At 31.4% G+C, this 72089-nt stretch overlaps 3 protein-coding genes across 5 annotated transcripts; 1 reads left to right on the top strand and 2 right to left on the bottom strand.

Moving 5' to 3' along the window:
- Nucleotides 1–7753: 7753 nt before the first annotated feature.
- LOC100790194 (protein NSP-INTERACTING KINASE 2) lies at nt 7754–12852 on the top strand. 3 transcript variants are annotated; one of them, XM_041012409.1, is made up of 12 exons: nt 7754–8056; nt 8605–8742; nt 8844–8976; nt 9095–9166; nt 9253–9396; nt 9498–9569; nt 9670–9729; nt 9866–9957; nt 10258–10407; nt 10491–10832; nt 11265–11644; nt 12209–12852. In XM_041012409.1, the coding sequence occupies exons 2-12, from the start codon at nt 8643–8645 to the stop codon at nt 12527–12529; spliced, it is 1866 nt and encodes a 621-aa protein (XP_040868343.1). In that variant the 5' UTR covers nt 7754–8056; nt 8605–8642; the 3' UTR covers nt 12530–12852. The 3 variants fall into 3 exon arrangements, with proteins under 3 accessions (XP_040868343.1, XP_006574994.1, XP_014622329.1); XM_006574931.4 differs by having other exon boundaries at nt 7754–8436; XM_014766843.3 differs by lacking the exon at nt 7754–8056 and adding an exon at nt 8081–8426.
- A 7731-nt stretch (nt 12853–20583) lies between these two features.
- Nucleotides 20584–22702, bottom strand: LOC100781833 (F-box/FBD/LRR-repeat protein At1g13570). Its single transcript, XM_003518768.5, has 4 exons — nt 22313–22702; nt 21357–22182; nt 21085–21243; nt 20584–20923 (listed from the first exon to the last, which is right to left on the bottom strand). The coding sequence occupies exons 2-4, from the start codon at nt 22167–22169 to the stop codon at nt 20630–20632; spliced, it is 1266 nt and encodes a 421-aa protein (XP_003518816.1). The 5' UTR covers nt 22170–22182; nt 22313–22702; the 3' UTR covers nt 20584–20629.
- Nucleotides 22703–39972: 17270 nt separating this feature from the next.
- LOC100499724 (FTCD_N superfamily protein) lies at nt 39973–47115 on the bottom strand. The gene is made up of 3 exons (NM_001248203.2): nt 46929–47115; nt 40918–41329; nt 39973–40736 (listed from the first exon to the last, which is right to left on the bottom strand). Exons 1-3 carry the CDS (start codon nt 46941–46943, stop codon nt 40219–40221), a joined length of 945 nt encoding a protein of 314 aa, NP_001235132.2. The 5' UTR covers nt 46944–47115; the 3' UTR covers nt 39973–40218.
- Nucleotides 47116–72089: the final 24974 nt, after the last annotated feature.

Below are 72089 nucleotides of genomic sequence, written 5' to 3'. Positions count from 1 at the left end.
GACCAAAGTAAATTTAAACCTATATTTATATTTTATATATTAAGTCTATTATTATATTAGTGCATGTATTGGTGAGATGTAGGGGACAAATTATGTGTGGATAAGTTATATTTTATATCTTTTAAAAAATAAATTTAAAACTGAAAAGAATAATAAAAGAGAAATATATTTTATATAATGTATATAAGTTATTTAATGAATATTATATATATATATATATATATATATATATATATGTGCACACATAAGTAAAAAATAATATATATTGGATTTTATCTTTTTTATTAGATTCAACTTAGTCATTTTAATAATTTAAAATCAATGTTGTTAATAATTTTAACATAATGATGGTTGAAGATCACTTAAAAAAAAACAATATCTTGTGCTTATCCGAGAGGTTCTTTGGGCTCTCCCCTTCCTGACACTATCAAGTGCAGGTATCGAGTCTTCCCTGTATGTTGAATGCTTGGCCGCCATCATTGCTTTAGAAATTGTGGTGCAAAGGAGCTGGTCCAATATTTGACTGGGATGTGCATGACTCCAGCTCGGCATTCATGCCTGCGTAGGTGGTGGGAGAATTATATAAAATATAATTTTGGATTTTTCTCATGTCTATAGAGAAGGAAATTCTTGTGCAGACATTCTAGCCAATTATTGGTTTTCTTCTCAATCTGATTCTTTTTGCTGAGATGATGTTCCGAATTTGACAGGATCCATCTTCTGGTGACATAATTGCTCTTCCTTTACCTAGGTTTTCCTAATTCCATAAATGAATCTTAGTATAGTGCTCTTATTTTGTTTCTTGTTTTCTTTCCTTTTGTTAATCATGTTTGGTGTGTTTCTTGTCGGTATGTAAAGGGGTTTCAACCTAATTGGAATGTTTTTGCATTCTAGTAGTCTCGCAGTGATTTTATGAAAAAATTATTTTATGGCACAAATTTTACAAAATCCAATTTACTTTTATTTATGCTTTGATTTCACGTTTTCTTTAATTGATTAGCGAATTTAATATCTCATGTAAATAACAATATTTAAAAAATGTTTCATTCTGATCTAGAACAAGTTGGGTCAAATTTTCGTATTGGAGAAACCCGTTTTGCTCCCGTTTTATGCAAAACGGGTTTAACATGACCAGTCAATTATTTCAATTTAAGCATTCATTTGTTGATGTTTTGATTGGAATGCATTGATCCACAAAACTCCATAATCAATTTTAAGATATATGAATAGTAGAGAAATTGAATACGAATATTTGAAAATTCTTTTTCAAAGGAATTTTTTATTTTTATAATTTATAAATATTATTATAGTGGTTAAAAATTATCATTATTACAAGAAGGGTGTTCAGTTGTATTTTTAGAAAATTTTAGAGTCTTTTTCTGAACGAACAAAGTTATCATTTCAAGAAAAATTTTATAAGACAAATAACAAATTACCACAAAAACTTGTCCAAACGTTGGAAACATATTTGGAAAATTCAAAACAAAATAAAGTTTACTTTCAGTAAAAGAAAAACATAAGTTTACCCATTTTTTCACACTTATAACATCTCTCTCACGTGCCCAATATTTATTTTTTTAGAGGAAAAATCATTATTAATTGATAATTAGTAAATGATAATATTATTATATTTATGTTTTACAAAGCTAACTAAAAAAATTGAAAGATGAAAAATTAGTTAAAATTTGAAAATTATGTGAGCTAAAAATTGAAAGCTTTTAAGTCAACTTATTAAATAGATAATAAATAAATAAAATATAAAATAACTAAAAGTTAGAAGTTAGTATTTTTTTCTTCAAAGTAGTATTTTAAAAAACATTAGAAGTTATTAAAAAAATACTAGAAACTACTAAAAAAACTTGTTCAACAAACGTTAACAAACCTTTTCAGCTAATAAGAAAAAAGTTAAAAATTAATTAAAATGACTCGTTGAATATATTCAATATCTACAAAATAATTAAATTTATTTTTATTGTAATATATTATTGAAGATTATATTAAATCATCAAGATAATGTATTCATGTGACATTTGTAAAATTGTGCATTATTACTTTCTATAATAAAATCTTGTAAGAAATTAGAATAAAAATACTTAATTATGTGTTGTAGCAAACACAATTCATAAATTCAAGAAACTAATGGATGATGATCCTAAGAAGGATCAGGATAATGTCTAATATGATAATTGCCAAAAAAAAAAAGCCTAAGATGATAACTCTAACAACATTCACATATATTTGCGATGTGCCTTAGAATCAAATTAAAGTAGCCTAATTAACCCTAATGCAAGTCTTATCTTATTGGATTGTTGTTCACATTTAGTTTTTGATGATTTCTTTATGATTATTCAACTTATTATAATCTTTGATGATATTGGATCGGTCCAAGGAACTGTTTGAACGTCAAGTCGTATTAGTGTGGGGTCTGTAATGCACGTGCACCTAGGAGCCATGCCATACAATCAAGTGGTCACTGATCCTGTTTCAGATGGAAACACTGGGACCCGTTTCACCTATAAAGGAAAAGGTGTTTGAACTTTGAACACTAGCTAGTCACCCTCTTTTTTCACCAAAAAATGAAAAAGGAAACGTGGTGGAGAAAAAGAGAGGCTTCACTGCAGTACTGCATCAAATGTTATTATATTTTAGTAATCAATATTGAAAAAATTAAACGGATAACGATAATATTTATAACTTATAAATGTGGAATTCATTTCTTTAACAATTCTATAATTGTGTCAGTGTGGGTATGTTTTGTACCGATACTTGTAAACACAACATATTTATCAATTTTATTAACGATTAAAAATTTAAATAATCATTTTCTTATATTTTTTCATATACAAAATTCGTTTAATTTCACGGTAATTTTTTTTTTTATCAAAATTAGTTCTTTGCAATGTTTGCTTCCGCATGTAGGTTGAACGGATCCACGTCGATGAAGTAATTTAGGGTCTTTTTTGCATATTTGAGGTGTTAGACCAAGAGAGAGAATTTATGATTATTGTCGATAAAACTAATTAAAAGTAAAAAAAAGTTAACTTAAAATAAAAAATTTAGTTGATAGTTAAAGATATAGTTTTAAATACTAAATTGATGATTGATTCAGTCAAAATATTGTATTATTCGTGATGAATCACTAATTGAATGGTATAACTTAGTCTTTATTAAAGAATTAAAAGTTTCAAACCCTATCATATATATATATATATATATATATATATATATATATATATATATATAATGATAAAATAATAATATTATAAATAAAGGGTTTGCTAATTTATATCCACTCATTTCTTTAGAAAAAATAAGTTAACATATTACAATTGGTATATTTTAAAGAAATTTATAGTTATAATTTAATAACTCACTCCTTATAAAAATTATGTGGGTGTAAGTTAACAAATCCTTTACCTATTTGGTTAACATATATTCACTTACCTTTTAGAAGAAAAAAGTTAATAAGTTATGCTTAATGTATTTTAAGAAAATTTATAAATAAAATTTATTATGTTACTCCTTCTAAAAAATAAATGGGTGTAAGTTAACATATTCTTATAATATATATATATATATATATATATATATATATATATATATATATATATATATATATATATATATATATATATATATATCATAAAATTGTAACTTCTATATAATATGTTTGCACCTGACACAATATAAATCAATGTAGATTATTGGTAGGCAGCGAGCCTCTTGGCTAAAGAGTCTACTGTTTGGTCCCTTAGGTGGTGTTTTTAATTTTATGTATTCACATCTAATTTTGTATGTTGATAAGGGTAGAGAGTAGTTTTGAATTTACGTCAGTATGTGACATCGAAAATTAAATAGCATTGTAGTAGACAGCCTTAGACACTCTAAAAACATAATAATAAACTGAAGTGTTCGGTAAATTAGTGTTCAATACTTTAAAAAGTGTAAAATGATTCAAACATAAATGTAAAATAAGTCATGTTAAACAATTTTTTTTTAAACACACACTTTATTTTTAAGGAAAAATATTTTTTTAATCTTTATATTTTTATTTTTTTTAGTTCCTAAAGTTTTATATCGTCTAATTTAATTCCTATATTTTATTAAAAACATATTTTTAGTTCTTCGGCATATATTCTTCACAAATGACATTAATTTTAATTGTTAGAATTGACTGATTTTTTTTTAAAAAAATTAATTACAATGACATGGATTTTTTTTTAAAAAAATTATTATAATGTCTCTCCTAAATCCAAACGCATCGAACTGTGACTTCATTCCTATATTCGTTTCCACCATCATTCTTCAAGAGTTTGTGTTGCAATTCTATGAATTGCATGGTTTCTCATCAATATATGTATGTAGGAGTTGTGGTTTAAAATCCACATCATGTTCTTTGCAACTAGGACAAAAAGAATGTGCATTTAGGGAAAAGTTGTTGATGTTGAAAGCAAGAACCGACAATAATCCATTTCTCAAGAATTAACATCGTTTGTGAAGAATATGTGTGGAGGGACTAAAAACATATTTTTAATATAATACAAAGACTAAATTTAGACAATATGAACTTTCAGGAACTAAAAACAAGAAAAAACTAAAATATAAAAACTAAAATCATATTTATACTTGTTTTTACTCAAAAGTGATTTTAGTATAGATACAAATGTTTGGTTGTTGTTAGATAAAACTAAGTTTGCCTCTAGTCTAAATCTCTATTTGATTTGAAGTTATAAAAAATAGATTTTATGTTAAGTTGAAAACTTTCATTGAATTTTAGTTTACATGAGATTTACTTTCTAAATAACAATATCTAAATATAAGTTATTTCGGTAACAGTTTCATATCATTTAGGAGTTGAGATAATGAATCATTTATAAACATTATCTTTTCTCTACTCACCGAGGTGCCTTGATGATCATCAAGTTCCTAAGTGGATAATACTTTGAATATGAGAATCCTAAAAATGCCTACGAATTTGAGATCGAAACATAAGTCACTTTAGTCTAAGATCATTTTTAACTAAAATCCTTTTCATTCAAAGTCATTTTTACAAACACTTCTCTAAACACACATTAAAAAACAAAACAAAGAGTATTATGTTACTTTAACAAATTTATAACTTTTTTTATAAAGGGTTAAATATACTTTTGGTCCCTGATAAATACACATTTTTTGCGTTTGTTTCCTCATAAATTTTTCATTTGGATTGGGTCTCTAATATTTCAAAATTTTTATCTTAAGTCCCTGCTGTATGTGTCTTTTAACTGAAACACATAGGAGTGTGATGTATCGTGCCACATGTAAGTTTTGTTCTTGCTGTTTATACATGTTTGAATTTTTTAAAAAGAAAACGTCGTTGTTTTAATGTACTCTGAGGATTTCTTCTCTAAATTTTTTTCAGATTCACTCCATGGCCTCCCATCTCCAGCCAAGGACTTCTTCTCTAACAATGGTGACTCCGAGGACAACCACTTCATCTTCTCCCTGTCGATGCCCCCGCCGGGAGATACAACTTCTCCCTCGACATGGTTTCTTTTTCCAAATCTGACATGGTGGATTCGTCTTCTTCTTCTCTTTACACCAACTCTCCTTCCCCCATATTCTGTCCTCGTTGGTAACTCCTATTTTCACTCTCATTCATTGTTACGATTTTCAGCGGTAACCCTTCTTGTCGAAGCCACAAGGAAGGGACCTTGACCAGAAGATATGGTAAGTGTTCTGTAAGGCATGTACTTTTGACTTGCAACTTAGATGGTACAACAAGGTTATGGAGTGAAATTGATAATGGAAAGGTCAAGAGAGCTGGGAAGGACATCAATGATCAAAAGAACACAAATTGCTCTTTTTGTGTTGTCGTTGTTGTTGAGATTAATCAGTCCTTAAATGGAACTCTTAGTTCAGGTATATTTGTGAGATGGGGACAAAATTTGAGGAAATATTTAGATCTGGCAAAGATGCCAAACAAGTTTTTTCCAAAGAAGGATTTGAACCTGATGTTAGAAATTGTGATTGGCTTGTTGGGTTTGGTCCTGGAATGTTGCTTAGCTTTTGGGCCGTCCACTGTCTTGATGATGTTTTACCATTGAGAGTCCCCCGAGTTACATTATGGAAGAAATATGAACTCCAGAACCACGACGTAGCTTTTGGGAGGCCATGGAGTGGATTTGAAAAAAGTCCTTGGAGTACATTAAAACGATGCCGTTTTGCTTGTTTTTGTTTTAAAAAAATATATATTCCAACGTGTATAAAATAGTAAACACCAAATGTTACACTTGACACGACACATCAGACTCTTACGTATCCAATTAACACTCATGTAGGCAGTCAATGATTACGGACTAACGGCAGGACCTAAGGCAAAATATTTAAAATATTAGAGATCCAATCTTAAAGAAAATTTTATCAGGGACCAAACGTAAGAAACATGTATTTATTAGAGACCAAAAACATATTTAAGTCTTTTATAAAAACAATTTCGTATATCTTGTCTTCGTGAATTTATAAATTTTAGACAAAAGTTACAAAATAAATTAAAAGGTTTAGAATTTAGAATATATAAATGAAAATTATAAATTTAGTTAATTTGATAATTAAGAAGGAGAGTTTACATGTTGAAGGGAGAGGGGGGACAAAAGTCATGAGTTTAATTTTTCTCACTAACACTTTAATAAAAAATTAATAACTAAGACGGATAAAAAAAGATTTAAATATTTTTTTGGTTCTTCTAATTTAATATTTTTTCATTTTTGATATTGTATTTTTTTATTTTAATCTTTGTAAAACATTTTTGTTTTATTTTTTGTCATTAAAACACTTTAATTAGTAAAAAAAATATGTTTTAAACAGTGAAAAATATTATCTAAAGTGTTTTAAGATAACAAATAAAATAATTTGTAAAGAAAAATAAAACCTAAAATGCAGGGAAAAAAAATTTAAACTTAAGAAAATTATAAATTTAATAAAGTAATGTGATATTCTTATTTCTGCCAGGCCAGCCAATTACTAAGGTAAACCATTTACTTAAGGTACACCTTACAGCTGGACAAATGATTATACATGACTAGCTTTATTTTTTTCATAAAAATTGTATATACAAAAGTTAATTCTAGATGCGAGTTTCAGTTAAGCTTAAAAAACATTATAAATAGAACCACTTCAGATTAAATGGATCTATGTGCACACGGCTCTGACAGAAAACTTGCATTGTAGATTGCAACACTCCCATTTTTTATTAATATGATTTTGTGATTCTAATTTGATTATTTGAGGCTTGAAATACTGAGTAGGAAAACAAATTTTATATTAACTGGATGCCACAGTTCTTTAGCTTGGTGGGTTCTGCATGTCAGCTCTGATATGCAAACCAAAATTTGATGAAAAATTTAAAAACAAAAGTTCCTATTAAAACGGGAGTGAAATAGACATCACAAACCCCTTGTACTTCATGACACAGCGATGATGGTAAAAACTAAAAAAAGCCCTCACCTTGGCTTTGTTAGTTATGGGGGGCACTTTGGGAATTTCAAAGTGTGGGGAATAGATAACTCAGAATAGTGTGAGAACAGCTTTTGCTTTTAAAAGTAGGCTGCTTTTGGCTTGTTTATTAGAGGAACTGTCTGATGAATGTGATTATTTGGAGACAAAATGAGTGATTGAGAATCAATAAAGCATAGCCAACTAAGATTATTAACATGACCAAAGAAAAATGGAAATTTAAAACAGTGAGAGAAAATGGGAGACATAATTGACACAACAAAGATCTCTCACACAAGGAGCCATTGCATCACCAATCTCAACCTCAATCCCTTGGGATTCTAACTTTTTTTCTCATAATAATTGAATAAAACGAAAGAAAGTGGAGTTCGGTACTTAAAAGTTAATGAATGACATACCTCAGGGACAGGGAATGTTTTTGGATTCTTAATTTTTTCTTCTTCTTTCTACAGGACACTGAGAGAGGTTAACAAATCATAGCGATCCACTTTGTGTTATTTCTCTCTCTCATAGTTGATGGCAGCTAAACTCATTGCCCCTCTTAGTTAATTTTCTGATTAAGGTTCATTGATCCAAACTTTCACAATGCTTAACAGATAATACTTCACTTGCTCTTACTTTTTTTCTTTCTTTTATTATTATATTTGAAGGAATAGAATAAGTGAATAACACTACTGCTCTTTAGACCAATGCATGATTGATGGAATTTTCTTTTTCAATCATCTTTTGCATTTATCTAGAAAGAGGCTAATGGAGGGGTGCCTCATGGCTTTTTTTTATTTATTTATTATATATTCTTTGCCTTTGCTTTCTTTGTTGAACCATCAGCAGGCATGCTGGTTTTCTTTCAAGTCTTTTTTTTTACCATTGGCTCTGACTCAACAAGTCTGACACAAGGGTGGGAGTGAGTGCAATTTCTGGGTTCAAAGCAGGTGGGAAATGGTACTGTTCTTGGACTTGGTTGATGAGGTTCCTCTTTTGATGTAAAACATGACATGCAGTGTAACAAAAACAAACCAAGTTGGATTTGGTGGTGCTAGCTGAATCATTCAAAACCTGCTCCTTACTTGCCTCCTCTTAAAGATACAACTTGATTCACTTTTGTTGTAGGAATAAGTAATAAGTTTCTGGTGATCCTTCAAAACCCAATGGAGAGAAGTGGGGATGTGGCTCTCTTTTGTTTAGCTTTGTTCTTCTTGTGGACTTCAGTGGCTGCTTTGCTTTCTCCTAAAGGTGTCAACTATGAAGGTGATATGACTAGGAGCACTTCCCTTGTTTTCCTAGAGCACATAATAATTGTAAGGTCACTCATTCACTAGTCCTAATGAATATGCTTGTTTTACATGCAGTTCAAGCTCTTATGAGCATTAAGAACTCTCTGGTGGATCCTCATTCTGTCTTAAATAACTGGGATACTGATGCTGTGGATCCTTGCAACTGGGCCATGGTCACTTGCTCTTCTGATCATTTTGTGATTGCCCTGTAAGTCAAACTGGAACAAACCAAAAACCATAACAAGAAATATTCAATTTCACTGTTTTTCTTTTTCTTCTTCTTCTTAAGATTCCACTTCTTATTTCATCATTTTTCATCTTTTCAGTGGGATTCCAAGCCAAAGTATATCTGGCACTCTCTCACCAAGCATAGGAAACTTAACAAACCTCCAGACTGTGTGAGTAACAACATGCTATGTATGGTAAAAAGAAAGAATTGGAGGAAGTTTTGTTAAGAATATTATCTTACAAGGCATTTTTGCAGGCTTCTGCAGGATAATAATATAACAGGACCAATCCCTTTTGAGATTGGAAGGCTCCAAAAGCTTCAAACTCTCGATCTTTCTGACAATTTCTTCACTGGTCAACTTCCAGATACTCTTTCCTACATGAAGGGTCTCCACTATTTGTAAGTTCAAGAATGCTACACTTTATTTCATAGGCTTTATAGAAAAATCTGTGTTAATTCCCTATCAAGAATATGATGATAGGAATTTGAATTTCAATCAGGCGGCTAAACAATAACAGTCTCACTGGACCAATTCCTTCCTCTTTGGCTAACATGACTCAGCTTGCCTTTCTGTAAGTCTCTTCTAGCTTTTTATTATTAACTTATTATTTTTTCCTCCTTTGTTAATTTGATTTCTTATCAATAATTTGTCTTCTTCTGAATTTTGCTTAGGGATATCTCTTACAATAACTTGAGTGAACCTGTACCAAGAATAAATGCAAAAACATTCAAGTAAGGTGTTTGGTCTTAATTTTATTAGTTTTTCTCATTCAATATTTTCTATGTTTTCCTCAAGTGAGTTAAAAAACATACATATGCTGTTTACGTGTTATTAAGTAATTGTATGTTTTTCCTTCTCTTGAAACAGTATTATAGGCAATCCTCAGATATGTGCCACTGGAGTTGAGAAGAACTGCTTCAGAACAACTTCAATTCCTTCTGCTCCAAATAATTCTCAAGGTAATCATAGTGATTATATTTATATTTGTTTATGCTTTTCCTCCCTCATGATGTGGCATCTAAAGTTTTTCTTCTTATCTGTCATAAGTGGACTTAGTCTAAAACTCTATTCCAAAACTATTGTTTTGGGATGCAAAATCATTTCACAAACAAAGAACTGTTCATAACTATCAATTTCTAAGTTGTCTTAACATGTTTAAAATCATTGCTTCCATCATTCTCTTCCCCTGTATTTATTTTTTTCTTTTAGCTTGCAATTACCTTCATACCCTAACATAGTTTCCTGAAATGCTTTTCAAGATTCACAATCCACCAAAAGACCAAAGAGTCACAAATTTGCCTTGGCATTTGCTTCAAGCTTAAGCTGCATATGCTTACTAATTCTGGGACTTGGTTTCCTCATCTGGTGGAGACAAAGATATAACAAGCAAATATTCTTTGATGTTAATGGTTAGTGGATCATAAACATAGACCAACTTGGTAGGCATATCATGATTTATTCTTCTATTTTAACTCAGCTTTTTCTCTTTCAGAACAACACCGCGAAGAGGTTTGTCTTGGAAACCTCAAGAAGTTCCACTTCAGAGAACTTCAGCTTGCTACAAATAACTTCAGCAGCAAGAACTTGATTGGCAAAGGTGGTTTTGGAAATGTCTACAAAGGTTATGTCCAAGATGGTACAGTTATAGCAGTAAAAAGGCTTAAAGATGGTAATGCCATTGGAGGTGAGATCCAATTCCAGACTGAAGTTGAGATGATCAGCTTAGCCGTCCATCGGAATCTTCTTCGCCTGTATGGGTTCTGCATGACAGCTACAGAGAGGCTCTTGGTTTATCCCTACATGTCAAATGGCAGTGTTGCTTCCCGTCTAAAAGGTAATGGCTATTCTGTAGTTCCTATATGTGTAGAGTTTAACACACAATTTGGTTATTCAAAATGGTAATTGTGTGACTTTAATACTTTAAAGTGCATGTTTTGTACAAAATTGATCAGAAGTGTTTACTTGCTAACAAGTTAGTTGTGAACTTATAAACAATTTTATCTCTCAAAAGGCTAATTTATCTAAACAAAAACTTTCAGGGACCAAAATAACACAAACAGTCACTTTCTAGGACCAAATTGCAAGTTAGCTTGTATATGTATCCATCTTGGGTCTGCTGCCATACACATGAAACTTTTTATACACATCCCAGACTTGGATGCACTTCAATTTCCATAAAACCAAAGTAAAAGAAAATGTTTTGAGTTTCCAAATATAACCTTTGGTTTATGAAGTAGGAGTATTCATTTACCTTTTGATGATACAGCCAAGCCAGCTTTGGACTGGGCTACAAGGAAGAGAATAGCTTTAGGAGCTGGAAGAGGCTTGCTATATTTGCATGAACAGTGTGACCCAAAGATTATTCACAGGGATGTGAAGGCAGCAAATATCTTGCTTGATGATTATTGTGAGGCTGTGGTGGGAGATTTTGGGTTGGCAAAGCTGTTGGACCACAGGGATTCTCATGTGACAACAGCAGTGAGAGGCACTGTGGGGCACATAGCCCCTGAGTATCTCTCTACAGGCCAATCTTCTGAGAAAACAGATGTGTTTGGGTTTGGCATTCTTCTTCTTGAGCTTATATCAGGCCAAAGAGCACTTGAGTTTGGGAAAGCAGCAAACCAGAAAGGAGCCATGCTAGACTGGGTGAGCTACACAGAATTGGTTTCTTTATCATTTATTTATTTATTTATGGTTTGATGTGTTTGATAGTATTTGGAAATATGGTGAATTTTGGTTTTAGTTTAGACAAATTTCTTTTGTTGATTTTGGTCTTTTTAAATTTTAAATGTTTTTGAAAATAATCCTTACAACGATTTATTGATGACGCGACATGCATCTAGATATATAGTGAAACATGCCATCTTAGAGTGATAGCTGATAAGGCATGTCTAGATACATGTCATGTAATCACTAAGTTACGATACATCGTATACAAAAAATTATATTCCTAAGGATTGTAAGTAACCAAAATTTTTTTGAAGTAATAAAACCATAGTTTCTCATATTTACATGAATTAAAAGCATGTTTAAACCTTTATTTATCTAATTCAGTTGCTTGCTTAACTACTGAAACATTTCACAGATAAACTTGTCAAAGTTTTTTTTTTCTTAAAAAAAAGTCTTATTTCAGTAAATTTCACAGTCAAGCTTATGAATAATTTATCAGGTGATGTGTCCTAAATGTATTCACCATCACCATACTTGCAGGTGAAGAAAATCCATCAAGAGAAGAAAATTGACTTGTTGGTTGACAAGGACCTGAAAAACAACTATGATAGGATTGAGCTTGATGAAATAGTTCAAGTGGCTCTTTTATGTACTCAATACCTTCCAAGCCACAGACCAAAGATGTCTGAAGTGGTTAGAATGCTTGAAGGAGATGGTCTTGCAGAGAAATGGGAGGCCTCACAGAGTGCTGAATCCACAAGAAGTAGAGGCAATGAACTCTCATCTTCGGAGCGCTACTCCGATCTCACTGATGACTCTTCATTACTTGCCCAAGCAATGGAACTTTCTGGACCAAGATAATTCACAAAGTCACAGTGACATTAAAGTTGGTGAAGAGTGAAAGAAAGTGAAAGTTTCTTCAAATGCAAGTTCCTGAGTTGCAGAGAACTTGATGTAACATTAGTAGCATCTCAAAGAGTGATGCTAGTTTCTGACTGTACATAATCTGATTGGAGACATTGACGTATAGATTGAGTGTTATATGTTGTTCTTAATAGATGGAGGCGAAGATTTTTGTGGGAAATGTCCTTCTGGCTCCTTCAACATGTTTGAAGAATAACGTTCATATAAATAGGTTGTACTTAAACTGTCAATAATAGTATGTTGGGATTTGAGTGTTTTCACCTATGACTCATTGCTTAATTTGCTTCTGTTTTCGTGTTAGATTCTAACAGATTTTCGGTGCATGGTAAGGCATAGTGCCCATTGTGTAACATAAGCTAGAAAGAAGGTTTCAAATAGCAACAACACCAAGGTGTTATCTAGTTAGTTAACATCGTAAATTTTTTTATACTGACAATATATCAAAATTAAGCTCTTAGTGTGAACCAAAAAAATGGCCATAACATGAAAAACAATGATATTGTCTCTGAGATTGGGAGGCTCCAAAAGCTTCAAACTCTTGATCTTTCTGACAATTTCTCAATTGGACAACTTCCGTATTCCTTATCCCATATGAAGGGTCCCGATTTTAAGATGAAGAATCCTGTACATTGCTTTACAATATTTATAGAAAAATGTGTGCTAATCAGTTAGTTAGAAGAGAAAAATAAACATCTAGGCTATGTAAATTGTAAACTATTCCCCATCAAGAATATGATGATAGGAATTAGAATTTTAATAAGGAGGCTACACAATAAAAGTCTCTCTGGACCAATTGCTTTCTCTTTGTCTTTGTTAATTTTCTCTTTCAACATTTTCTTCTTTTTCTATTTGCCCTTCATGCAAGTAAAAAAATTTAAATTCTAATCGTGTTCAGATCTTGATAAAAAACTAAGTAAAAAAATTTATATTTCCTTCTCTTTGATCAGTATTAGGGGCAATCCACAGTTGTGCCACTGGCGTTGAGCCAGCCTACTTTAAAACAGCACTAATTTCTTCTGTCATGAATTGGAAACAAGTGAGTGTGATATGAGGTGGTAGAACTTGACATGGTTGAGTTAGAGGATGAATGGTGACTTATAAACTTGGGTTGACCAATATCTTGCATATCAGATTTACCTTGTATATGAATAACCAACCCCGCCCACATCCTATTACCCTCTTCTTTTTTATCTGTCATCATCCAGTTTAAGCCACTGATTCAACCAGATTACCTTGTGTATCAGTAACCAAAAAACAGCGACAGCCTAATAACCTTTTCTATTCTGTCTCTGTCAGCAAGCTTACTACACAGCCACATTGCCTTTCAAGATTACTTCTTCTTTCTATTTGTTTTTGCTTCCTAGATTTGATTATTCCCCCTTTTATACTTCCTCGTTGGAATATTTATCTTTACAACCCTTGTAAATAGTGTGCAGGATGCATTGTCGATCCACTAATATAAGGGAGCGAGAGGCTTACAACTTACCTCAATTATGCACTAGGATTTTTTCCTATATTTACTGTAAGTATTTTGGCATGCTGCACTAGTTCCATAAATATAAAAATCGTAATTGAATACTACAAGATTTGTGTCGAAGGTGTTAGAACAAAGCTTGAAGAGCATGAAGTTCCTAGTTTAGTTTTTGGTTTGATAATTTTACAATGACTAACATATTTGGATAGATGAAACATTTGTATTCATTGTTTTTAGTCTAGGCATGTGTGTGTTTAGTTTTTTGTTTATCTTTTACATGCTTAGTGTTTGATTAGTTGTGAAGTAGACCAATACTTCTTTGTCTCTAAGTTTCTTAAGAACTCACTTCTACTTGAAATTTGGCTAGCAACATCAAATTAATCAATTGTTTCATTTGGTAATTGATTGCCTAAGTCAGTTTCGGAAGAAGGAACGTTTTGCAGCTTAAAATAATCGATTACCCAACTCTAGGAAACAAAAGGAAGCTCTCTGATTGAATCTATAATCGATTGCCACACTTGATAGTCGATTATCCAGTCAGAACATATGGAATTGATATTCTCATACTGAAACAAATTAATTGATTATCCTTTTTGCTAATCGATTAACCAATTTTTGGAATTATAGAACAAAAGAGATTTTGAAAAATTAATTGATTACCTATTTTTATAATCGATTAGATCTATTTTAATTGTCAAAGTTTATAAACATCCTTATGTGTTTTCTTTTAACAGACTCTTGATTCATTTAGAATTTGTGAAAAATATTTCAAGAGAGTCTTAAAGAAGAAGTACGTCTAAAGATTGAAGTTGATAAAAAAAATCACTCATTTTACAATCATGTATTGATCAACTTGTGAAGAAATATTGAAGATCAAAGAATTACACATTTTTCAGGTGTATTCGATCCTTATCTTTTAATCTTTTTAGAGTGTTGCTCTTGGTTAGAGTTATCAGGGATGTTGAAGAATTGATAGGATTTCAATTTTGGATCTTTTCTTATAGTGTTAAGAGAAAGATTTGTTTCCTATTAGAGAATTATGAGTGTATAATATTTGTACTAGTGTTCTCTATATAGTGGATGTTCTAAGAGGACTTAGAACAAAGTGGATGTAAGTCCGTATTGAACTGAACTAATATAAACTTGTGTGTGATTCTCTTATTCTCTATAATTATGTGTTTTGTAATCATCTTAAGAGTGAAATTGATTTCAAAGGATCATCATAAAAGTTTCTATTTTCTAAAGATCTTTTGAGAAAACTTTGATTGATTTAAAATGTTGTTTTTAATTAGTGTCAAGAACGGTTTGGCAAATTTTTTGAAAGAATCTATTCAACCTCCCTTCTAGATTCTCAACCCGATCTAACATAGTATTGATTGATAGTATACTTTTCTTATGTGTCTTCTTCAACTCCTCCTTTTCACTCACTCTTTGGCAGAGTCTCCTTGTTGTTGAAATCGTACCTTGAGATGTTTTTAAAGTAGTTTTAGTTTGAATAAGTCAAATTTGTTATTTTTCTTTTATGGATAACATAGTTTCTGATTTAAGTCAATTTTTTTATTTTATTTTCTAGTTTTTTGTAGCATTTCTTGAAATCAAGGAGCATTATCTTTTTTTTCAGTAATCTCAATATATTTAAATGAGTTTCATTTAATAAAAATATGAGCTCCTCTAAAATACATTCTTACGTTGCATTTTCTACTACTTTCTTCTTTGACATTTTCTTTCTCCTAAAATAAGAACTAACATTTGGTATTAGAGTCCTTTTCTTATGGGACCTAAATAGTGGAGGGTGAATCAAGTTTCTCTCAAATCACTCTTCCAATCTTTGATGGTGAAGGTTATGATGACCTATGGGTGGTAAAAATGGAGTCTTATCTAGAAGAACTGAATTTATGAGAAGCTGTGGAAAAGGATTATATTGTTCATCTGCTGCTTGAAAATCCCATCATAGCTCAAATTAATTTCCTACGATGTTAAGTTAATTTTGTATGCATTCGGTAATTTTATGTGCTCGTGGTCTGCAAACAGATTTAAGTAAATAAAGATAGAAGGTGGACCTCAGCATAATATTATAAATAAGGAATGAGAGTCTCTCTTTTTAGTATCTTTTGTTATGTTGTTTATGTTTGTGAAAGGATTCTAATTTCTAAGCATGGAAAAGGCAGTGGGGGAGGCTTTTGGTGGCAAAGGTTATTGAGTTTTCTAGTCTTATCATGACCATGAACGACTAGTTCTCTCTAGTCTTTGATTGTGATGTAGTTGTACTCTGTATCTGATTATGATTTCAATGAAATTCCTCAATGTTATTCAATAGATTGAATTTCTTCTCTGCTTTTAACATATTTTAGAACTGATTATTCTAAATTTAGTTTATTGCTTGGCAACTATCAATTGCATGTAAACTAAATTTCAAAGCGTTAGAATTTCATACGAATTGTGTGATCATACCTTCTGTGTGAATTTTTAGTGGATTAGATTCTTTTAATTAAATTAGGAGAAACAACCAATTGTTAGTTGTGAATTTAAGAGGCACTCACAATTGAAATTGTTTGAGGATTTTTATTGGAATTGCACTTAGGAAAAACAGGTACATGTGAGTCACAATCCTTGGCTGTTCTACACTAAATTTTCCTGCTTTGACTCTTGCTTCGTAATAGAACAATTGATCACATCTATCCTTTAATTAATTTAAATCATAATTACTTTGTTTGAAAAATTAATTACTTGTGAACGCAGCTAGTCCTTTGGATTCGATATTTGGACTAAAGTCAACTGTTACTACCGCATAGGATATGCTTATTCTTGTGCGAGTACTATTTTATGCATCAAGTTTCTAATGCTGAATATTATTTTCATTTGAGTCTTTTATGTTTCTATCTTTATTTCAGTAAATTTTTCTTTTTCATGCATTTTTTATTTTTAATTTAAATGAATTGAGGACATTACATTGTATAAGTGTGAGGAGGGGTACACTATGCTTTTCCAACTTTGAGCTATTTTGATATGTGAACTTTTACATTATTTTGATTCATTGTAATGTTATTTATGAATTTCCTTGTGAAATTTTGTTTCGAGAAATCCCAACATAAAAAAGTGGATTTTCTTTAACTTGTAGCTTGGTAAAATGAGTTTTTCTCAATGGAGGAACTTTAGTATAACATATGTGCATTTTTTCTTTGAGCTTAACTAAAAATATGTGAGTTTTGGTCCAGTAATTCTTTTAATGTGTAGAAATTAATTAGTTCAATGACATTATTCTATTTTCTGTCCTAAAATGCATATCTTTGGATGATTTTTTATTTTTCTGAAATGTCAAGGCTTGTGTAAGCATTTTTCTGAAATCTACATCTTCCCCTAATTGCCCAATTTGAGCTTTATTAATATTCTTTTTCATCTTATTTTGTATTTTCTAGTATAAATTCTGTGTTGGTGACTTAAAGGACAAAGGAATGCATAGTGATGATACAAGTTATACAAATGAGAAAGGCAAATAATCCTAAACTTCTTCTCCATGAATAAACCTCAACTCTCTCTCTTCCTCTTTGTTTTCGTGCAACATATGGGTTCCACTGCTAGTTCTTTGTATTTCTTAAGTAGAGTAATCAAGTTTATAGAATGATGCATTCATACACAACCTATGATGAATTATCAAACTTGCAATTTTTATTTAAAATAGTAATATTTATTGAGGCATTTTTGTGGATGTAATTTAAAATACTTGTAATTATCAAACTTGTAATTTTTACATAAAAAAATGTTGAACCATGTAATTTTTTGTGTTATATTATTCTCTTTATGGCATATTTTTTGTATATTTTCATCTTCGATTCTTGTTGCATGCGGATTTTCCAAAGAGTGTCTATTGATTCACTAACTCTAAATCTCCGCACATCTATTGGATGCATAAATTACAAAAAATAAATCTTGGTTAAATTTACACAATATATACTTTTTGACACAGCCAAACTTATTCTGTACAGGCGTGCAAGGAAGAGATAGCCTTAAGAGCTGCAAGAGGCTTGCTATAATTGCATGATCCCTAAGATTATTTATAGGGGTGTGAAGGCTACAAATATGTTGATGATCATTGTGATCTGTGAGGCTGTGGTTGGTGATTTGGGGTTGGTAAAGTTGGATCCCAAGGCCTTGCATGTGACAACAGTATGCCAGTGGAGCCGGGAGGATTTTTTTTTTTTTTTTATGCACTTCCGATATTACCTTCGGAATGAAATGTAGGAAACAATTCTAGCTGCCATAAGACACCCAACTTTATCAAACTAAAAGTTTACGTAAATTTATAAACTAAAATAATAAATCATAAATTTCATAATACTTAAATAATCATATCTAATAATGCATCACTACTAAATAATAACTTGCAGATATTATAATAGTAATAGATAATTTCTATCATGGGTTTAATGTTATTAAAGAACAAATGTTTGATGTTATTAACGGTGAGAATTCTTTATTGGTAAACAATACGCCAAATGAAGGTATATTAAACATTAAACAGACATAAAACAACTTAAAATAACTTGTATTTTGGCTTAATTTTTTTAACTTACTGACTCGTTGACTCGGTGGTAAACTCGACTTTACTTAGAGTTTATAAAGTTTACCTAGAGTCTACTAAAAAGAACATTTACACATGAGTCAACTTATAGAGAGTAAGTGAACTCATAAACTCATAAGAATTAACGAGTTAATTCGAGAGCTTGATAATCACGAAAACACCATTGAGCATATAGCCCCAGGATGTTACTTAACAGGTGGCCAGTCCTATGAGAAAACACGTTTACGCTTGGAATCTTTCTACTTGAATTTATTCCTAGCCAAAAAGCTGTTGATTTTGGAAAAGAAGCAAACCATGGAGAGAATCCACACACTAGCATTGGTGAGCCAAACAGAATTGATTTATCATTTAATTATTTGCATATCGCTTTGCTTTAACAAACTGTATTCACTGAGTCTGGCTACAAATGCTGGTGAAAAAATCAAGAGAAGAAATTTGATTCGGTTAGTGGCAAGGACCTGAAAAACAATTGGTGACTAGGAACGTGTTGAGCTTGCTGAAATCTTTCAATTATCTATTTTATGTACTCAACACGTTCCTAGCCACAGACCCGAGATGTCAAAAGCAGTTGAAATGCTTGAAGGAAATGAGATTGCAGATAAAAGGGTAGCCTCAGGATTTATTTATTTATCATCAGTACCCTGAGAATTAAATCAATGAGTGGCAGAGGTAGAGAACTCTGGACTTCAGAGTGCTATTGCGATCTTATAGAAGTAATAGAACATCAATAGTACCCAACATAGAATTTTTTTGGTGAGAACAAAGATTGATTTACAAAAAGACACCGTATTATCAATAATTTTAACTAGCAACTGCACTTGTTATGCCAAAGGCAAGAGCAGATATAAACCAGAACCTCATGGCACACTGAAAATGCTGATATTGTGCCAGTATTACCATTATTATATTATGCTAAATGAAGTTCTAATGCATAAACCATTAAGTGGTACGATAGGCCGAATTGTTTTCAAGTGGAATATGCTCCTGGAAAAAAAAGTCACCAGGGCAAAATAACGGTAGCAATACTACTTCTCAAGCCATCAATTTAGAAAAGTTTCAATAACATTGACATGTTGAGACTCAATACTTAAAAATAGGAAGGCACAAAATCTCTCAATCTTGCTTATGCAACATAAAACCACGCCACATGCCTGACAAATGTTTATTAGATTGAAAACTCCCAAAAAGTCAATAATAATTTGCCCCATAATAGTTGTTGACTGTGATAATCCTGCAACTCAACATATTTCACAAGATTATAAAAGCATGGGCAACACCTATAATGAGAGTTAAATCAATTGTTGAATTTTAAAAGAAAACAAATTATTGAGATAGGAAACTAGTGTGAATGAGGAACTTAGGAGGTTACATTTAGGCTGAGGGGGATTAGAATTTTGACTAATGCTTATTGAACCACAGGCACAAAAAATAGTAGAATAGGAGTGGTGGCATGTATTTGTACTCTCAATCACACGCTCACAAGTCCACAACCACAACATGATATACAAGCCTCTGGTGGAAGAAAGTTTTACAGCAACTACTGCTTGCAAGTAGTTGAGTGGAAATGAGTTTGCTGTAAAATGTGCTATGATATAGTTAAGCATATCAAGTTCAGATGAGCAACTACCATAAGGGAAAACATCCTTGTCAACAGGGTTTAAGAAAAACTATAGTGGATGCAAATTTCAGCTAAGATTCCTAATAGTATCTGGCTATTGATTATCATTCATCAGTTCCCTGTTTCGACTTTCCAGACGCTAACTTGGGTTTTCTGACAGTAAAATGGACCCTAACTTATATGCCACACGTGTCTTGATTGCCTTCAACCTATCTATATAACATTCCAACTTTTGCTTGGGAATTTATAAGTTTTCTCATTGGTAATAATGATATTTGTATTCTAAATGAAAGTCATGCATCAACCAAGGAGAAATAGCATTGGAAATGGTATAAAATAATGCATTTTATAATACAGTCCACAATTTCACTCGTGGGTGAAAATAACTTCTGCTCTAGTAGAAGCTCTTCGACATTTCACCAATTCAATCAACATTTTCAAATTATTCTCCATATCAAATACACAAGGAATGATACTCAATGTCTCGAGAACAGGAGAACGGCCAAGCAAATATTTGATGAATTCTATCTCATGTGGCCAACCACCCATTTCTGACAACTTCACAGTTTTAAGCTTGTTAAGTGTAGAATCTGAAAGGCATTCTTTTTCCCAAAAATCCAAGTCTGGGGTATCTACAGCAACTGGTATGTTTGATGAACCCTGCCAAAATCAATTGCATGAAACATGCAGTAGTAAATCTTACATATATAATTAAAGGCCTGATTTGTAAAAATTAATAATTTTATAATAAAATTGTTTATTGTCCCTTCGCAAAAACTGAAAATCTCTACTCTTGCAATGAGTAAGGACTGGGGACTTACTGAAATTTGTAGTTCTTTTAGATTGGGAGAGCTAGTAATCAAGCGAAGGATGACAAGTATCTCCACCATATCCTCAAAATTTACTTGATATAATTCAATACTCTCCAAATTGTGGTACATCATTGGAGGATGCACCGAGTCAATACCTATGCTCAAATACTTCAAGAAAGTGCAGAAATGAATAAAATAAAGAAGTTGGCCATACATAATATCAAAGCAACCTTCCTTTGAGGATGAACTAACATATTAAACAGATGAGAACAAAATGTTACCTTTGTGAAGTAGATAAGTCCAACAAGCTTCTCAAGATTGGGCACACCACCAAGAAACTTGACAAAATTGCAATTTGAGCTTTGCTCAAAGTGCTCAGCAATGTCATCAGTCATATACATAGCAATGGATATTTCAACCAAAAGTGGGGTATCTTCAAGACATATATCCTTGAATTCACCTTCAAGATACAAGTACTTAAGATTCGGGGCACAGATAGTAAGAGCCAAATTATCAAAGTACGCCAGTGACAAACTCTCCAAGAGAGGGCATCTCGAAATAAGGCTCTCAACAGCATCTGGGGATATCAAAACTTGATGGAGGTTGAGGCTCCTCAATCCCGCAAACCCCTTAAAACTATGTGGCGGATCCAGCTCGCACCGCGATAGCTCCAACCGAGTCAACTTCCCACAATTGAAAAGGTTTGAAGGTATTCTAAAAAACTCCCCTTCTCCCAACTCCATAACCAACTCCTTGATATCGTTCCTCGAAAGGAAGAGAATCCACTGATCAATTTCAGGACAACTCTGCAGCTTCGAATTCGTGATTTGGAACTTATGAATTGGTCCTTGGTGAAGAAACAGCACCCTGGTGATGAACTTGACAACACTCTTCTCAACAGCCTCCCTATCATTACTAAAAGGCACACATTTGTCATCAAACACAAGTTGAGTAATTGAAGCCCATTTATACCTCCATTTACTTGACAAAATGCTAGTTCTCACAGCATCTCTAATTGGAAGCTGTACCAGAATGCTCTCTATAATGCTTTGAGGAAGATCACTTATCAAGTCAGGACCCATCACATCACCCATTCTTATGCTTCGCCTAATTCACAACAACAAGATAAGGAACCAAAACAGAAGAAAAAAAAAACTCAATTTGTACACAATTCTACACAAATCAAATAATCCATTAAATAAAAAGTAAAAAAGGTACAATCTTTTATATCACTAACCTGGTTTATAAATTGTTGGGCTGTGAAGAAATGTAGCAAAACCTAGGATCTGACAAAACAGAACACCCTTGAGGAATAAATTGTTTGCATTGAGAAATAACCCATTAAAAAGTACCAAGATAAAATGAACCCATTAATGAGATTGGAAGCGGATCTCGGATTCGAAGGGAAGCAGAAGAAAATTGGATTGAGTTGAGAAAGGGGCGTTGAAAGAGGAGGAGAATTGAAGGCACTTTAATGAAGCTTTTTAACAACAATAACAACAATTATCTCTCTCTCTTACTCTTTTTCTGTTCGGTGGGATCATTGGGATGGGAAGAAATAAATTGAGAGTGAAAAAAAGTTGCGTACACACAAACACTGCCACCGTAGAAGTGAATGCTGTAGTATGAGAAGCAAAGTTACCGTCGTGGTTTCTGTTATAGGACGGATTATGCGGCCCAACCTCTATAAGCGTGGCCTCTAACGGATCACCATAGTAGGCACTTGCTTTGTCCACTCCCTCTTTTTCCTAAGTACACCTTCCATTTTCTTTTTTAAACTCAAATGACTTAAATAACCTTCTTATTTCAAACCAACTTAATTTTCCCTCTTTTTCACTCCATTTGTTACTCCAATTCGATATCTCTCACCTCGGTCTTCCTTTCTTTCACACTTTCTTTGTTTTACTAATCTAATAACTTTATTTCAAATCGTTTTCCGATTACTACCTAAAAATTCATTTTGTCAAATAATTACCTGGAAAAATTTTCAATTTTATTTTACTAGCTAGTTGCCTTTAGTCATGACGTGACAGAAAAAGAGTCACGTCATCACGCATTTTCACTGACACGTCATTGCCACATCACTAAAGGGGATGACATGACAATGAGATGTCAATGACAAGACATGATGATGTGACATTTCATCTGCCACGTCATCATTTAACGGATGACGACTAACGACAGATAGTCAAATGAGACTGAAAAATTTGTCAGGTACTTGAGTGAAAAAAATGAACATTAGATAGTAATCTGAAAACTACCTATATTGTAGGTATAAAAAACTTAATTAAGCCAACTATTTTTATGATACATGTATCTCGATTAACTATTGAACAAAAATACAAAATTTAGAGTAAAAACCTTATTAAAATTAAATTAAATTAATTAAAATTTGAGTTTCAAAATCATAAATACATTAGCTAAATTGAAGTGTAAATTGTTTTATTAAATATATTCTATAAAATATAATTTTTTTTTTGTAAAAAATAAAATTGAAACTTTTTTATTGCTAGAAAGTAAAATAAAAAATTAAATAACCTTCAAATATTAAAATTAGTTAATGCCTCAGTTAAAATTAATTAAAAAAAAATAAAAATATAATGTGGATCAATTTAAATTAAATTCTACATTAATACTTACAGTGAAATCATACATACATACATACATACATATATATATATATATATTGAATGGTGTGATAGTTAATAAAAGTTGCATCGATATAATTTCAAAATAATTGAAAGTTTCTTACAATGATATTAATAACGTAAAGCTATGTTTCAGTTTTTGTTTGGGAAGCTAGTTACTCCTAAAAGTATATTTCGTACATGGAAATTTTGCCTAAAAATTTAGTTTTGCAGAACTAAGATTTCGGATACTTTTGCATACTTAAATTTAAATTAAACTTAAAAAAAACTTTAATACTAGGATGCACTAAATATATTTTAACCATTTCATCAATCCTATCATATATTACCATCAATGTATTGTTTTTGACATTATTTTTGTTTTTATTTATTTATTGATATATATATATACACACACTTTTTTTTTTGTTAACCTATGTATATCAACGTCACATTGTATTTCAATTTCATTCGTATAAACTATTTTTATGATACATGTATTCGGATTAACTATTGAACAGAAATACAAAATTTAGAGTAAAAACCTTATTAAAATTAAATTAAATTAATAAAAATTTGAGTTTAAAAATCACAAATACATTACCTAAATTGAAGTGTAGTTAAGTTTATTAAATATATTCTATAAAATTATTTTTTCATTTGTAAAAAATAAAATATAAACTTTTTTATTCTTCGAATCATAACTTACATTCACTTATGAAAAAATTACTTCATATTAAAGTCGTGTAACTAAGAGAACATGTTCACGTGTCAACAAATTATGATAGGATGAACCTTAAGAAGTCTGAGTAAATGATTTATGAATACTAGATGTTGACCCATGTAAATGACTTATAAATATTTTAACGTATGATAGGATAGAAGTCCAAGTAAATGAGAAGTCCAAGTAAATGACTTATAAATATTTTAGATATTATTCTTTTATTATGTTATTTAATTTTATTTTTTATTCCCTAAATACTAGATGTTGACACATGTAAGGTTGGCAAGCATTAGGTTTCCTGTTTAATTAACGTATGGTTTGCAATGTAGCGAGAATCATTGAATTATGTTTATTTTTTCTTTAGCTTTGTTAGTGGTAACAATAGGAGTAGAATAGCAAAGCTTCCTTGCCACGAAAACATGTTTATTGATCAAAATGGTTTTTTTTTTTGAATAATTTTTTTCTTCTAAATTTGGTTTTTTGAAATTTTTGTTTACATTGTAAATTTATATTTGTCAATTATTATTTAGATTGTTTCATAGTGTAATGCTGCTTTCTAATGTTAGTAAAATTTTATGATTTTTTTATTTATATGTTAAGTATTGATTTTATTTATAAAAAAATATATTAGTTATTACTAAGATTAGGTCAAATTAGATTGTTAAAAATAAGATTTAATTGCTAAAATTAAGATTAAATTGGTGAAACAATTAATTTTCAACATTGTTATATTATATTTGTTTAAATTTAAAAAAAAATCAAAACAAATATGTAAAAAATATTGAATTTGTTACTTATGAAAATTGAAATCATAATTAAAAATAATTTAAATTTGTTAGTTACAAAAATATTTGAACGGAAATTTTATATAATTAAAATTTGTCATAAAAATATTGAAACATAATTTTTGATTGTATAATAAATCTGTTAGTTATAAAAAATTATGAAACCAAAATTTAAAATTTAAAATATGATAAGATTATTAGTTTAAGATGATGATTGAAATTAAATTTAAATTGGTAGTTATTAAAAATATTGAAACCAAAATTTAAAATATGATAAGATTGTTAGTTTAAGATAATGATTGAAATCAAATTTAAAAATATATTAAATTTGGTAGTTATAAAAGCATATTGAAATCAAAACTGAAAATTTAAAATATGATAAGATTTTTAGTTTAAGATAATGATTCAAATCAAATTTAAAAATATATTAAATTTGATAGTTATAAAAAATATGAAAACCAAAATTTAAAATATGATAAGATTACTAGTTTAAGATACTGATTGAAATCAAATTTAAAAATATATTTAATTTGGTAGTTATAAAAAAAATATTAAAACCAAAATTTAAAATTTAAAATATGATAAGATTATTAGTTTAAGATAATGATTGACATCAAATTTAAAAATATATTAAATTTGATAGTTATAAAAAATATTGAAATCAAAATTTAAGATTTAAAATTTAATTATTAGTCACTGAATGGCCATGCAGATTTACAAATTAAAAAAAAAACATACAGATTGATGATCCATATGAGTCATAAAGATAAGCAATCTGTATGTTTTTAATTTTTTTTTACGTACTCTTCTTCTTCGCCGATAAATAATCACACAACTTTACCCTGTACTTTAACAACACATGTACATAACCGAAGATAAAAAATGCTTAAAAAAGGAGACTAACAGAAACTCATGAAAACAACTTACACTAAGGGTGAGAACCAACATTCTCAATATGATGGGCCAACATGTTTTTCCTTTTAGATACAACTTTTATCCATTAGCACTCATTTTCTTCAAAAAAAAAAAAAAATCTTTGAAAGCTTATTTCTTCTAAGGACCTTGAGGACAAGATCCAAGTAAACAGTAATAATATGATGGACTTAAGAGGCCCAAATAGGTGGACTTATGAACTAAATATCTTATATATTATTCTTTTATTATGTTATTTTATTTTATATTTCCTAAAATACTAGATGTTGACACATGTATGGTCATCACTCATTAGGTTTCATATTTGATGTATGGTTGTCATTCACTAAGTTTCATATTTAATGTATGATTTGCAATGTATTGAGAAACAATAAAAAATAAACAATGTTTATGTTTGTTAATGGAGACTTTGCAAGCACAAATTGTATCAAGTGCATCCTCATAGATAGTTAAAACTGTGATGTTCACTATTTGAAGCTGACTAAAGCAACATACATAACAACTAAACTCCTTAGGAATTATTTGTGGCCCTATATCCGTGTTGTAACTCTGTAAAAAGAAAAGAAAAGAGAAAAAAAAAATTAAATCAAAATATGAAATTACTAGATCGAGCAAACTGAGAAGCATAGGTCTTCTTGGTTACCTCTATATAAAGTTCCTCCAAGTTAGAAGAATTTTCAAGTAAAGAAATAATAAACAAAAGTACTTCTTTTTTGAAATTGACAGCACTCAATTTCAGATGCATTAAAGTGTCGGCTGACCTAAGCAGCACTTGCGGATTGATGGCAGATAAAATATATGCACACAAACAACACAACGGTGAGATATACACACATTTTTCTAATATAAGACAAGGCATCATATTAAGAATGTTGGTTCATGAACCAAAATGCAACTACTTTGTTTTTCTTTCAAACTAATAGTAGATGAATAGCAACTATAGAAAATCGAATAGGGCAATCAAGCTAGGTACGTAAAAGTGATGTGAGAAAAGGTCAATTCATGAGAAGAATTATAAAATGTTTTGTGCATGACATATAAAACATATCACACAAAGCATAACTTAGTAACTTAAATATTCGCTTATGGAAAAAATCACTTAATTTAGTGTTGTGTAACCAGAGAGAACATGCCAATATGTCAACAATTTACTATGTTGTTCAATAATTTTAGTTAAATTCTACCAGGCTGACATAAGAGCTGACAAATAAAATTTAATGAATAGACTCAGATATGCCATTGTTTTCTAATCTCAATGTAACCTCCTTTCAGATCTAGACTCTCAAATTTTGGCAGCTCTTTCATCATATCAGATACCCAGCCTCCCCCAATGGGATCCCCAACTTCATCAGCCCAGAGTGTGAGATCAATCAGATTTTGTGCTTGCTTCAAACAAATTGACTTGATAACCTATTCACTTTCCATGTGTAGGTATTTGAGAACAGTAGAAGAGACATTGACATGTTCAAAACCTGAGCAGTACTTAATGGTGAGCGCCTCAAGCAAGGAACAACCGGACGTAAGACTCTAGAGTGCACCCGACTCAAATGATGGCGAATAGCTGAAGAACAATCAGATTTCTAATGCCACAAAAATTAGGCATGGTTGACAGTACAGAATTCTGAAGGTGAAGATGAATCAATTCTTGAAAGGAGAATATATGAGGTGGTGTTCGATAGGGATTTGTTCGTGCTCGTGGGTACCCGAGCGTAACATGTTTAACCCCTTTCCTTGAGACATTCCATTTTGATTTGGTAGTATGAAAAGGGATGTCGAACATCTGTAATAATACTTGAAGTTTCAAGGTAATTATTATGATTCTTACACTTCTCCAAAAAATATTTTTGTAAACCTAAGTCCTGTGACACATATGCCTCAGCACACTGGTCTTAACTAGGTCGTGGATCGGCAAGCGCGGTAGGATGATATCAATCACATTACATGGTAAGTCACTGAGTCAATCAATATGTTTAATAGAACCAGCCTTGCATCGACTCATACGTAAACTAGAAATTCAAGCAAAGAGTAAATATAATGATTAACATTATAAAAGTACTTTGTTGCATCTGTATTCAACATGTTACACACCCAAATACCTGAAAGTGCATAGAAGTCATGTGTTGATACATTAATTCAATTTCACTTGTGTCTGTTTCGTAGAGTAGAGTGTAAAGAAAAAAAGAGAAAAGTGTAAAGAAATAAAAATTTTGAATTAAAATAAAGAGTAAAAATATGAGTCTCACAAAATTTTATTGTTCATTTCACTCTTTTTTACATCCTCTTTTACCTCTACTAAATGGACCATTAATGACAATCTTACATTCTAACTTTCAATTCTCAATAAACAGAGTCAACTTTCCTCCATCCCTTATTCTCTTCTTCCTTTCTATTTCTCCCTTACCAAAATAATGTTCCTAAAATATAAGAATGCCTACTATAAATTACTAACTTAGAAGAACATTTCTGTTTTTTTTTTAAAATTTTTTATAGGCAAACAATATTTATTAATATAATATGCACAAGATGTGCTATAACAGTAAATACTAAACAGATATCATAGACCAGCCCTACATATAATGATAATTCGATTTGAAAGGAAATTACTAAATTAGAAGAATAGAAGTAGCGAAGATGATAGTTGACAAAAATTACAGTGAGAAAAATGAAAGGAACTTCTGATTTGAAAGTTGAAAGGAGAAAATGTGGTGCAAAAGCAGAACGAACCTGTGCGATAACGTGCAGGAGAAAATGTGGTGCAAAAGGAGAAAATGTTGGAAGAATGCAAGATCAACGAGAGTGGGCCCGTATTACGGCCTTTTTTTTAGGGAAATAATATTACTTGTTATCTTTTAGTTTAATTGTGTAGTTATCCAAATTATTTTTAAAAGATTTAATTTCATCCTTATTTTTTTTAAAAAAAAATTAATTTGATTTTTAAACTTTTAAAAGATTTAACTTCATCCTTAAATTTTTAAAAATGAATCAATTTGTTCCTTAAATTATTTTAGATGAGGATCAAATTGATTTAGTTTTAAAAATTTGAAGAAAAAAATTAAATCTTTTAAAAATTTGAGGATTTAATTGATTTATTTTTAAGAAGTTGAGGATTAAATTGAATCTTATAAAAATTTGGAAATCAAATTAAATTATTTAAAATAATTTGGCTACCAAATTAATAATTAAGCCTATCTTTTACAATATTTTTTTTCTTATATTGGTCAAATTCAATATGCAAACTTTATTATTATAATTAATAATTAAGTAGTGTTATAATTAACTTATAAAAGGTATAAAAGACATATTATATAATTGAAGTAAATAAATATTAACTTTGAAAAATGAATTGTAATTTATAAAACATGGAATGTGAGTAAAAAAATTTGATGATCGTCTATTTTTCTAATTATAAATAGAGATTGTACACAAATTATTTGAATTTTATTTGTTGAAAATAAGCTTATTTGGTGGTCAAGAAAAGATATGAGAGTAAGATAAGAATATGATAGAATAAAAATAGGATAGGCGGGAAAAGGAGTTAGTGACTTTATTTTGGGTGACTTCCCTTCATTTTAGACCATTAAATTAATCTAAAGGTCCAGATTTTCTCACCTTATGTTATTTTTTATATTTAATTATTAATTATTAATTCAGTTTTATATTTTTTTATACTTTAAAATCATAAAAATACTATTAAACGTGTATAAATTAATCTACACGCCCCGTAATATTTTTTTATAGTTTTCAAATGTAAAAAAATAAAAAAAAATTAAATTAAAAATATCTTTTGAAACAAGTGAGAAAATCTAAATCATGGGATTAATCTTAAAGGTCTAAAATGATGGAAAATATCCAAACCCAGAGTCACTGAATCCATTTACGAATAAGCTGTAATCCTATCAAACTTGAAATTAATTTCAATGTATTCAAGATGCTTGCACTTCTCAAACAAGTTAGGCCTTGAAACAAAAACCCGGTATACCTCCATTTTCTTGATAGTTACATGTCTTAACTAGGTGTTCCTTGAGCTAGTCTTATGGGGTGCTATCAAATCAGTTACTTAATAAGTCACTTGTCTTTTGCCCAGAAAAAATAAATAAAAAATTAAACTTGATAAGTCATAAAGTAAAGAGAAAGTATTATGATTTGTTTTTCATAAGTCAAAGATTTAATTAAACATAAGTGAGTCAACGAGAAATGTTCAATTAGCATAACCTTCAAAGACAATATAGAGTGAATAAAACAATTGGAAAAGAAAGAGAAACACCCTCCCATGTGGCAGGTCCCAATACTGAAGCAAATAGAATACAAAAGATGTAACAAGTACTAAACAAATTGAAATTAATTGATCAGCAACTGGGTTTGTTAGCTACTATTGCATGAGAGCATAATGCTGCAGCCTCTTGTTACATTATGGCACTGATTCAAGCTTTGGATCCCACAATTGTTTTGACCCAAAAGTCTAAATGTGGCCCATGGTTTCAAGATGGCACCGAATCATGGTCTTGTTCCCATAGTTGTTATGAGGGATTTGTTGGGTAATCAACTATTCCACAAATAAAATTACTTATACTTATAAAGGATCATGAGAATATAACAAATATTATATCGTAGAAAAAATAATAATAAACATAAGAATTTAACATAATTCGACATCTCTTGTCTAGGTCCACAGAACCGTTTCAAAAAGTATTTTAGTATATATCACAAAAATGATTATAAGATTGTAACCCACTCCCAAATAGTGTATCATTCTACAAATCCGAGTACCCCACTCAATGGTTACAAGAAATGATAATACTTTCACACAAAGATATTTTTCTCTTAACAAAGTGATTTTGTTTCGCAATCTCTCTTCTCATACACTTTTTCTTAATGTGTTGTTTCTCTACTAATTCTCTTCCCAATTTATAGTGAAAATTATCACCAACTATAATAAATAAGTTCTCTTGAAAGTCGAAACAAAAATAATTTTCAATGCATCCATTCAACTAAGATTCATCTAGTAAAATATAATCTTTAATTTTGTATTTAAACTACATAAATCTTAATGATAAAAAAATTGAATTTTCAATATACATATAGTTTATCTTTTGACTTCAAACTGTAAAGCATATTACATGGTAAAACATCAAAACATGAAAAAAATAGAGAGCATACACAACAAATAGACTTTTTAATTTTCTGTACCTTGTTTCTAATTATCTCTTAAAAATGAAGTTTGTTTTTTGTCTTCTTGAAACCAGAGATGTCAGATCCTCGTCTTCATCATGGGCCTAACCATCCTGCCACCAACCCAAAACACCCTCATTTAGAGTCACCACCAAAAACAAAAACGTCATCGATGTCATTTATTGAAAACATTAACTCAGTTTGGAATCCTTCTTCACCGAGTCACTGAACTCAACGAGCTTCTCAACAGCTTCCGAGTTATCGCGAGTTGTGGACCTTATCGAGACGGTGATAACTCGAAAGCCAATCCAAATGCAGCCCTCGAATCCAAAGAACTTTCCTTTTAGGCTTTTAGCAAATAGCAAAAATCGAGCTTGTTCAATTTAGTTGTGGGAGTTCAGAACACACAACACATAGGTTTGAGTCACAATTGTGGAAATAAACCAAGTTTCTTTAAAGCAAAGCTAGGTTCATACTATGTTAACAAAATAAAAAGAAGTGATAATGAAAATTTGAAAGTTACATTAAAAGGTAAAACAAAAAGCTAAGTGTGATGGTTCATCGGTTCTACCTTAACATTTCAAGAGCCAAAATTGGGTGTTTGTATGCCTGAGGGTGTTCGTTTTTTTTTTCCCTAAGGAAAAGGGGCAAAAAGCCTGTAAACAACAACAACAAAAAAGAGAAAGTTAATATCGTGTGTGAATGTTGGTTGGGTTCAATCTTGAATCCCCTTCAGTGAAGGACGGTTACTTTTGGTGACTTTAGCATGAGTTGACATTTGTGCATGCTATTGGATTGATATTGTTATATACACAAAACCAGAACGAGAAATAAACTAGCTTCGAGGGCTAGGACCTCCAGAAGCAAAGATAGGAAAGGGAAATTGTATTATTCAGTCTGCCTTCTCCTTACATTCAAGTAGTCTATATATAAGAAATTAAGATAGAAAGCAGAATTTGGCACTAACGGCCATGCTAAGAGATGGCAGACACACTAACATACATACTAAGAAATGGAAGACAACCATATGCTAGCTTATCCAATCCTATCCTGCCACATCACCAATTCTTAACAGAATTAGTTTTACACAAAATCCTTAAGATACTCTGGTTTGATGATTCTGCGTGGTGGCCTTTGGGCAACATTTGTGCTTGTCTCCTCCGTGTTTGGTAATGTTTGCTGTGTTACCTCCTGTGCTTGCTGGTCTATAACATATATTCTTGCTTCGTTTACCTTTTTTATGTTAACAAAAATTGATTGTGGTTGTTTAAGAAGATTTTATTTGAGATTGCAACATGTATTTTTGAGAAGCTTACCATGTGAGAGAAAAATATTAGCACACAATCTTCCTCATGAGACACTAGCAAAGATTGCTCTCATAAATTAGCATGAGCAGTCCAAAGATGAAGTCAACTTGGACAAGAAGTTTGAACTGTAAAAATATACATATATTGATCTAAACATGCAAATAAATTTAAATAGCATATTTAGATCAAACAGCGGAAATTAAAAAGAATTACGAGTGTACCTCTAGCCATTGCAAATTGAACGGGAAGCGGTGCACACACGAACCTGAAAGACAATTTTGTTCTTCCAGACCCTTACTCACTCTGAATAGATGGTGTATTTTTCTGAATAGAGAAGTGGGTTTGGTGATACAAAACTGAGAGCACCCCATCTTATTTATAGAGTTTGTCCATCACAGAGCTCTCAACTTGTTATCAGAACGTGAGATATGAAGTTATCAGACGTGAGATAAGAAGTTATCAGTACGTGAGATAAATGATGGGTACGTGATTTGTTACTGAAGGTGGTTGCAAATATATTTGCAAAGATATGAGATGAATGTGGATGGAAAATGGACCAGATTCAAAATAACTAAATGTTCCAAAATAATAAAATAAAAAAGGAACGTGGGATGTGAATGCAACGTGGGATTCCAACATTCTCCCACTTGGTCCATTTAACTCAACATCAACCATAACAAGAAACATAATATATGAGTCATGGCGATAGGTCCTCTGATGATGAGTAGTATCTTCCATGTACCACAATATATCGAGTCTCTCAACACTAGCTCTCAACTTAATGAATAAACCATATGTTTATTCTATATCTAAACCGAATGATTTTTCTCGAAATAAATAAATATGTGCACAAAACGATATGAGAAAATATCTAACTGAATAAGAGTTTCATTGAAAATAACAAATGTATGTACAATGAAATTACATCATGGAACCAAGTCCCATTCGCACTACATGATCCTTAAAATTCTTTGGTGGCATGCCTTTAGTTAAAGGATCAGCAATCATTAACTCAGTGTTGACGTGTTCAATGACCACTTTCTTTTCTTTAACACGTTCTCTTATGGCTAAGTACTTGATGTCGATGTGCTTACTTCGACTTCCACTTTTGTTGTTTTTAGCCATAAACACTGCAGCAAAGTTGTCACAATACAACTTTAATGGCCTAGAAATAGAGTCCACAACTCTAAGGCCAGATATGAAACTCTTCAACCATACACCATGCGAGGTAGTCTCAAAACAAGAAACGAACTCAGCCTCCATAGTGGAAGTAGTAGTCAATGTTTGTTTGCCACTTCTCCAAGATACATCTCCACTGGCTAACATACAAATATAACCAGATGTTGATCTTCGTGAATCAACGCAACCAGCAAAGTCTGAGTCGGAGTAGCCAATCACTTCCAGACAATCAGTTTGTCTGTACATGAGCATGTAATCCTTTGTTCCTTGAAGATATCTCATCACTTTCTTTGCAGCTTTCCAGTGGTCAATACCTGGATTACTTTGATATCTTCCCAAAACTCCAACAGCGAATGCAATATTAGGTCTAGTGCAAACCTGAGCATACATAAGGCTTCCAACTACTGAAGCATATGGAATATTTTTCATGTGTTCCCGCTCAAAATCATTTTTGGGGCATTGACTCAAAGCAAGTTTGTCACCCTTCACAATGGGAGCTACACTTGGTGAACAATCTTTCATATTAAATCTCACTAAAACTTTGTTGATATAGGTTTCTTGAGACAAGCCTAAAATGCCTCGAGATCTTTCTCTATGGATCTTTATGCCTATGACATAAGATGCCTCTCCCATATCCTTCATATCAAAATTATTTGAGAGAAATTGTTTCACCTCATATAGCATATCCTTATCATTAGTCGCAAGCAGAATGTTATCTACGTATAATACAAGGAAACAAATCTTACTCCCACTGACCTTCTGGTATATATAGTGATCCATGACATTCTCTTCAAAGCTAAATCAAGAAATGACTTCATGAAATTTTAAATACCATTGGCGGGAGGCTTGTTTCAATCCATAGATGGACTTATTAAGCTAGCAGACTAAGTGCTCACCAACACTAGATAAGAATCCCTCAGGTTGTTTCATGTAAACCTCTTCTTCTAGATCACCATTCAGGAACGCCGTTTTCACATCCATTTGATGCAACTCAAGATCAAAATGAGCTACTAATGCCAAAATTACTCGAAGAGAGTCTTTCTTAGATACAGGGGAAAAGGTCTCTCTGTAATCGATTCCTTCTCTTTGAGTGAATCCTTTAGCAACAAGTCTTGCCTTATGTCTCTCAATGTTTCCTTCTGAGTCTTTCTTTGTTTTGAAGACCCATCTACATTCGATGGCTTTTACACCAATAGGCAACTCAACGAGATCCCAAACTTGGTTAGATGCCATAGAATCTATCTCATCCCTCATAGCATTATACCACAAATTTGATTCCTTAGAACTCATGGCTTGTGAAAACGTCTCAGGATCATTTTCGGCTCCAATGTTGTAGTCTGATTCTTGTAGGTACACTACATAATCACTAGGAATTGTTGTCTTTTTTACTCTAGTAGATCTTCTTAATGTTGTTTGGTCATCTTGCTGAGGAACTTGTTCAAATGGTTCTTCACCAGTTTGTTCAGTATCATCATGTTGTTCCTCACAAACAACTTGATCTACATGATCACTTTCAATAGCTTGTGGAACTTCAATCACTGGTTGTCTAACACCCATTTTAACTTGAGGGGTGGGAATGACTACCAACCTATTACTTGTCCCAGAAGGTTCAGCTTCATAGTGATCTCTTTCAAAAGAAATGTTCTGAAATTGATCACTCCCACTGATAAAGTCATTTTCAAGAAACTTTGCACTCCTTGATTCCACAATCCTAGTGTTGTGGGATGGACAATAGAACCTATACCCTTTAGACCTTTCAGCATATCCAATGAAATACCCAGTAATAGTCTTAGGGTCCAGTTTCTTCTCTTGTGGATTATAAATTCTTACTTCAGACGGGCATCTCCAAACGCGTGTATGTCGCAAACTTGGTTTCCAACCCTTGAATAACTCAAAAGGTGTCTTTGAGACAGCCTTGGTTGGAACTCGGTTTAATATATACGCAGCCGTCTTAAGAGCATCAATCCACAAAAATTGAGGAAGCTTTACATTACTCCTCATGCTTCTCACCATGTCTAATAAGGTTCGATTTCTTCGTTCTGCCACACCATTCTGATCCGGAGAACCAGGCATAGTGTATTGGGCAACAATCCCATGTTCTTGAAGAAATTTCGCAAATGAACTTGGTGCTTGTCCATCCTCTGTGTATCTACCATGGTACTCCCCACCTCTATCTGATCTCACGATCTTAATTTGTTTTCCACATTGTTTCTCAACTTCAGCCTTAAAAACTTTAAAGGCATCTAAAGCTTCATTCTTAGAATGAAGTAAGTAGCGATACATATATCGTGAATAATCATCTATAAAGGTTATGAAGTATTTCGGACTATTTGCATCCATGTCTGGACAACATATGTCTGTATGTATGATTTCTAATAAATTAGAACTCCTCTTTGCACCCTTTTTAGACTTGTTAGTTTGCTTACCCTTAATGCAATCTACACAAGTCTCAAAATCAGCGAAATCCAAAGTACTAAGTACTCCTTCATTTACTAATCGCTTGATTCTTTCAATAGAGATATGTCCTAATCTCCGGTGCCACAACATAGAGGATTCTTCATTCACAATACATCGTTTTAACCCAACAGAAACGTGCATAGAAGTAGCGTCATTTTGCAATTTAATCGAATAAAGACCATCAACCAATTGACCACAACCAATAATTTCAGATTTATTTAGTAAATTAAAACCAAAGTCTGTAAAATTAAAATAAAATCCCAAAGATGCAAGTTTAGAAATAGAAATTAAGTTTTTACAGAAACTAGGAACATAAAAAACTTTCTCCAAATGTAATTTAAAGCCACTGCTTAAAACTAAGACGCACGTTCCAATGGCCTCTACATGCGAGCTCATCCTACTCCCTGAGTAGATGCACTGCTCACTTCCCACTGGCTTCCTTAGGCTTTCCATACCCTGCAAGGTATTAGAAACATGGATTGTAGAACCAGAGTCAATCCACCATGTATTATGATTCACATTAATCATATTAGATTCATAACAAACGAAAGTCAATGATATACCTTTCTTCTCAAACCAACTTTTAAATTTGGGGCAGTTCTTCTTCATGTGTCCTTTCTTTTTACAGAAGAAACACTTTGACTCCTTTTTAATTGTTGGTTGAGTCGGAATCTTTCCTTTATTGGTGCCTACAGACTTCTTCCTATCCTTTCCAGAAGTAGAAGTAGTCAAATTTACCTTCTCACCCTCTTCCATTATCAATCTCTCCTCTTCTTGAATACACATGGTCATCAATTCATTAATAGACCATTTATCCTTATGTGTGTTGTAGGAGATTTTGAAGGGTGTATATTGTTGAGGTAGGGTGCACAAAATGAAATGTACCAGGAAGGACTCAGACATGGTAACTTCCAGGGTTTTCAACTGAGCCACTATGTCCCTTAAGCGCATGATATGTTCACGCACACCTCTCGTTCCAGTAAGTTTAATGGAAGAGAATTGCATAATGAGTGTGCTAGCAAGCGACTTCTCAGAGGTCGTAAACTGTTCATCAATGACTTTCAACAGATCTCTGACCTTATCATGCTGGTCAACTGAACCCCGGATACTAGCGGATATGTTGGTTTTTATGAACATAACGGAGAGACGATTAGATCTCTCCCACTTTTCATAAAGATCAACAACATCAGGTTCGCTAGTTTCAGTAATAGCCGGTGGCTCATCCTTCCTTATAGCATAGTCAATATCCATCCAGCCCAAATGAAGGAGAACTCTTTCCTTCCAAACCTTATAATTATCACCTTTCAAAATGGAAAAGTCACAAGAAATATTCATAGATTGTGAAACTGCAAACAAACACACATGCTCATTAAGAAAATTTGAGACTAAACAAATGTCATGTTTTGCCAATGCAAATCATGTCTCAATATATGAATCTAGTGACACAAAACTTGCCTGTGGGCTAAAGTCCTACTCAATTAGATTCATTAAGCAACTTTATGATAAAACTATTAAATCATGTTCTTTTCCTTAATTCCTGTGAGTAAATTAAGAAATATAATTTAATATTTTATCCTAATTAATCATACAAATATAACAAAATTCCTGTGGGTAGATTTCATCACATTACATATGATTAATCACAATTAATATTTCTAATGTGATTATAAATTTAGCATATAATTTTACTCAATTAAAGATGCTGTGGCTATTCTCTAATTTAATAAAATTATATTAATCACTTAACATTAAAAAATAATCCTTGCATAAACATACTTAATAATGCAAATGTGCTCAATATTGAATCATAAAAATTACATGTATACCAATAACATTGCACGTATATTCATTCAACATGTAATAAACTTTAAAGGATTAAATCCAATGCATACCAGTATTTAACATAATATTGCATGTTCAACATAACTTAAGAGACACACAATTTTAAACAGTTTGTGCATAAATGATTTATCCTTCAGAAGTTATAAATACACATGAACTGTAATTAATAAACAATTAAATTGCAATAGCTTAGCGGCAAAGAGAGTCCTTTCATGCTTGTAGGGTGAGGGTTCGAAACCAGCCCAAAACGTTTTCGCATTCCTTTTAATTAATTAAAAACGAAAACAAGGAAGAAAAAGCTTTTCGCGTTCCTTAAACAAAACCCGCAAGACTTCGTCTTCAACCTCCAGCGGAGTAAGGATGGAAAATTGACCAGATTCAAAATAACTAAATGTTAAAAGGAACGTGGGACGTGAATGCAACATGTATTTTTGAGAAGCTTACCATGTGAGAGAAAAATATTAGCACACAATCTTCCTCATGAGACACTAGCAAAGATTGCTCTCATAAATTAGCATGAGCAGTCCAAAGATGAAGTCAACTTGGACAAGAAGTTTGAACATGTCATGTTCCTCAAATTAGGAGTGTGTAGCGGGCGGGTAAATTGGAGAATAATCATTTTTGTCGTAAAATCTGTCACAAATTAACTTAAATTTGTATCCGTTACAAAATCATATTTTCATCACAGAAGTCGTCACTATTAGTGAGGGAATATAGGTTGTCACTAAATTTAATTTTTCTAGTAGTGTAACCACACCAAGCCACATAAAGGTGCAATTTGGTCTGGGAGAAGTACATCATTAATTGGGATGGTGACCTTAACACTACTATTAGAACAATTTTCACTAGAAAGGTATTTAACATGTCAACCAAACATTATGATCCCGACTGCAATTCTTACTCAAATTTTGGTTAAGAATTTAATTCTCTGTTTTTAACTGATGAGCATTCAGAATACGTACAAAACAAGATTTGAATTCATTATCAAAATCTAAAGACGACTGAATGTGACTATTATTAAGACACTGGAGGTACATTGGACTTTTAGATTTCTTCTCCATGATTTTAATGGATTGTGTTACTCTTTACTTCTTTCCATTATAATGTTAAGTTCAATTTAATGAACTGTTAATATACAAACTAAACAATTGATGGATTAATTACTGTATCACATGATTCAGGGAAGCTTTTTTTTCTTCATCTAACAAATATTTTACATTTCATGCACTATAGGTGTATGAATTAATTTCTTGGTTGATCTATTTTGTTGCTATAATGAGTGACTGGTGTGGCTATATTTAATCAAATTTAAATCAACCAAATAATTCCTGAAAATTGGCTAAGTTTATTGAGCTTTATCTTATGTGTACTTTCTAAAGCTATAAAAAAAATACCCACATGGCAAAACATATCACTTTTCCATTTTGTGCTGTGTTTAACCAAATTTGTTGTTTTCATTGACTGAATGTGACTTACTATATTATTATTAAGAAGTTTGGAGAAGTTGATGAAGATTTTATTTATATTATTCCAATAGATTGGGTACTGCAGTTGGATTTTTATTCCCCGTCAATTTTTGCTCTGCCTTTTACTCTAACAATTCTCAGGTTCCTTCATTTTTTTTTATTTAGTTTCTGGTCTTTATGGAAATTTAGTGAAAAAAATGGATAAAAAATAAATGTACGTGTATTCGGAATGATGTTGAAAAAAGACGCATGTATTGCTTGATTTCCACATCCAATTCTCAATTTGATGCAGAAGCTAATACTAGATACTTGACAAATTTAAATTCACATCACGTCTAGCTCAGAATTTTATCCAAATTAATATGCTATAAAACAAACAAGAGAATGAAAAACAAATGAAAGTGGACATTTTGACCGAAAAACGGGTCATTAATTTGATATATAAATACGGATAGATAGTCACAGAAGCATTTAGGAATCTCAATTTCTAGTCCATGCATGCTTCATTTTTGTTACCCTTTGGTTGTCTTTCCAGCCAACCATTTAGGAATCATAATTTAGAACCATTGTATTACACTTACTGAAAATCACAACCTTTGATCATTTATGATTATTCATCGATCAACAAGTCCAACTAACGAGTTACACACATGATCACGATTTGTTAGCATTATTGATTAGTTTCATGTATTTCTCTACGAACATTTCCGGAGAAAGGTCGGTGAAATAACCTTGTTCTACGTCGAGTCCTTCTTCCGCTGCCTGCATCTCAACCCTATTCTGAACCCTATCTGCTCCGACAAGTTTGGGGTCCAAAAGCATGCAGGCTATCTCAGTTGAATCCTCATGGACTACAGCAATCGTTTGCACGGTGGGAAGGCCACCGCCACGAGCACTCACCTTCCTTGCAATCCTTCTTGCTACTGACACATCAGTGCAAAGGATTGGAACGTTGTAGAATGTAATCCAAGGGCGTGCACCAATCACTGTGATGCCTTTAGCTCTTGAAACCACGTTGGGCCCTTCATCAGGGCTCAGCGGTAGCGTTTCGGGCATTGCCCACCCGGCCCATTGACTTCCCCTTGAATTTGGCCGGTAATATCCGAGCTCTCGCCTTATGGCATCAACTTCCTTCCCTGTTGGGTGGGCTGCGGCGTACAGAAACACTGGCACTGCATTCACATGTATTAAGATAAGCTGCATTGTAAGTGTTTTTTACTACTTGCACAACAAAATGTTACATGAAAATGAATGAATTTCTCTTGCATTGCATCACATTTGAGTTTAGGTAGGGTGAGAAAAAAGAGAGACAAGTAAGAAGCATTCTTTGATCATGTAACTTAATGTACTTACCACTGAATCGGTTGCCAATGTCTGCTGCCACTGCTTTGGCAAGCCAAGCTGCCTCGTCGAGCGACGCATGACCAAGTGGATGGAAGATAATGTCGTCGAGTGCGCCCAAGCGAGGGTGAGCACCTTCATGGAATTCGAGGTTGATGGCATTGAATGTAGCCTCAGCCATGGCTATGACAGTTTGGTGCAAGGGGCTGTATATGGGATTTCCTGTGCAGTCGTGCAAAACATATGACACAAGGTCGTACCTTGCCCTGTTATAACTTCGATCATGAAACATGTTCACAATCACAGTTTCCGGGTTTGACCTTGCAACTCGTTCTATTGCATTGAGGGTGGCGTTGTTGCGTGATTCGGAGACAAAGAACTTGCAGCATAATAAGATGGATTGGTCTATGGTTTTCTTTTGCTCCTAGATAAGTTTCCAGACAGAGAAAAATTGACACATTCAAGCAGTTGTATTGAAAGAAAATTTACATGTTCTTTGTCAGATTTTTTAACTTAGTAATTAACCAATCAACTATTTACATGTTCTTTGTCAGATTTTCGTACCAAATCTTTTCGCACTATTTAGCAATGCTACAAAGAAACTACAAGAAATGAAACACTATTTTTTTAAAATAAAAGTTATTTTGTTCATAATAATTAACATAAATAACGATTAAATATCTTTTTGATTTCTAATAAATATTTAATTTTTTTAATAATTTTTTTCCGTTTAATCCTAATAAAATAACACTTATAATTTTGGTCTTTGATATTTTGATTTAGTTCCTGATAAATTAACAAATTTTAATTTAATTTCGACTAATAATTAATGTAAATTTTTTTTATCAAGAAGTAAGTATAAAATTACTAATTTATCAGATATTAAAAATAAGTGTCAGTGACAAAAACAAAATTATTTTGTTATGGACTAAAAAAATAAAAATTTGTTAAAAGGAAACACAAAAAGTAAATATTTATTAGGAATAAAAACATAGTTAAGGCTAAAAATAATAATTTTCTTTTAAATTATTAGTTCATTTTAAATGTCATTTCAAAAACAAAAAATGATTTTTCTTAATAATACTGTCATTTATTCTTTCCTTATCTAAATATTCAAATGAAATTGAAAATTACATTCTAATTTTTTGAAAAGCTTGACATTATACATTTTTTATAAAATTATTTTTTGTAAAAAAATATATTTTATCATAATATTTAATGTGATTTCTGATTTTTTAAAACTGAATATTACCCTAAAAGTAAAATAATAAGAGACAGAGGAAGTAGAAAAAATAAAAAGAGGAAGTAGTTTTTCCGTTATTTACATTATTTGTGTATGTATTTAAGGCTACTCTTTTCAATTATTAATTTTCTGTTCCCGTGCTATGCAACCTACCTTAGATAAATTATTGTATGGGAAATTATTGTATGGGAATCGGAAAGAGACTCCGATTGAGGGAACACACAAAACAATAAGATAATATAAATTATAGCTTAATTAAGTTTTTTTATATATTAAGTTTAGTCTATTTTTAAAAAATTATCTAACATTTTTTTTTACCTAGATGTTTTTAAAAAATTTACATTTAATTTTTTTACTTATTGTTAGTCCATATTCGTTAAATGATGATGTAATACACAAAATATTACGTCATCATACATAGTCACTAAACACAGGCAGATACACCCATGTCATTAATTTTGTTTTTTAATTTAAAAAAAATGAAAGCCAAAAGCTCTCTCTGTCGATGTTATCTCACCTTTGCAGGCTTCCCCCAAAATTCAGTTCTATAAACTCCAAATCGATTTGACCCTGCAATTCCAAAGGTTTCAACTTTCTCTTTTGCCAAAAACGTTGTAGAAGTTTGGATTAATTTCTTATTTTTATCATTTAGTGAGCATCTTGTATTTCATAAAAATTTGGGGCAATATAATCTTTATGCAAAGGCCATCCTATCCAACTTTCGGGCATTAAAATATGTCTCAGACGCACATGATTATCATAAGAGATTCCCAACATATCATAAGATTCCTTTTCTTGAAAATCTGCACTTTTCCAAACCTAGAAAATGGAAGGAATTCTGAGATTTTTTCTTGCGACAAATATTTTTATGTGTGTATTTAGAAAACGCACTATCCACCCCATGGAAAATCCACTTCTCTAACATCTCTTTTATTTTACTATGAATACTCTTTGCAACAATACCAAAAGCTTCTTCCTTTATGAAGTCTAGTGGGTCAGCATCCACAAAATGACCCCACACATAGTTGTCAAAATAGTTCCCAGGGATTGGAGGCTCTAGCTTGGCATGGCCCTGCAATCCACTGTGAACCCAAAAGCAAACTTCTCTTTCTTCTTTTCAACTCCATGAATGGCCTTAGCAATGCAAACTACCGCATAAGCACATGTGAGAACAAAGGAAGACAACCTAGGTGCCTCTAATTCTATTCCTCTTTCAACGATGTCCCATTTGGACAAGACATGCACCTTTCCTAAATTCTCCAAATCTACTCCTGTGAGCATGAACGTGGCTCGAACCTGATCCTCCAGTCTTGGAGGGAAAGGTAGAAGCTTCAAGCATCTCTCATCGCTGTTTTCAATAGGGAACAATTTAGTTAAGACCTTGGTCCAATTGGTTGTGAAGTTAGGTCCCAACTCACTTAGGGTTTTGTGAAATCAGCTTTGGATTCTGCTACCACAAATGAAATGGAGTTGCCTAGAGTGTATTGAACGATGGGGTTTGGGGAATCATTAGGCTAAATGACGTTGCCGGCGAGAGGGGAAAGACTTGGAGGGTGTGAGAGAGAGAGAAATTTTGAGCTTTGGAACAATTGTGGAATAGAAAATGGATGGGTTTGGAACAATTTTGGAATTGAGAGGCTTTGCGACACATGCGACCATGATTATCAAACTCTCAAGTTAACTCGTTAACTTTTACGAGTTTACGATTTCACTTGTCCTCTGCGAGTTGACTCCTGAGTAAACTCTTTTTAGTAGACTATGGGTAAACTCTAAGTAAACTCGAGTTTATCACTGAGTCAATGATTTAACAAGTTAAAAAAAATTACACCAAAATATAAGTCGTTTTTTTATTGTTTTCTATCTGTTTAGCATTCAACATACCTTCATTTAGCGTGTTATTCTCAAATATAAAATTTTCACATTTAATAATATCAAACCCTTGTTCTCTAATAACATCCAACCCTCGATGAGAATGATCTACCACTACTATAACCTCTACAAGTTATTGTCTAGTGGTGATGTATTATTACTAGACTTGGTTATTTAAATATTCTGAACTTTATAATTTACTGTTTTGCTTTATTATATTGTTGAAATATTTAATTAGTATGTTATTTATAGATGTTTTGTTATTATTTTATATGAAGTAGACTCTTACGAGTCTACGAGTTGAATTTATGAGTCGAGTCTATGAAACTTTCACAAGTTTGCGTAAATTCTCGAGTTTGATAACCTTGCATGCGACATGGAGAACGCACTAAAGAGTGTAGCCTACAATCCACAACCTGAGAGGCATGTTGGGATTCTTGTTGCGGCTGAGAACCAAGATAGTGGCGGTGATGGCGATGAAGGCGAAGTTCTAGAGAATGTCCAAGATGACGACGGGCTTGGAATAGGCTTAATTGCTCTGCCTCTCTTTGAGTTGCCATGTCGCTGTCTCCAGCACCACCACAGATAGCTCTGCCTCTCTTATTTGACTTTTATTTTTTTTAAAATTAAAAAAACAAAAGTTAATGACATGGACATCTGTGCCTACGTGTTTAGTGACTAGACGTGATGACGTGACACTTCGTCTGTCACGATATCATTTAACTGATGTGGACTAACGACAAGTAAAAAAATAAAATAGATTTTTTTTAAGTATTTGGATGAAAAATAAAATATTTGATAAATTTTTGAAAACGAATTATATTTCATACATAAAAAAATTAATTAGGTCATAAATTATTATATGTGAATATAATTTCTAATTAATAGTATTATTAAATTGTTCAGTTATTCTCACGAGTCATTAGAATATTTATTTATTTATTTATTAAATTACTTAATAATATTATTTTTTTCTTTCAAAATCCGTACACTAATTTCAATGCGAATATATCCAAATTCCAACACGTACATGACATTTGGGTTAGTGTCCACCTAATTTTTTTTTTTATCGAGTGTCCACCGAAACTTCTCGACATCAAAATGAGATATTTCATTAATCAGAGTACTACATGACCGACAATCCCTCTAATATTCCATGTTAGAAAAGTTATTGTAACAACTAACAAGTATTTATTTTTGTTCATGTTAGTGTTAAGAGATTAATATGGTATTAATATATCTGTTTAAGTTACTTATTAATATTCAATTAATTGTTTAGTTTTCATTCATTGCTGATTTTGACCAGAAAATTAAAAAAAATGAATACTTATGTTGTTGTTAAGGAGAACGCACATTCCCTCATAAATCTTTTTTACGCCTGAACTAACCCACCCTTGGCTTCTTTCGATCATGTCCACGTCACTGGCCCCTCTTTCTAACTCACATTTGATGATGTGTCGGTTTCGATATGATATTAGGAACGACTAAGCTGAATTCAAAGTAAAAGTTATATATTAAAAAAATATTTATTTATTTATTTTGACTGAATGTATTTATTTATTTATTACTAATATGCAAAATGTGTATTTTCTCACTTGATATACATTAAATAAAAATAAAACTTAATAAAATTAATAATTTCAATAAATTTTAATCAATCACAGAAAATATTTAAAAGCGAATATTATAAAAAGTATTGCTAGCATTTTTTAATGGACATGTTCAACATTTGGCTTGGTTTCTCATAATCTCATGTGTTTAGTCCAAAAAGATAATGCACTCTAGTATTTCTCCAATTTCCTCTATGATCCTTCTATAGTGTTTTACTCGTCAAGGGGAAAAAGATATGCAAGATATTGTTTGCTCGTGTATCGCATGTTGATATTTCTTTAGTTATTTTAGTATTATTATATTATTTATAACTGACACTACACGTGGATCACTGACTACTATTATATATATTTATACCCAAAAAATAATTGAGAATGGGGTAGTCTTATCCGCAATTTCTCACACAGGTGACTTTGTTCACGTATTTAATTGGTTTCTAATGGATAAGAGATCATATAGGAAATCATATGTTGTTCAAAAAGAATATATCATTGAGGAAATATTATTGAGAGACAAAAAATTCAAGAAAACACAAGAAGAACATAAAAGAACTTTCGGACTTATTTTGGGAAAGAGATTGATGATCAAAGGTTTTAACATATATACACTATTTTTAGGAAAATGATTTATATGTATCAATGTGGGAAAACAAGGTGTTTCTTTCCCAGTTTTCAAAAAAGATAATTTTAGTTTTTAATTTAACATATATTTGTTTTAGTTCAGTTAAACCTTACTTTTAATATATTCGTATATAATAAAGAAATGATTTAATTAATTAAATTATAAGAAAAAAAATAAATGACAAAAAAATTAAGAATAATATGTAAATTTTAAAAAATTAAAGACTAAAATTGCAGATGAAACAAAATAAAAAAATCAAAATTATATTTTCACCTTTCTTTTATTATAGTTGTAATTAAAGTATTGATAACCAATAAAAAAAACCAAAATTAAAAATTAGAATTATATACTTCTGCTGAAACAAGAACACTAGAAGATAACCAGCAAAACCACTATAGCTGCTATCTCGCACCCTACTTTCCGTGTTTCCTCGTTCCCTTCATTCTTCTATGGCTAATATATATTTTACAATAGCATAGAAGTAATTGATAGATATATATTGAGTATTCTATATAGCATACATGCAATTAAAATCTGCTAATCTTAATCAATGAAATTGCCACCAGTTAATTATTAACTTGTGTCTTCTGATTAACAATTGGGGCCTAATTAATCATCATCATCATCACAACAATCATATAAGACAAAGAAGATAAGGAAATTGGAGAGATTTTCTGACCTTGTTGAAATCCATTGGCGAGATCGATCCTCCGCAGCAAATGCAACCTGTGTTCACGAGGTGTGATAATCTATCTAACTGAAAATTGGGGAACTACTGATCATGTACCAGTCGTCGTAGCAGGAGAAATAAATATATGAACCACACGTATAATTTTCATAGGTAAATATAATAATATCAATACAAAGCTTTCCAATCCTTACACGTGATGCCATGTCCCACCATTATCATATATATATATATATATATATATATATATATATATATATAATTAAACAAACAAAGACAATACTTATGTAAACCAAACAATTGTTTTCAATTTTTTATAAGTACTTATGCGCTGGAACTTCAACTTTTATAACAAACACGTTTTTTTTTTCTGAAAAAGTTAAAATCCAGTAATTTAATTTTTATAAAAAGCATAATTTAAAAATGGGTAAAAATGTTTATATAAGATTAAAAAGTCAGTATTTTTCTTCTTTCTCTGTGTCTTCTTATTTTCTCTCTTCTTTCTCTTCACTTTCTGTTGGGTTATCTTTAAGCTGAAAAATTAAAAAGGTTTTATTTTATTTTTAAAGTTTTATTAACATTAAATTTTAAAATAACTTTAAAATTACAAAATTTTGAATTAAGCACAAGTTTTTAATATATTTAACATTAAAACATTTAATCATTTTTATTTAATATATTTTTAAATATTATGAAATTAATTAAAACAATATTATAAAAGGATAGAGCACAAAACATTATATTATACTCTCCAAGCGTGAATCACATGATATAACTAATAAAAAGAAATTATATATTTAATGTTAATAAATAACGCAATATATTAATATATATATATATATATATATATATATATATATATATATATATATATATATATATATATATATATATATATATATATATATATATATATATATATATATATAATAATAATAATAATAATAATAATAATAATAATAATAACTTTTTAGTGAGACTATCAATATTATAGAGAACACATTTGACATCAATTCTAAAAGACAAATGTCATCGGTTGTGGAACCGATATAATTTAATGCAATGTCAATGTAGAGTGCATTCTACATCAAATTAAGAATTAATGTAGAATTCACAATTCCTACATCAGTTCATCGGCAACTAGTCGTAGAAAGTGGCAAATTCTAAATGTATCAAGTCATTTTAATTTTTACATCATTTATTGATAAATATCAATATAAATAGTGTCACTTTCTATATATATTGGTTATGGTAATAACTGATGTATGATATAATTTTTCTATTAGTTGTCACAAGAATTGATATAAAATGTAAGTTTTTCTTTTATATTGACATACATTTTGTGTTTATTATGACACCTTCTATCTCGATATATATATTTATATAATAAAATACATAAAATGAGATTTTATATTTTAAGCATAAAAGAGTTCACATGCATAAAAGGTTCATATTCATTTCATTATTATCAAATAAAACTTATCAGAAACATTTTCGAATCAAAACAAGGTCGTTCAAGTTTATAAAAGAACTCAAGTTAAGTAGCAAAATAAAATAAAGTAAAATAACATGTTCGCAACATTATGTAATTAAAATAAAAACCCATGCCCCAATGTCACATCCTATTAGAGCATTGTGTCCTAACGTCCTCCAACACAAGGTTCCTTAAAACAATCCACCTAGTCATTTGTTCGCATGAACACAAGGTTCGAGATCATTATAGGATCCAAATACAAACAACACATAGGGAGTGAGTTATTACATTCCTAAACAGGTAGAAATAAACGAAAACACATATATACATATAATATAAGTATAACAAACTTAACTTAGCACAATTCCCATCATTTACCACTCATTGCATAAGTCACTTGTCCTCAAGGATTTAATCACAAATCACATTTCACACTTTCACATTAATCATATGTTCAGAACAACACATCTCTAGTGTAACATAACATCTCACACAATTCATTATCCATCATCACATAACAAGTCACAATGATCATTATATAGACGTTATGCAATAGATGCACTAAGACTCAATCTTATATGAAATGTGGTACCATGTCAGTGAAAAACAACACTAGGACGCCAAGGAGTACATAACACGACACACCACACAATGAGTATGTTAGGTCATTCTCACTAAGTGAAATCATAACCGATGAATGTCACTCTGTTTTGCGAGAATGCTCCAACCATATGGGATCAATATAGGCTCAAAGGAGCATTCAAACCGAGTGTATTTACCCCTAAGGCCTAGATTTTGAAGAATTCGTTAGGGTCTCACCTTCCTGATTCAGGTCCAATCCTTAAAACAACTTTTGCATACAAACATTGTTCATGAATTATACAATACCCACGACTTCACACTAATTTTCAAAACATATTTAACATAAGGCACTACAATTTAACACCTCAGGTTCTTAATTTGGAACCCTACACTTTCCTTTTAACACTCCACGCATTGCACTATAATTTAACACCTTAGGTTCTACACTTTCCTTTCAACACCCCTGCATAAATACTTTTCTCAAGCTAAACACCAATCGAGTTATTGTATAATTCACAACTCAAAACACAAGTAATATCACATCAAATATTAATCACATACTTATTCACAACCATATCGCATATCAACAATTTAACACCTCCCAATGTCACAATCCACTATCACATGTTCACGTGTATCTCACAAATTAACACATGCTCAACTTGCCACTTATACTCAATCTCAAACACAATTCATAATATACAAATAGTATTACATATATAAGCACACACAATATATAAATAACCAAACACACAAATATTATAATCATGAATTTACAAAGTGAAATATAATCAAACAAAACTGCACCAAGGATTCACTAAAACTTTCAAAATAGTTAAATAGACTCTGATCAATTTTAAAGAATAACAACATCAAACAATAATCGAGAATGTCATTTTGTTAGCCTATTCTAATTCCAAATTATAATATTAATTCCAAACTATATATAAAACCCCCCTAAAAAGCACGAAAAAGGGAAAATACAAAATTAATATCTCAGTCTCTCTTATGGTAAATCTCTCCTTACTTAATTTCATCAATTCACGCTAATTAAAAAAACCCAATTTTTAGGATTCACACTCAACACAAGAACAAATTAATTTCACAATAATTTTGCATCGGGACATCAATTGGTCTGTCAATCATATATAATTCATAGTTATAGTTGTAAAGATATAATCAAAATTTCAAAAACACCCCAAAACTCATCTCAATTTGATCCTCTAAGGATCCCTACACATGTTATCACTACTCTTCAACTGTAAATAACTCATCCCTTACCTCTAAGAGAGCTCACGTGTGTAGTCTGACAGCAATAATAGTGTCTCTAGCGGTTTCCTAAGATTCTTCAAGCTTTTTCTGTGGTTGCTCTGCTAGGGTTTTCAAGCATTAGAGAGAAGGAGAAAAGATTTGGGCCTCAGTTTTAGTATCTCCGTGTGAGGGAAGTTTCTCTCTCTACAGACATTAATTTGAAAATCCCAACGGTCGGAATGTGCGAAAATGAGTTCTGAACGCGGTGTTCAAATTTCAAGATGAGTCAACGGTCAACTAGTCTGATATCATAGTTTTGCTAGAAAATGTTTGAGTATATGCGGGAAAAAGATAAATTTTTGGAAGAGGAAGAAGAGAAAATGATTTTGGGAGGAAGAGAGAGCGTAAAAACATATCTTAATGTAAGAACTGATCTAATATATCTTTATTTATAACTAGAGTACTTTGAACCTATTATTTACTCTATTTTTCTTTATTATTTTTATTTTATAAAAATGAACTCTATTTTCTTGCTATCAAATGAATAAATATAACATCCTTTTTATTTTCTAAAAACATATATTTATTTTAATTAATAAAATTATTTCTCCTTATTTATTTAATTACAAAACCTCATTATTTTTCTAAAACTCTATTTAAATAAAATACTTTTTAATTTATTTTACAAAAAAATTGGATGTTACTTTTATTGTCTCAACTTTACACCTATAATTTTCATAAAATGTTGTCTTTTATTTTCTTTTTTTTGTGTGTGTGTGTGTGTGTCTATATATATATATACAATCATATATTATAAATTCAAAATTGTGATCAATAAAAGTATAAACCAAAAACGCACAAGAGACACATTTTTAATGTGCAAAATCCTTTAGAGGATAAAAATCATGGGTCGTTCAAACCAAAGAAATGGCTTCACTAAATATAACAAAAAAGTATATAAGAAGTATCCAAACAATGGATAAATGATCATAAGAAAACCAAACACAAAGCTTATAAAATGAAAAACAAGAACTGAACACGGGCTACTCAACAAAATATAGCTTGTACTATGTACGGGTGTTCTCCCTTTTCAAACCTCCATATGACAATCCAAGCAATTAGTTTCACACATGAATCTTCTTTCTTATGTTTTTCATCTCTTGAATAACACATTAACAATTAATATACTAAAATTAGCAATAACATTACTCCGAACTCAAAAGTTATGAAATTAGAGTCATACCTTTGCTTAACAAAGCAATATATAAGCCTTTTGCTTTACATGTCTACCAATAAGGTGTCATTTTCTTAGCTTCGCAACTGTCCACACACTACTAGAAAATAGGGTTTTAATATATTTTTTTTCATGACTTTCAACGTAACATCTGTTTTTAACCAATGTTGAAACCACTGACGTTAACATTATCAATGTTATCATCGTTTTTCATAAAGCCGATGTTAACATACCCTACACATGTCGTATAATAAGCAATAAACCAAAAAAAATGTAAAATATGCAAAAAACAACACGGTTTTTCTAAAAATTGATGTTGTGGTGCATAAATCACATCAATTTTTCTAAAAAATGATGATGTAGTTGCACCACAACATCGGTTTTTACACCTGACTGATGTTGTCTTGTGCAACACAATATCGGTTTTAAAAAAAAAACAATGGTGTTAGGTTTATGACAACATCGATTTTTCTAAAAATTGATGTTATTTTTTGAATTTTTTTAGTATCCAGACAATTTCATAGTATAAATTTTTATATTATTATTGAATAATTACCATCAATTATAAGAAATAATCAAAGAAAAGAACAATGTCAATACATAAAATCATCTATTATAACCGATTCTAATTAAAGATAACTATATACAATTGTAAAATTCTTTAAACACCTAGTGTTTCATTTTGAACTTTGAGATAAAATCTTGCCCACTAAATGCAAATTGCCTTTAATCTCATTGGTTTCAATGATCTTGGATTAGTAAAATACTGCATGATATAATAAAATATAAATTAATCTGTAAAATAATAACAAGTATAACAAATGAATTTAGCTTTGAAGTAAACAATTATCATTTCCTAATTATCCTTGACACCTTTTAGGACTATCATTGACATCCAATGCATCACATAATAGCCGAACTCAATGCTTCCTCTTTGTTTATTACACTAAATTCAATAAGATATTCAAAGTTAATAAAAAATTAGTGTAGATAGTAATAAAATTTAATTTTGAAGGCACCAACCATTGTTTAAATGACTTATTTTAACTAGAATCCATTTAGCAGTAGCCTTGGATTTACTTTCTTGAATAACGTTGAATCCCTTCAAAGCACTAGTTAAGAGAAACATGTATGCATATTATACAATTAAAATATTGATGTCTTACAAATGATAAAGTAAATGTCTTATAAATTACAACTAACTTGTTAATAATTCCTTTCAAGTAGTTGTTGGGCTTATTATGCAACGAGCAAAACCAGACAATAACATTGTCCTTAGGACATATAGTGACCAATGGCCAATGTGCAATGCATTGGAGAATATTAAGTTATTATAGTGCATATATTATTTAAATTGATTTGTTCAATTTTACTTACTCATTCAAGTAGGCTCCTAGATAGACATCTCTCTATTAATTCTGCATTCATTTCTTATAATCCTTAGATTTAAATTGTGATTGCTCAGATCTCTATATGGATTGTGGCTCAAGAAATTCATACACAGAGGCATTCCCTGATTATAGACTTAAGTCATTCATATGTGTGGAAGCAAAGTTACCATGATGATTACCATGATGATTCACCAAGATGTTTTGATGATGCCAAAGCTCAAAGAGTTATTTCAAGATTAAAGAATCAAGCATTCAAGATTCCACTCAAAGATTCAAGAATCAAATGAAGAAATCAAGAAGCATCAATCATGTCAAAGTAGGTAGTAAAAAGTATTTTTTTCAAAAACATCAAATATCACACTTTTTGTTTGAAAAAGGATAATTTTTACTCTATGGTAAGCGATTACCATTTGGTAGTAATCGATTACCATTGACCAGGATGATTTTCAAACTGGTTTTTACAAAGGAGTAATCGATTACCAGTGCTTTGCAACGTTCCAAAATGATTTTCAAATAGTGTAATCAATTACACTATATTAGTAATCGATTACAAGTGAATCTGAACATTGGAATTCAAATCCAATTGTGAAGAGTCACAACTTTTCATAAAATACATTGTGTAATCGATTACACCATTATGGTAATCGATTACCAGTGAATGTTTTTGAAGAAAAATGTTAAGAGTTATAACTCTTAACATGGTTTTCTCTAAAGGTATCAAGGTTTTATAAATATAAGACCTTGACATACTTTCTAAAAAGATATAGATATACATGATTTCATAGAACTTTCCACTACTTTTTTCTTTCAAAACCTCTGTCAAATTCATTCTAAGTTTTTGTTCAACCTTTCCTTGAAGAAAGGAAAATTCTACAAAAACGAAAACTGTGTTATCCTTTTATTTTTCTCTTTTTCTTCTTTCCTTCTCCCTCTTGCCAAAAGAATTCAAAGAACTAACCGTCTAATAATTCTTTGCCCAAACACTGAACTCAAAGAACTAACCGTCTGAGAATTCTGTGTAAGAAGCGGGTAGCTTCTTGATTGTAATAGTGAACACAAGGGAGGATACATCCTTTGTGGTTCGCTTCAAGTAGAGGGTACATTTACTTGGTTGTTCAAAGAGAACAAGGGAGGGTACATCCTTTGTGGCTCTGTGCTTGTAAAGGATTTTACAAGGTTATTGGAAATCTCAAGAACCGTGGGTTGCTTGGGGACTGGATGTAGGCACGGGTCGTTGCCGAACCAATATAAAACTTGTGTTTGCTTTCTTCTTCCCTACATTCTTTACTTTTCCGCTTTGCACTTTTTATTTCCGCTTTACTTTTGTCTAAGTTATTGTTTCTGTTCTTTACTTTCTCATAACTTAGTAGTAAAGCCTAATTGAATCTAGTAACATTAAGAAGGATAAATTTTAATTAGTCAAGACACATTCATAATTAATTCAACTCTCTCTTCTTAATTATTCCGAGGTGACTTGTTCCAACAATATGCCTATTGTTGTTAAAATAAAGTAGATTATGCATCAATTTAAAACAATCAGTTATGTAATAGACTGTAATGTAAAGTGACTTATAGAATTCACATTTGTATAACAGAGATGTTGAGACGTTGACCATCGTATGCTATTTCAGAAAAATCTTAATGCTTTATGTACAAGGGGACGTCATCATTATACACCCCAAACACAGTTGAATCCCACAACACTTGTATAGGCTTGTGGAAAAGCTGGGGGATCCTCCATGATATCTAGTATATGGGATCGTCATCAGGTTCTGACCTATCTATAGGTTTCGTCGGTCCCTTAACTCCCTATTTATCCTACATAGTTAATAAACATAAGTATATGACAATCAAAATTTTGTCTGTAACAAATCCTTCTTAACTTTAAGAGATAGTTAACTATAAACTTGTGAAAATATGAATGGATGTGATAATAGTATTTTGGGATTGGCATGCCACAACTAAGAACTAAATTTTTTTGTCAAGCATAAAATGAGGTGGTAAAATATATATATATATATATATATATATATATATATATATATATATATATATATATATATCTTCCGTTAATCATGATTTAAAGCATATATAATTAGACTCATGGACATATTAAAGAGATAAATTTGATTAGTGGGATTAATCCCAAGTATTATGCTTCCACTTTGCATTATTGATTACTCCTATAAAATAGTGGGATTTCACATGGATATAGAATTCATTTTATATATTAAAATTGTTGGTTAACAATGATAAAGGTTGTCTTTGCTTCGTACTAAAATTTCGTGCATTAGTGGAAGCAATGCTTGATTGCTTGTGATGTATATTGCGGTACCCTTATGTTAATTTTGTTCATCTACTTTCCTATTAATGTTTGATAGTTATGGGTGATTTGTGGAGAAGGCTAGCGGAAAAATAAAAGCAACAACCAACCACACCTTCTTGACTAATGTTATAAAGATCTGTTGCTTGACATTTCATCAATGCCATATAGGAATATTTAGCCTAGTAGGTATGATTTTTCAATATGTATGCATGCACTTTTCCTTTAGGGATGACAAGGTTCTGTCACTAGCATGTATGTTATGAAATTATATATTGCTTGCATTAATCATCAATATATAATTGCACTCAAATATATGTTTAGTCTAAAATCCAGGAGCAAAATGTATTTGCCTCAAAAATATATATATATATATATATATATATATATATATATATATATATATATATATATACACACACACACACATAGAGAAAATGCATACAATTAATCACACAAATAAATAATTTGGATGTGATTCTATGAAGCATTCTAGAACCTTTTCTTTGTAATAGGTTAGAAAAGTTTATGGGCAAGCCTCATCGTAATGCATTCATTTTCCCTTAACCAGTAATATGTATTAACACAAATACCTATTAATATTGCATATGAATCATATATAAATTAAATAATGGTTTAATATATCATAAATAGTGGTTTTGTTTCTAAATAAAAATATTGTATTTTAAAATAATTAATTTATAAATAATAAACCTCACTTTCTAAGAGGGTTCCTCACAATCATCTTAGAATCCTCTAATATTTATAATTTTTTCAAAAAAAAGACATTGTAAGACGATTTTTAGAATCCTCAAATTTTGTTTTAATTTTTTTTTAAAAAAAAAAGATATTCTAAGACGATTTTTTAAGGAACTGTCTTAGAATTATCATTTTTTAAATAAAATATTCTAAGATGGTTTGTGTCCACTTTTTAAGATAGTTTTTTCCCGGAAACCATCTTAGAAACATCCATATATTTTTTTTTAGAAAACAATTTCTAAGATGGTTCTTGACAAAATTATCTTTGAAATTAGATATTCTAAGAAGATTTATGAACCATTGTGAAAAGTATTGACTTTCCACAATGACAAATTCAACGACGATTGAAAATCGTCGTTAAAAGCCCTTCAAAACCGTTGTGGAAATAAATTTTTTAATAGTGCATGCTTAGATATCCTATGGTAACATTTCATTTTCTACCATTTCAATAGTCTAAAAACACAACCCAATCATACAAACAAAGCAATAACGTTGTATACCATGCATACGAAAAATTGGGATGTTACACAAAAACTCTGTCATAGTTTTCATGAAGTTGGTTGTGGTGATGTGGCATTGGTGGAGGTTTTGGTGGTGGTGACAACATGTTGGTTGTAGTGATCACAATAGTGGTGTTAGGAACTACGACAATGGTGGCTATGATGGTGACAATGGTAGTGAATGAGGTACTAGGGGCCAGGGATGAATTCAAGGGGCGATGACACTATCGAAAAAATGACCTTTGCCAACAAATTTATAGTGGCAATAATACACTTGCCAATGAATACTTTCTAATCTACATGTTTTAGTGGCTAATAAATTTTGGCCAACAAATACTAATATATTTACTGTCAACTAAATTAATGGTTGGTAAACATAATTACCACAGTCACTTATGTGATTTTCTCTTGTGCTATCTTTTTTTTTTCATTTATCTAGTTTATGCGCCCTCTCTCTCAGCTTTAATTTTAATCTTTTTATATTATAAGAAACCTTATACTCTCACATTTCTCTTTTTTGTCACTTCCAAAAACCTCCACAATCTCAAGCAAACTACTCCTCCTCCCTCCATCGAATGCCACCTTCTCCACCGTTACTCGCCCAGACCGGTCACTGGCCAACACTTCTCCAACGATGATCTTATCCATCACGCTGAAAACCTAGCTTCCAACCTCACTTCTCTCTATCTGCACACGATCTCTCTATTTTCTCGATCTCCCCAATTTGGATGTTTTTTCTCTCCTCAAAGACGAGCTTCAAGCATTGGATCTGAATCCTTTGTTAGAATCACACAATAATTTTTCACTTTATGAATTTATCTTTGAACGATTTCAACTTGTAATCACTGATTTTGCACCTTGATTGATGGCAATTTCCATTTCACATTTACATTTGCTTTATGCAATCTCATTTGTGATCATTATCAGTAAGTTTTGGTAGCAGTTTTTTTATAGTCATTGAAAGATTTTAGCCAAATGGAAGTTAGGTTATTCCATGGTTCATTCTCAGTCACTTCGCATTTTGTCAATTCCTGATTCTATGCTTTCAGAGATTTCTAATGCTATGATTTTAGAAATTTTCTTAATGTTCTTATTTTTGTTTTTGTTACTTGATTATTCAATTCTTTTAGCCTTTTAGTTATAACATCAATGTGTTTATATTGCAGGTGTAGAGACAACAAGAAGGCTACATGATGCAATGATATGTATGCTACTAGTTTTGTAAATGTAACTAGTGTACTATCAATTAGCAGGAATAAGAATGATATGTATGCTACTAGTTCTGTAAGGAACAAAAATAAATATGTATGCTACTAGTTTTGTAAATGTAACTAAGAATACATATTGTAACAACCAATTAGCAAAACTGTTAATCTGTTTTTGACAAAGTTCAGTCTCTTTATTCAATTTGGTTATCAATTTATTAGCATTTATGTTGGTTTGTAACTATTCATATGATTAGTTGAATTAAAAGCAGATATTGTTTTTCCATGTTCATGTCAGCTCTTATGTGAACACCACCAAGGTTACTCCCAACTATTTATTCTAAATTATGATTCAACAGGGATCAATATTGATAGTGTGAAATATTGTTTAAGAATTTTCACTAAACTGATAATTGTTTACATGCATATCACCCTAACTTTTATTAAGAAAATATTTTGATTTCTTAAGTCAAGGACAACCTTGTATACCTGCTATGTTGGTACACACCAAGTTCATTGGCTTCCAAAATGTGCTTGCTCTTTAAGGTGATCCTCCACATTTGTGTATCACATCACCCTAACTTTTATTAAAAAAATATTTTCAAGAAAACCTTAAATAAGAAAAGGTTTCGACTGTAGACAGAGTGACTCTTATAACTTTTTTAGTGTTTCATTTGTTGTGCCAAATGGCTTCTCTTAGTGATGATTAAACTTTAAGCTTAGTTTCATAAAATTTGGTGCCCACTGTTGATTTTGTTAGACAATTTGTCTGGTCTTTTGAGTCTTGATCTTTTGATTAATTTTTGAATATCTATGTTTTTGTAGGCAAAACATATTAAAGCCTAGGCTTGAATATGTTTTTGGTCTCTAATATATACCCATTTTTGGCATTTGGTCTATAACAAAATTTTCCTTTGAATCGGGTTCCTAATATTTGAAAACTTTTCTTTTAGATCACTATCGTTAGCCGGAATCTGTTATCTGCTTATGTGGCCGTTAACAGGCCACATAGGCATGCTATGTGTGGTGCCACGTCAGAATAAATGTACATGTAAGCTAATGATGAGTTTGTTGATGTCACATTATATTTTAATTAAATTATAATTATATTAAAACGAAACAAAAAGAATAATAGGGTTCCAAAATTTTTTTCCATGATGATGAGACTGAGAGTCTTCGGTAGAGAGAGAAAAAAAAATGTCGCTGATTGTGCAGGACTTGCCAACGACAACGATGAGGTAAGCGAAACAAACACCGATGACCAAAACATCGAAGAGGAGAAATCATATCAGAAGGTTCTAGAAAGAATTGGGCTTGCTTGCAATGGGTTCCATGGTAAAACTGTGCACTTTCCTATCCTTTTTTTTTTCTTCACAGAAAAATAATTAAAAAAATGGCCAATTTTAAAAAATAATGAATAAAGAAAAAGAATTAAAGTTGGATTCTGGATTTTCTTTTTTTATTGGGAGCATAATCTTGCTGAAGTGTGGTTGGTGCCAACTAGGGGTTTTGGTTAGGTGGCAGAGATTGGGAAATAGAGAGGGGAGGGAGAGGCAAAACGGGAAAACATAATTTGTGATTGAGTAACTGAGTATGCAGTATTTTTGTTAAACTCATAGGATGATTACTCCAACTCATGTTCATCATCGACATTGGCACCCTCCTCCATGTTTGATTTGCCACATTCCAAGACTCACTGGCCACGTCGGGTGCACCGTCGCGTGCGGAGAGGTAGGACTTCTACCACAGTGCAACAAAACTCCGATCTTAATTTGTATGGTTCTCAGATCTAAAACGTTGTTGTGGTGGTGGTGGTGGTGGTTCGTCACATGTGACGAGGCAGAACTTCAATAGGGGTGCAGCGGAACTCAAATCTTGAACGTTGCCGTGGTGACCACGACCATGAATGTGTCGACGCCGAACAACAAAGTGGTGGAACTTGAGAAGGTGTATGGGCCGTTGATTGGGAAATTAGGGCACAAGAAGAAGGTGAAGTGGGCAACGAGGAATAATACAATGTGGTTTTTTTTTACTTTTTAAAAAAAAAATCCTACGTGTAATCCCACTCAGACAAATATTACACATGACACCACATGTGACATGCCTATGTGGCCAGTTAACGGCCATGTAAGCAAATAACAGATTCCGACTAACGGTAAGGACCTCAGACAAAAGTTTTTAATATTATCATCTCGATTTGAAGGAAAAATTTATTAGGGACCAAATGGTAAAAGCGGACATATATCAGGGACCAAAAATATATTTAAGCCTAAAGCCTAATATGGTGACTTTGTCATTATGGTTGTTGGTTATCCAAGTTTGTTGCTTGTTATTATTTTCAACGTTATAATCACTTTTTATTGAGTGTTTTCTTCTCCTCTTGCCATATTCTATTGACTTTGTCTTATATAATTAAGCATTTAACCCTCATAAACATTTTATTTCTTTGTCAACTTTCCAGGATTTCATCATGATGAATTTTAGAAAACTGGCAAATTATGTGGGCACCTATCCCTTTTGGTGCATTAAATCAATTTTCATATAATCAACTTTGCTGACAGATTAATGTAGCTGCAACTTAGAACTAGAACTTAGAATTACGACATTTCAACCAACAGTTCAAAAGAATTGGGAGTCTTGACAAAAGTTTTGAAGGTAAAGGACCTAGAACTGAATTATCAAATGCCTCACTATACTTTTCTTCTCAGTATCTCAACTCCACTTCCATTTGTCTAACTAGGGACAACAAAAATTGCCAAGGCAGAAAAAGAATATGGATGAATAAGACTTTCACACCTAATGTGGATCAATGGAGGTTCATTCAACTATGCTCTTCACTAATTTGTACTTTTGAGTTGTTGGTCATGTATTATTTATATATTACATTATTACTATTGCTTATAGAATTGACATGAAACATTTTTGGTGTGTTGGCATGGTCTGGATGTTCACCCATTGCTTAAGAAAAATTATGTATATGCTTAGACCATTGTTAATTTTATTTAATTAAAGCGTTTTTTTAAAAATTAATACGTTATTGAAAACACTGCAGAAGTAACAATTTGGTTGGTTGCTATACTAAAGCAATAGTAATAATTTGGTTTTTGCCGGCAGTAATATAGGAGAGGAAAGGCTGGTAATGAGGATTAGATAATTACTTTTAGTGGCCATCTAAATTGCTTCAAGTATTGCCACTAAAGTTACTTGACTTTTGCTGGGCAATAAATGAGCCCTTACTAGCACTCGCAATAATTGTCGGTAATACTTTTATCCACCCTGATTCACCAGCCGGAGCTTATGTGCCTGTAATGTTTTAGTGGCTATGTATATTGTCGCTAAAAGCTACATTTATTGCCATCAAAAGTGACTCTTTGTTTAGTGCGAATGCAATGAAGATGATATATAATGGTGATGGTAAACAAACTTTGACAACTCTACAAGATGAAAAATTGATCTAGGGGGAACACAATGGCACAATAACACTAATACTATGTACTGTTCACAAAAAAAAAACTTAAACTTGACTTACCTGATTTGTACAAGCAAGCACACAATGAAAATACAACAACAATTTCAAGTCCATAAACAATCTATTATGTAGTACACTATGTTCAAGTTGTTCTCCACTCTGTCATCTACCAAATAAATATTCAAACATGGTTACTAATTACTGTTACTTAAACCTTAAAACAACTATGTTTTTCCCATTAAAAGTAAATGGATGCACGGTGAAAGGGAGGGACAAAGATGGACATAGGGAACAAATGGGTCCATAAGGGTGCTCACCTTCAGTCACACACCATCAAGAGGTCAAACAAACTTAGATATATACACCATGCTTCTACGAATTGGTGAACGAAGAAAGTAGATCGGATCAGGTATTGACCAAAACAAACATCTAAACGTGGGATATTTCTTTAAAGATAGACCTATTAAAAAAAATGCCCCAACTGGCAATGTTACATTAATCAAGGTCCTTCATTTTAAAATGCTTTTATCTGACGGCTGTAAAGCCTCTCGCATGGCGGGAGATGACTGCCTCTCCCACCTTAGAATTCATCATAAACTATACCATCATGTTTGAATTGTTATATCCCGGCTACAAAGTACCAAGAAAGACTTTAGCCAAATATGTAATTTTCTCAAAATAAATGTTTGACATTAAGATCGAAGCAACATTATTCATTGGAAAAGGTAATATTAGTTAATAAATCCTTGAGAAGATGAATTTTCAGAATAAAGCCGAACATGAAATTTTATAAATGCTAACCTTGGAATATACTTAAGCAATTAAGAAAATTCCAGATTTTTAATTTACAATAGGGCTTTTGTTTTCGTTGTGAAAAATACACACACAACATATTTAAAGATTTATAATGTGGAATACCACCTGATAAATATTCAAAAAACAAAGACTCTACTTTGTAGATACGTCTCCTGTAAAACAAATATTATGATGAATTGATGATTATGATGACGGTGATGATCACAATGATAATCATGATACGTAAAATCAATTGTGGAGAGTCATATGAATCTAAAAAGTAAATAATGGTCAGTTAAGTTGCAATTTTCAAACTTACAATCATCTTTCTCCTCCTTCTCTCTTACAATCTTTTTCTCCTTCCCTTTGACAGTAGATGTAACAATACCCCTGCACCAGATGGCACTGCAGCAAACTTCTTCTATTCCCCTAGCAATTAACTCTCAGACAACATTTAGTCCTTAATTTCGATCAACAATGGTCCGCAACTGTCCGTTGTAGAATTACACTGATTTCTACATCGGAGCTGACGTAGGCCCGATGTAGTAACCTGCGTTTTTTACATCGGGGCCTACGTCAACACCAATGTAGTAAAGTGCACTTTCTATATTGTTTTTTTCCTTAGCACTGATGTAAAAAAAATTTTAACCTGCAAATTAAAAAACTTAGTTAATAATAATTGTTTATATATAACTACCAAATTATCTATATTAATAATAATGAATATATAAAATTAAATAAAGCAAAAACTGATAATAAGTAATAAAAATTATCTAAAATCTAAAATGAGTAATAAAAATTATGTATATTACTAATAATCAATAAATATAATAAAATAATATTAAATTAACTAAAACCTAACAATGAGTAATAAAAATTATCTATATTACTAATAATCAATAAATATAATTAATTAATAGTAAATGAACTAAAAGCTAACATTGAGTAATAAAAATTATGTATATTACTACTAACAAAAAAATATAATTATATGATATTAAATTTAGTATAAGCAGTAATAAATTACCTCGAGGATGTACCTTGAAGCCCAGATATGATCACCAGCCTCAATACCTACACTAGGACCAACTTGGTACTCCCACTGCAATATACATAGCAGAAATAATGAGGAAAAATGAATATACATAGGCTATAAAACAAAGGGAACTGCAAGAGATATACCTGCCCTGGCATAATCTCCCCATTGGTGCCACTGATGTTAATTCCAGCATATAAGCAAGCCTTGTAATGAGCATCAGATATGTCACGTCCAAATGACTTATCTGTCCCAGCACTGCAATAATAAGGACCCTGAAATATGAAGGAATAAGTAATTAAATTCACATTATGAAACTGCAATATTCCAGAGAAATGTGAATAAAATCCAAAAGAAAACTACGAAGAGTTGACATTACCTGAGGATTAGTATAATTTGTGTGCAGAGAATTGGACTTTCTGATCTTGTTTAGGTAGGACCAACAGTTAACCAATTTCAAGGTGTTTTACAATTAAAATTTCAAAAGGCTTGTTTTTCTATATAGTAATTTATATTTTTATTTCCAACAAAGCAATCTTTTTTGAACACCTCTATGCTTTAGTTTTGAAAAACTTAGTGACATACCAAATCAAAGAACTATTTTAGAATTAACTCATTTTTCTTAATCTAGACCTGCCTTGCAAATGAAATCAATTTGTATTCTCACAGTGTTGTCTAGCTTAAATGGGTTGCTCGTGTTATGTCTAATTTATTTTTAACGCACATTGTCCATGTTTAATTGCCATGGAAATTAAATTCTCACAACTCTATATTACTTTTTTTTTAAAGAGCTCTGCATTACTATTTTTGTAAAAGATATGTATACTATAGATTTTCCACAACTAACAAAGCAAGTATTATTATTTAAATTTCATATACAAACCATATTAATACATAAAATAAGAGTTTGGTGACAATGAGAAAATAATTTACCTGGCAAGGGTTTGGCTGCATCCGTTTCTGCTCTAAAGCAAGTCTTGACAGCAAATAAGAAAATAGCTAAAAACAGAGAAGTGGGATAAAAGGGTATGTTGAAGCCTTCCCTACCATTGTGGTCATGTTGAATAATCACTAGCCAACACCTTATTATCACTCCTTCACGCTAGAGGAATCATGAAAGCTGACAATAGAATAGAACCCGCATAGCATTTTTGAGACTTTCCTCTAATAAAGTAAAATCTTTCAAAGAAAGTCTAACTCATTTAAAGGGAAGAGCTTCCTTTCCATTCTACCTCAAGCCTTCATTTCTATTCACTCCCCTTGAAAATGGCCAACTTAATCTCCTTGTTTTTACTGTCGTTGAGTATGATATCACTTATCTACAACGTCAACCTTATAGCACATGGGAGTACCAAGGTAGAATCAACCAAGTTTTTGTCTATATCTTTGTGACACACTTAATCACATTTTTCATTTTTTTTAAAATAATATTGTGTCACATATAGATATAATTAGTTATGACAGCACACTTCAATATATAGGATAGTGCCTATTGTTGGTGGTGATATATAACAATAATGAGAATTTATGTTTTTGTTAATTGATTGATTAATTTGTGTTTAGTATTACAGCAGGAAGAGGAAGAGATCCTTCTTGGAGGAATATGAGAAAGGGACTGGAAAATCTTTCAAAATGGGGGAACAGCAGTGGCAGTGCGATTTGAGAGCAAAAAAGAGACCCTAGTGCTGGCGCAAATATGGACAGAAGATTATTAAGGGAAATACATACCCTAGGTATACTATTTTATCTCTCTTCATTTCCATTTATGTTTAAAATATTTCACTCTTAAATATTTTAAATTTTAAAATAATAACGACTAAAAAGCATTGAAAAATACAGAAGTAAAAATACAGTAACATTTAGAAACTGCCACAATGTGTTTTTCTTTTATTAAATTTTTAAAATTTGTAAATCTCAAATCCTTTCTCCAGTATGAATCTTCACAGATCCAATGAAAGTTCTCCCAAGAATTCATGAATAACACTTTGTACTCCGAGTGCAGATTTGGATTCAATTGAAATGCATAATAACAAGAACAATGTATGCATATTATTAAAGAGTAAATCTTTAACTTTCTCAAATTTGCAAGACCTCTAGCTTTTACAAAAACCCCAGCCATCCAAGGATAAAACATGCATGGCCACAAGGAATTTAAAATCAACCACCTGTTAACTCTTCTATATGCACCACTGAGAGAAAAACTCCTATGCTACGCGAGGTAAAAAATCCCAAGCAGATGCAAGTAAATATAATAACAAACTCGCAAGCCTAGCCTCTATCGAAGTCCTGCCATGTGCACAAATTTATTGGTAACTCATATGAAATTTCCTAATGAAATTCCCCCTAGTCATCGGTGGAGGGTTCAGAACTCTCAACAGCCAATTCTATGGTGCATACCCCTAGACGAGCTCGAAAAAAAAGCAGAAACATTTCAAATCTCAAAACCTAACAAATTCGAAATGAACATCACATGGGAGTACCAAGGTAGAATCTACCCCACCAGGTTCTTGCCATGGGAGGATGTTGACACAAACTCTGAAAATAAAAACATCCACAAGCTTACCTTGAAGAGCAGTTGTAGGGTGCGACAACTCTGAAAAGGGCACCACTGTAGCTTGTGGTGGCGCGGCACACGCGACACAGAAAACACAGACGCACGACAATGTATGCTACCTTCCTTCAACGGAGGACACGGTGGTGTGACGGAGATGCAGGCAAGCACTTGACGGGGGGTTGACAGCACAATTTTCAGACAAACATGGAGATAGCTTGAGTGAGGTAGCTATTAGCACGCAAAAGGTACATATATGAAGCTCAATGTTAACTACGGTGGGCGTGCATAAACGTCTTTGATAATCACAATTTCTACTACGGTGATTACAAATACACCGATGTAGATAACCTATGATGTATCCTACTAAGATGGTCCGCCAAATAAACATCGTTGTATCAGTCACATGCCATGCACATGACTCTTAAAAGTGTAAAATATTTACGACAATGCCACCGGTTACCCTACTACGACGGGTTTATTACGACCGATGTAAAATTCGTGTCGTAAAAGGCTTTTTGTTTTACTAGTGGCATACTCTTCCTCCGCTCCAATTATAAATTACAAGCCAACAATAAATAAAAATCAATCCAATCAAGTAAAATTTTTAGGCTTTAGGCTTTATGTCCAATCCAATCATGTATTGTTTAAGTCTACAAATTCAGAAAAAAAGGAAAAGAAGAATCTTAGAAATGAAACCAATTAACCATCATCAACACAATAGCAACAAATTAAAATTTCTAGCATCAATATTAGTAATCAATAGACATGAAACATTGACATTTTAACTACATTTCACATTCCCATCATTTGATCATCATTATTTGATAATCAATTCTACATATCCCAAAAAAATAATTAATTATAAAAGAACAAAATTTAAAGGAACTTTCATCACCATATATTCTAAGAAAAATGCAAATATAAAGTAATATAAAAACATAAATATTTATAAAAGCAGTTCAGAAAACAAAAAATGCTAAACATAAAATTTAAAATCCAAATTAAAAATCAAATAATGAGAAAATTTAGCAGAATCTGAGATTAAGCACCTGAAGTGAGAAAGTGCTTCAAATCCATGAGTAGAAGGGGATCGGCTACCGTCCAATGTGACAAACAAAAACATGCAACAGTGACAAGTGTACTATCTTGGTGAGAATTTTCCTACCAGAGTGACGTGATTGATATCATTCTACAACACTTCCCCCTCCAAAACCTGGTTAGTACTAGCACACTATCAAAGAAATGGAGATATAAGGGCTTCAGTGCCACAACTTCAATTTACAAATATATATGTTTTAGAAATGTATGAATCCTGAATACCTTGAAGCTTCAAGCATTGTTAAGGGAGTTCTTTTGCTCCATAACAACTTTTCTTAAGACTGAAGCTAATTTGAAGATGAATTGGGCTGCTGATGACCTTTTGAATTCATTATGAGCCTCGATCCAAGTAGATAATGCATTAATTTGTTGATTCCATTTGAGCTTGTTCTATCTCTTCTAGCTTCTTTTCCAGATGTTCTTTAAAAATTATTGCATTGGAAGTAGCTAACGAAAATAACATTTCTTTTTGTTTCTCATTCGACTCTTTAGATGATTGAATGTTTGTAATTTTCTGAAGAACCGCATTCAGTTTATTTTGATTAGGATGAAGTTGAGCTAGCAATACTTCCTCCTGTGCCACCAAATATTTTTCTGAACTTTCTTCCTGAGCAATAAGCTTTCCAAATTCACTTATCAGATCATTTACTTTATCATACCCATTTGTAGCCTGCTTGGCTAGTTTTTCTCTATCCTCTTGGGTAAAAAGTTTGATTTCTTCAATAGCTTTACATATTATTGGATTTATTTTTGAGCTTCATAAGCATTGTTGAAGATTTCAGCAAAGACATTAATTTCTTCATGCATTTCTCCAGTAACAAGACCTTCACATTTCTCAACTACATATACTGCTTTCTTGATTCAGCTTTATAATCAGCTTTAGATAAAGCAAATTCAAAGCTTCCTTCAAAAGCCAACCTCTTAAAATTCTCAACAGCCTTTTCGAAATCCACATTGCTAGCAGGTTTACTTAAACTAGAGCTAGATGCTCAAGAAGGAAGAAATCCTATTGACCAAATATCCATCTTCTCAATAGAGAAATATACAAAAGGTTGACTCAACAAAAGACAGTGGCATTTCTATTCAAGAGTTGGGATTAATATAAATTGATCCCTTCTCTTTGTTAGATATTTGGTCAATAGGGTCTCTTCCTTCTTGAGCATTTAACTTTCTAGTTTAAATAAACCTGCTACCAATTTTGATTTCGAAAAGGCTGTTGAGAAATGCAAGAGGTTGGCTTTTGAATGAAGCTTTGAATTTGCTTTATCCAAAGCTGATTATAAAGCAGAAATCGAGAAAGCTGCAGATGCAGTGGAGAAATTTGAAGGTCTTGTTACTGAAGAGCTGCATGAAGAAATGAATGCCTTTGTTGAAATCTTCAACAATGCTTATGAAGATCAAAAACCAATCCAACAATATCCTAAAACTATTGAAGAAAAATCGAACTTTCTACCCAAGAGGATAGACAAAAACTTGCCAAGGCTACAAATGGGTATGATAAATAAGTAAATTTGGAAAGCCTATTGCTCAGGAAGAAAGTTCAGAAAAATATTTGGTGGCACAGGAGGAAGTATTGTTAGCTCAACTTCGTCCTATTCAAAATAAACTGAATGCGGTTCTTCAGAATATTACAAACATTCAATCATCTAAAGAGTCGAATGAGAAACAAAAAGAAATGTTATTTTCGGTAGCTACTTCCAATGCAATAATTTTTAAAGAACATTTGGAAAAGAAGCTAGAAGAGATAGAACAAGCTCAAATGAAAAACTAGACAAGGCTAGCAATGACTATGACAAAGTGAATTATCTGATAAGTCAATTTGAAATGCCTCTTGTTCCAAAAAAAGAAAGAAAAGGAAAACACAGTTTTAAGGAAACAATTTTTTCAATGTTCTAGATTTTTTCTCTATTCTTTCAGAACTAAGAACATCTTTTATAACATGAAAATCACAATCATTCACTTAAATTTTGTTAAAAACCACTAAACCATATTAATTAGCTTCACAGTGTCTAGAAAAACTTTTAGATTAATTAATTTCCAATGGCTAAAAACATTAAATCAGATTAATTGTGTTTACACTGGCACATTAAAAATACACACAGATTAATTTTTTAATAAATCATTCAACAATCAAAGGATTATTGAATGATTTCTTAACAAGAAAATCTTAGTTAATGTATTTTTAGTCGTCATAATGATAATTAATCCGATTTAATGTTTTTTAGTAGTTGGAAGTTAATTAGTTTGTCTTAAAGTTTTTCTAGCAGTAGTGAAGCTAATTATTAATCTGGTTCATTGGTTTTTAACACCAATTAAGTGAATGATCATGATTTTCGTGTGTATAAAAAGATGTTTTATATTTTTTTAAAAATAGAAAAAATCTTGAAAAACTAAAAGAGTTGTTTCCTAAAACCTGAGTTTTCCTATTTTTTTGTTTCCGAGCAAATTTTATTATTATGTGGGTTTTGGTTTGTTGAGTTCTCTTCTATGCAGAGAGTTTTATAGTATTGTTTTCTCCTATAGGGTATACACTACTATACAATTCTAGTTCAGGAACAAAACGTTTTAAAGAGAGCGACCTAATTTACAACTCAGACTTAATTTATGATTCATGTTTTTTCAACCTCTGCAGCAACAATATATAGTCTAATTCTTCCCAATCATACATAAACTATAAATTCAACAACAAAGTGATGAATTGTAATATTATTACTGTGAAAGTATGAAAGTACATGCATCCCTACTCAATTATATTACACACCCACACACCTAAAATTCATAGAATTGGTACCTTAGTACTTTTAGTTGAATGAAAATGTCTTTATAGTATTATGCTTGCTCTTTTAGAACAAAACTAAAGAAGGCAATCTAAATCAATTTGAATATGCTTATGTGAATACTAAAACAACATGTGCTTTGATTTGTGTAGAAAATAATTTGTCACCTTAGATTTTATCAAATCTAAATCAAAAGGTATGGGTTGTTACACCAGTATGCAAGGTTTTAAACTACAAAAGCAAATACTTTCACATACAAAAACTGAGGAACATTATTAGAATATGCATAATGAAAACTTTAAAGACATAATACTGTCATAGACCTCCATGTGTGAAACTATATATGACAAGAAGTTTTAAACAAAAACTATATTCCTTTACTGTGTTTAAAAAACAGAAAAAAGGATACTAAAATTTTGAAAAGTTACATCAACAAATAATAAAACTGTTCATTATATAATTGCTCTACAATATTAATGAACCTAATTGATGTGCATGCAGGCCCAGTCCCGACATTTCATGGACTCTAAGGCAAAATGATAAATAAGGGCCTTAATGTGTACTCATATTAATAAATTTCCTTTTGTTTATAAGAAAAATAGCCCTTAATGTGTAAATATAAATGAATATTCCACAATATATTACATACAACATTTTTCTACTTATAAACACACAAACACTAAATAATAAATGTTAATAGGAGTTTAATTTTATTATATAGAATTATTATTATTATTTTTAATGCTTGGATAAGTTGAAATTTGAGAACCAAGAAAATAAAAAATAAACAAGTGTTATTACAAAAATTTGAATTATATTTTGGTCCTCTTCAACCATGGGCCTTGAGCAGTGGCACTCCCTTGCCACTCTTCAGGGTTGGCCCTGTTGATGTGTACGTATTCGTGTGCTTGTGTGCATGTATGAGGTTGTATGTGTTAGTAAATAATCCATTAATATCACATAGACACGATGGTACACTGTGTTAATAACACAATCCATTAATATGATGCCCAATCAAATTTAATATAATGTTCATTTTGATTAAAAATAAATTTCTTGCTATGTAGTTTTTGTTTCAAAAACTATGAAGATTGTACAATGATTTTAAAAGGGAAGCAAAAATTTTAATATTTTAAGCTTAAATACTTTTTTTCTCCTATAATTTAATATTTTTTTTTTCATTATGCCCCTGAAAAACAAATTCATTTGACGACAAAAGTGAAGATTTAAGTAAAATCAAATTGAATGACAAGATAACCAAATCATGGTGAAAAGAGTTAAGAAATGTTAAGAGAGACGGGGGGCAATAGATCACCGAAGTTTAGTGAAGAAAATCAATAGAGGGAATCATCCTCTTCTTTGGTGAAGATAAAAGTCAATAGAGGAGTATGCTCTCCTTTGATAAAGAGAAATAATTGACCCTTATTACTCTCCTATTTATAATGATGATATTAATTATAGAGAGATAAATTTTATTTTATAATATCAATTATTATATTTATTATATATAATATATAATTAATTTTAATAATATTAACTATTAAATTCAATACATTTATTCCATGGTCAATGAATAATTAAACCGATTTATTAAATTTAATTATTAGATATATGGATTGTCAAATCTCTCTCTATGTGCACACATATACACATATACACGCTTGTGCATATTAAAATAAGAGATAAATTATATTTATCTCCTAAAGTGCTTATTATAATCTTTGAGGAGGGGGGAATGTAGTGTGGAGAGAGAGATAGATTCATTTGACCATTCATACATTTAATAAATATGTTTAATTTATTCATTGACCATGGAATAAATATATTAAATTTAATAATTAATATTATTACAAATAATTATATACTATATATAATAAATATAATTATTCATATTATAAAGTAAAAATGATCTCTCTATAATTAATGTCATCATTATAAATAAGAGATACAGTAGCAAGGATCAATTACTTCCATGTTTATTAAAGGAGAGCATCATCTGCTCAGGGTAAGTAACATATTGTAAGGCACCAACAATGGACTGTAGAAGGAAGCATCCTGCAGCAAATCAGAATCATGCTTGGACAACATGCAACTAGAAACCATAGGAGAAGAAATAGGTGTAGATTCCAACACATCAATCTTGACCAATAAATCTCGATGTAGTTTGATAGAGTCATAAGTAGAGACCCATTAGATTAAAAATGAACCTCAATGCCCAAAAAAAATGAAGGGCACCAAGCTACTTGAGATGAAGAACTACCAGCGATGATGATAAAATCAGCATACAGCAGGATATAAACTGTGGCAGTTTTAGTTTTGTATGTGAACAAGGAAGGGTTGCACTTGCTGTCAGCAAAGCCAAGCTGTAACAGAGTTGTTTTCAGCCATTCAAACCAAGCTCTAGGAGCTTGTTTTAGACCATAGATAGCCTTATTTAACTTGCATACGAATGACTTGTCTGCTGACAGAAAACCTTTGGGTTGAGTCATATACACCTCTTCTTGTAAGAACCCGTTAAGAAAGGTATTATTTACATCCAGTTATAATAGAGGCCACTTGTAACTGAGAGCAAGAGTGAGAATGACCCTTATAGTGACAGGTTTGATAACGGGAAAAAGTTTCATGAAAATCAAATCCAAATTGTTGGTTAAAACCCTTTGCAACCAATCGATCTTTATATTTGTTGACAGTACCATCAGAATTT

Source organism: Glycine max, chromosome 2, assembly GCF_000004515.6.
Source record: "Glycine max cultivar Williams 82 chromosome 2, Glycine_max_v4.0, whole genome shotgun sequence".
Lineage (NCBI taxonomy): Eukaryota > Viridiplantae > Streptophyta > Magnoliopsida > Fabales > Fabaceae > Glycine > Glycine max.
The sequence above is the reverse complement of the archived record's forward strand: the minus strand, read 5'-3'. Positions and strand labels throughout refer to the sequence as shown.

Excerpts from the sequence above, each read along its gene's own strand:
- LOC100499724 (NM_001248203.2), bottom strand. Across the intron at positions 40,737-40,917 it reads CATTGGCAACCGATTCAGTG|TGCCAGTGTTTCTGTACGCC; the intron begins GTAAGTACATTA and ends ATGTGAATGCAG.
- LOC100790194 (XM_041012409.1), top strand. The coding sequence starts at position 8,643 with ATGGAGAGAAGTGGGGATGTGGCTCTCTTTTGTTTAGCTTTGTTCTTC. Across the intron at positions 8,977-9,094 it reads GATCATTTTGTGATTGCCCT|TGGGATTCCAAGCCAAAGTA; the intron begins GTAAGTCAAACT and ends TCATCTTTTCAG. Across the intron at positions 9,397-9,497 it reads ATGAAGGGTCTCCACTATTT|GCGGCTAAACAATAACAGTC; the intron begins GTAAGTTCAAGA and ends AATTTCAATCAG.
- LOC100781833 (XM_003518768.5), bottom strand. The coding sequence starts at position 22,169 with ATGGGTGATGTGATGGGTCCTGACTTGATAAGTGATCTTCCTCAAAGC. Across the intron at positions 21,244-21,356 it reads GACTTATCTACTTCACAAAG|TATTTGAGCATAGGTATTGA; the intron begins GTAACATTTTGT and ends ACTTTCTTGAAG. Across the intron at positions 20,924-21,084 it reads TAAAAGAACTACAAATTTCA|GGTTCATCAAACATACCAGT; the intron begins GTAAGTCCCCAG and ends TGATTTTGGCAG.